General features: G+C 44.1%; 1 long non-coding RNA gene and 7 other non-coding genes across 8 annotated transcripts; 4 read left to right on the forward strand and 4 right to left on the reverse strand.

Moving 5' to 3' along the window:
- Positions 1-18,312: 18,312 nt before the first annotated feature.
- Positions 18,313-18,384, reverse strand: trnaq-uug (transfer RNA glutamine (anticodon UUG)). The gene has a single exon. It is a non-coding gene; the product is annotated as a tRNA-Gln (tRNA).
- Positions 18,385-21,742: 3,358 nt separating this feature from the next.
- Positions 21,743-21,814, forward strand: trnat-cgu (transfer RNA threonine (anticodon CGU)). The gene has a single exon. It is a non-coding gene; the product is annotated as a tRNA-Thr (tRNA).
- A 1,375-nt stretch (positions 21,815-23,189) lies between these two features.
- On the forward strand, positions 23,190-23,261 carry trnap-agg (transfer RNA proline (anticodon AGG)). The gene has a single exon. It is a non-coding gene; the product is annotated as a tRNA-Pro (tRNA).
- A 2,149-nt stretch (positions 23,262-25,410) lies between these two features.
- trnaa-agc (transfer RNA alanine (anticodon AGC)) lies at positions 25,411-25,483 on the reverse strand. The gene has a single exon. It is a non-coding gene; the product is annotated as a tRNA-Ala (tRNA).
- A 3,108-nt stretch (positions 25,484-28,591) lies between these two features.
- On the reverse strand, positions 28,592-28,673 carry trnas-gcu (transfer RNA serine (anticodon GCU)). The gene has a single exon. It is a non-coding gene; the product is annotated as a tRNA-Ser (tRNA).
- Positions 28,674-42,094: 13,421 nt separating this feature from the next.
- On the reverse strand, positions 42,095-42,473 carry LOC114430259 (uncharacterized). The gene is made up of 3 exons (XR_003669970.1): positions 42,414-42,473; positions 42,232-42,335; positions 42,095-42,138 (listed from the first exon to the last, which is right to left on the reverse strand). It is a non-coding gene; the product is annotated as an uncharacterized LOC114430259 (long non-coding RNA).
- Positions 42,474-56,168: 13,695 nt separating this feature from the next.
- trnaq-uug (transfer RNA glutamine (anticodon UUG)) lies at positions 56,169-56,240 on the forward strand. The gene has a single exon. It is a non-coding gene; the product is annotated as a tRNA-Gln (tRNA).
- Positions 56,241-63,284: 7,044 nt separating this feature from the next.
- trnap-ugg (transfer RNA proline (anticodon UGG)) lies at positions 63,285-63,356 on the forward strand. The gene has a single exon. It is a non-coding gene; the product is annotated as a tRNA-Pro (tRNA).
- The last annotated feature ends 8,733 nt before the right edge of the window (positions 63,357-72,089 follow it).

Consider the following 72,089-nt stretch of genomic DNA (forward strand, 5'->3'; position numbering starts at 1 on the left):
CATTGTCGTCTCATGCACTAGTCATTTTCTGTGCTGCAGCATGTTGATGATAGTAGTGTTGGAAGACTTGCTGTTGTGAATAATCCTCTCTTTGAAACAGTTGTAGTCTAAAGCCTCATGTTTCCATGTTGATGGCATGCACAGGTGTTGTGATCAGTGATGTAGCATGGTTTAATAATAATGCATTGGTCTTATATTGCGCTTTTCTGCTCTGTTGGGCAGGCCCTCAAAGCGCTTACATTGAGATGCATTATTCTTTCACACCACATTCACACAGTGGCAGTGGTAAGCTACCAGTGGTAGCCACAGCTCCCCAGGGGGAGACTGACGGAGACGTGGCTGCCAAGGTGCGCCTACGGCCTCTCCGACCACCGCCGATTCATTCATACGCATTCATACAATTCATACGCATTCATACAATTCATATGCATTCATACAATTCATATGCATTCATACAATGTATCTGATGAGCTGCCGGTCAGACATCCTGTGCATTTCATCACTGTTGCCATTATATGCTCTGTGAAGGTCTTGAAGAGTGCTTGTTTTTTGGGTGCTCTGGGTCAAAAAGTGTTAACAGATTTTTCAGTAACTGTATTCAGTTGTTCTTTCAGTTTATTGACAGATTCCTGATTCTGCCTTTAGAAATACTTTAATAATCCCAGAGGGGAAATGCTGCTTATGGCAGGGAGAGTGCTGGAGGCATGTGAAGAGAACGAAGGTTCTGGAGGTGTGGAGCTGTTTATTGGTGGTGCAATGTCATCATTTAATGAACCCTCAGGAGATGGAGGGGTCAAGTTTATTAAGGCATCAAGCTCACCTTTTCTGGAAAACCAGTCACACTAAAGCTGCAATCAGCAGCTTGGACAATATATGTTCAATGAACTGGGAACAATAATGACCAGGGGGGTGACTAGGAGGTGCTTTGGGGGGGAAGGGAATGATGTGTCCTGCTTGAGAGCTGAATTATTATAAATAATTATGACAAAAAAAGACCTGACCTTCCAGCTCCAAGATATAACCAATAAAACAAGATAACTGAGCACATGTTAAAAATGACTCTCGCACTCGCACAAGATCAAGTGAGCTGAACCATCTGAATACATAGCAGTTTCAACTTGGCCCACTAGATGGAGCCAGTGGTTTCTCAGCCGGTGTGTCACCAAGTGGAGAAAAGTGGCTGCTGTTGAACAGGCCTTTATGCATCTATATGAACACCTTCAGAGCCGAGGTTTCAAATAAAACAATTGTTACTTTAAAAAAATGTCTGTGAAATAAACTGGTTTTATTGGAGACTTAAAGGTGAGTTCATAAACTTACACCCAAAAAAGAGAAACTCAAATAACAAAAGAAATAACATGGAAAAAAAACTGTGAATCCAGGAGAACAACTGCAGACACAGAGTGAGACCGGAACAAAAAGGACACACAGAGTGAGACCGGAACAAAGAGGACACACAGAGTGAGACCGGAACAAAGAGGACGCACAGAGTGAAACAGGAACAAAGAGGACACACAGAGTGAGACCGGAACAAAGAGGACACACAGAGTGAGACCGGAACAAAGAGGACACACAGAGTGAGACAGGAACAAAGAGGACACACAGAGTGAGACCGGAACAAAGAGGACACACAGAGTGAGACCGGAACAAAGAGGACACACAGAGTGAGACCGGAACAAAGAGGACACACAGAGTGGAACACACACTGACCAAGGACCAGGAGAAACTCGGGGATTATATACACAAGGACACAGGTGAGAACCATCAGGGCAGCCGATCAACATGGAGTGGAAGCAGTTGAGCTCAGTCAGAGAGGAGGACTGGGAGTGTCTGGAGGAGCACAGGAGAAGAAGCAGAAACTACCAAGAGCCCTGAGCACAGTGTTCAAAGAGCTTTTTACTACAATCATGTTGCTGCTGGTAACAAACACATGTGCTTAATGGGTAAGGTGGGAGGAGGCATGAAGAAGAAAGGCTTTACTATGAAGTCTGCATACATCACTGTGAGTTTAATGGAACTTATTGGAGTCTTAACTCATAATGAAAGAAGTGACAGAAACAGCAGGTGGAATTCTATTAGTGGTTAAGTTAGAGTTCAGGAAGGAAGGAGCCACATTCAGACTGCTGAGGCAGCAACAAAGAACAAAACAAAGTACATGCAGCAGGAAGATGGAGGACTTAAAGGGAAACAAAGCTGACACAGCTGGCGTCATGACATTAGTAACAGTTCAAATGCAGTAAACATGCTGCAGACATGTGTTCATAGATGAAGTCAAACATCAAATGTGCCGTCCCATTCACCTAAATGTTACTAAGAAGAGGACTTCCTGCTGCTCCTTAAACATGATGGTCTGCTGTGGGTCATGTCTTTGTTCTGCACATGTACAGCTAACATCTCCAGTGTTACACAAACACATCATGTGTTCCATTAGGAAAGCATGTGGAAGTCCCAAACCAGCTGTTTCCCATTCAGGGAATTGGAATCCTCTGGATGACGCAGCCTACTACCCTGCTACCCATTATTAATTATTTATATTTTTTATTTCAAAATGAAGTAAATAAAACACATTTGGCTTGTTGTATAATAGTCCGCTTTTAAGTCACATAATCACAATTTAAAGATTTAAAGATAATTGCATTGACTTTAGTTATTATGTTGTAACTTCAGCGCTGACATACCTGAACCAACACCTTGAGACACCAGAACAAGAAGGTGAGGTTACCTTGCACGTGCATCAGACACTCAGGCTGTTGGGTTTCTTGCTTCTCTCTTTAAACAGCTTGTAAACAGCAGCTTCCCTGAGGGGAAACTCAGGTAATAAGTGATGCTGCATCAGCTCTCACCTGTTTACAGCTCTGTCCCTTCATCCCTTCCTAGCAGACTTCACTCACATTCAATCTCTAACGATGGGCCGTCAACTAGTCCTGCACATGGCCCAGACACACTTTCTGGTTGTTAACTGACCATTAACCAACTATAGGGATCTTAGTCATGGTAGCTCCTGCAAGATCCACCCACAGAGGTCCTGAACACATAAAACTCAGATTCCAACCAGAGCAGTAGCAGAACTGAAGAAGCCACTCGGGGGAGTGGGAAACATCTTCAAAAACAGTCCTGGAGTCCAGCTGCCTCGATTTAAACTCTTGGAAATGACTCTGACCTGATGAATGAGAGCATCCACAGATATACTTTTCTACTTACATTTACTCAGTTTCGTTAGTATATTTAAATAATTAGTTTCATGTTTAATTAATATTTTAAGTGTAAAAATGTTTCACCGCATTGAGTAGAGCCTGCTTACAGTTTTTAGAGTGTATATCAGTTCAGTGCAGCATAGTGCTCATGAACAGTGAGCTGCTGAGACACACCGACATGTGGACTTTGCTTCTTTAGGGAAAACATTGAGATGCATTTTCACACAGGTTGGTTTGGTCCACTGTCCTCTGCACTTAGGAGGCCAGTGCCTTATCCATTAGGCCACTGGGGCTAACATGTGCCTCCTCCATGTGTGTTAAGGTCTTCCCCTTCCTGGGTGATTCACAGGGGTGTGGGGTCAATCAGAGGTGCTGTAACCGTTGTGATTTGGAAGATGTACTCCAGACATTGACAAGAATTCTTAAAATAGGCACAAAATTCTTGGCTCTGTAAGACTAAAATGCAACTTAAAACATGACAGAAAACCTTCAATTAATAATTAGAAATGAAAAACCACTAATTTAAGATTAAGTAACTTAAAATTAGAATTTAAGTCTATCTACTAAAGTACCTTTAGGAAATGACACCTTAATCTGCACAAATGTAGTTAAAATAAGACATCATTCCTTAAAACAGTATAACAAATATAAGTGAAGTGGTCTTAAATCAAGACACCAAAAGTTTTTAATTCAATATATTGTATTTAATTCAAAACCGGACCACTTCCACATTCCAAAAAACATCAACAACAAATGTGACGAATGTGATGAACTTTTCTTTGAAAATCAAACACAAGCTTCTACAAACAAAGGGGCTCACTCACTCAGGGAAGGACTTCCACTCACCAATCGCTTCTTTGTAGTGGGGGTCAAATCCTGCTCGTGGACTGAATGGTTGTGTACCTCTGTTTGCAGTACTGACAGGAGTGTAGAAATGCACTTTGGGTATGTGCAGGGCATAGTAATATGCCATGAGGTAGAGAAGTCCCTCATTAAGTCTGTCCATGGTGAAGGTGCTCACTGGAGTGTTTCCAACGGCGACCATGCAGTTGTCCTCAGAAACAAGCAGAACAGGAGAAGACAGGCCCCGCTGCCGCATGAACCCATCAGGATCCTCAGAAGTCTGGATGACACAAATAAATGAAGAAGATTAGAAAAACAGAACTTTGACCTGGATGAGGACATTAGAGAAATTCTATGGTCACAATAAATCCCCTTAGCATTCAGCCCTGCAAATGCTGACTGCAGCACAGCTAGAGCCAATGAAGTCAGTACTACATTAAGCACACTGTAGAAAACACTTCCCCTTCCCCTGGAACTTTGGAAATGATCAAAGTTTATCTCAAAGTAACTAAACTAAATATAAAATGTATGAAAAACAGGAATATATTATGAACAATCTCACCGAAAGGACATGGAAAAGAGCCTGGCTGCTTGAGCCCAGTTTCTTTGGTGGCATAGAGCTGGACGGACAGAGCAGTGGCAGGGCTCTGGAGACAGCTGTGATATGCTCCACTGGTTGAATGGAAAAGGCACAATACAACGTGGTACTATAAGTAACTGTAACATAAATAACTGAGACATTATTATGTAAAAAGAACTAAATGCATCATGACTTCACCTCCATTCAAAGTTTTTGGAGGCTTCATGGCCTTCTTCATCACACCATAAAACTGGACCTTTGAGTAGAAGCTTTTCCATCTGTTCTGCATCTCTGATATGTGCTGGAAGTTGCTTGGTTGGATAATTGGCTGCAGCTCGTCAAGCACCTGAAAAACAGATTCAGTGAAGAATTAAAAAAAGTCTAACATTCTATCTAAAATGATTCACCATCAGGCCAAACAAATCTATAATGTGTGAGACATATGAACATTATGCTATTTATGTCAGGCTACAAACTGAGCCATGTGAACTAAGTGGGACCAACATTACTTACGTGATCCAGTTCCCTGAAACAAGGGTAAGCCTCTAGAATCCTTTAAGACGTCAGAGGTGATGAAGCGTCTTCGAGACTCGGATTCAAGGTTCAGCAATTGAGTTACTGCAGCTTTGTTTGGCTTTTTGGACTTGTACATTTCTTGGAGGGTCTTGTAGTGTCCTGCTTGGATTTTCTGGCTGTCCAGACATCAACTGAACAAGCTGAAGACATTACAGGGACATTATCATGGAAAGAGGACATGAGATATCCAAACAAGCAAGTGGTCAGTATAATAAACTGAGTAAGTGGTAGCATTAATTCATTAATGTTTGTGTTGCTTGATATAAAAGTAAAATATTGGACCAGAGTACAGACACTCTTGGACACATAGTGAAACATTCCAAAGCTGCTGAATGTCCAGAATGTGCCATATGAATGAACTCAGCCAAAATTATATTTAATACAATACATACATTCTTCATCACTGCTGTCCTGTTTTGCACTGGGGTGCTGGCTCTAGGTGACACCGGGATGCCCACGGAACTAACAGGTGAATGTTCCAGAATAATGGTGGATGCACTGGAATCTCCAGAACTGACTTCTTGCCGTGGTTTCTTGGAAGGTGGAACTTTGGTTGCACCTCATGTTTGGCAGGGTATCTAGAGTCCTCTGTGGCTCTTGCGATGGAGATCATATCAGTCATAGTGTTTCTTATGAGTCGGCAAAAGAGCTCCTTGGATAAGGTCACATTGTGCTCAGTTCCCAGTCCTTTCTGCTTGAAGTAGGAGCGTCGCACCTGTTCAAGCTCACTGTCCGTGAACACCATGTATTCTGGGTTGGACATAGTCACAAATTTAGAAGTATTTGCCTCCTCTTTTGAAAGGTCACTGCCTCCAGTGGGGGGAGATTGATGAATTTCCAGAGCAGTATCCACCTAAAACACATTAACACAAACATTTATTGAGCATTTTTGTCATAGTCACATGATCATTTTGGGGAATGAAAAAAACACTTATAACTTTTGAAAAATGTATTTGAAACAGATAGTGATATTGAACCATGTGCTGTTTATCAGTCCTGTTATACTGTGACAGACAGATCTGACCTTTTCATTTTGATTCACTACAAGCCATATAGCCCGGCGCCTCCAGAAATGTTCAGGACCAGGAAAGAGGTCTTTAACGTCATCTCGGGAAAGCGATGGGATCAAGTCTTCTCCAATATTAGCAGCTGTAAAAGAGAAAAGTTAGTCGGGGCCAAGAAACAGAGGTTATCATTAAATTCCTTCAGATTTTTACATAGTAGGTGAGGATATTTTGTCAGCACCTGTTTCCACATTTTTTATTTCTTGCTACTTCTACTTCAAGAGTAGTATGTGAACTTAACATCATGTATTCATGTCTTACAAATGACCAGTTGTTGCTGTATTTTCAGTGTTTACAGTCCTTGACATTGAGAGAATGGCCCCACAGCTCAATGAGACATAAGCTATTACTAGATTAGCCCGTTTTATGTGTTTTAGCTGCTAAACTTTAGCCGCGAATCCACAACTTGTTAAGCTAGGCTAACTACATTAACTCACCATTAACACCAGCACAACATCAAAGTAACCCTTGTAGCATACCTCTGACTGTGGCAGGTGTAACCTCGTCCAGTTTGTCCATTTTATGAGTCTGACATCCACAGTTTGTTGAGAATTATGATTTCACAGCAGCAGCAGGTAACCTCTAGCTTAAAGTTTAGCTTCACGGACTCCAAGTGGAAAAAAACGCGACAGGTGGAATGTACCATATTCCAAGAGGGAGCGGGGAGGGGCTCTAAGCCTAAATACGATTAATTTGCATTTTTACAAACTATATTTACGTAAATAAGGTCATATTGCTTCATAATATATCGGCATATCTGGATAATTGATAAATAGTAAGTGGTTTCTGTTGTTATAAGACATGGAATTGTGGTACGTACCTTCATCATGACGTGTCAGCAGGTCGGCTTCATGCAGAGCAGGCAGCTAGCTGCTAGCTAAGGCTAAAAACAGGGAATGATTTGGCGCTGTGTTATCTGCTTTGTGTTTGTAGCTCTCACTCTCAAGTCTTTACTGAGTCATATAAATACTGCTCATAGTCGTAGTCCGGACTTTGTTTGTGGAATTGATGGATGCACCAAAGAATATGGAGTCTACAACTCACTATGGTCACATTGGAAGAAACCACCGCGAACACCTTGAACATGGCAGCAACCATTCACAGGGAGAGAAGACAACAGCAGCTTCATCAGGTGAACAGAACCGTGTGGGCATACAGTCCAGCTGAGCGACGGGGGAAACCAGTGAGCGAACGGATGAAGCAGGGCTGGAAACAGGGGTCATGTCTTCCTGTAGACTCTCTGCATCAAGTCAGTCAGAGGTGAGTCCTGTCCAGTTTAATAACAGCATCATGTTTTGTGTGGAGGAACAGTGATTTTCTTTTTAAGGAGGACATCAGGTGTAACCGTCTGACCAGACAAGCTACTGCTGTTATGTTGACTGCAAGAGAAAGCACCATCTTTCACAGGTCTGTCTACATACAACATTATTACATCTGTTTTGATTTGTGGCTCTGTTGATTATCTGCATGTCAAGGACAAGCCTAACTCTCACTGAATGGTGCACATCTGGGCTGATGCCTGCAATTGAAAACATTGTGTTTCAAATATTGTGTATATATATTGAAAATAAAAAATACATTTACAGTGACCCTATTAGTCAATGAGCTGCAGCATATTTCTCTATGAGATGTGATGTTTAATAATTCCTTGTATTTGCTCTCTGCTATCTAATTAGGATTTGAATGTACTTTGAATGCCTTAATAATGAGTTAAATAGCATCATTGTGTGGATGTTAATATAATACACTTTGTAATAGAGATTGCATGCTAATAAATTAAAAACATGGACTGCTTGTATTTAATTTGCTCTTATTTCTTGTCTGTTCTGCAGAGGTGTGAATGATGTCTTGGCAGCAATGCAGCAATATCAAGCTCTGTTGGTGACTAGTCTGAGGAGTCAGCTACAAACTGTATTTCAACATCAGGGAAGTGAACTTGAAAAGGAAGCGTTGGCAGTATTGGACCGGATTGAGGATCCATTCACATCTGTTTGGACAGCATACAGACAGGACAATGTGATTAAGAACAATGTCAAGTGTGTGGAGTCAGAGCTTTCTGTTGGCTATACCGCCTGCTGCAGGAAAAAGGGACAAAAAGGGTTCTTGCCACAGTTCCTGAATGTTTTCATTACATACCTCTGATTACAAGTTCAGAACAGATATTGTCCCATCCAAATATAAATAAATAATGTGTTGTACACTGTGGTGTGTGAATATTGCTCCTATCAGAAGTGGTTATTATACAGTCTGACAGCAGCAGAGGTTGTGTGTAATGACGCAGCTCACCAGCAGAGGGCGTGTGAAGGAGCAACAAGCAGAAACTACAGAGGAGAAGAGACACAACAAAGATCAGAACAGACACACTCAGCTCTTCTCTCTGAGACCATGATGATACCGTCACATATCATCACTGCACATGTTTTTGGCTGCACGTCTGGAAATGAGAGGAGACAGAACATTATCATACATGTTGCATAAGTAAAGTCACATGACATGCACCACTGTAAATAAAGGAAACCACATATTTTTAAGACACTTAGAGCACAGAGCCCAAGAAATAATATAATCTAAAGCTCACAAGACACAAGACGAACAGAACAGAACAGAACAAATACTTTATTTATCCCAAACTGGGAAATGTTTTCTATTGCAGCAGCAATGTACAGGGTCAGTATCATCCTATCTGCTGGTAAAAGTCTTTCTCCCCATCGGGGAATCGAACCCCAGTCTTCCGCGTGACAGGCGGAGATACTATCCACTATACTAACGAGGAATGCTGACAACCACCATCTGTCATAGCAGCAGCCACCTGGTGCGGTCATGTGTCAGCTGGGGTGTGACGGAGTGGCTACGTCAGTAACTGTGGGCAGACTGCAGGTGTGTGTGCACCCAGGCACACACAGGTCCCAGCTGAGAGCAGCCGGACCTTCCTGTCCTCCTGTCCATCGCTGTCCAAGGTGAACCGACACCACCAGACCACAGGGCCATTATTTATTTAGCAGGAAAGAAGAAGATGCTCTGCAGCATTCAGGTGTTATCAAGACAGCCCCTATAAAGGAGAGGTTCTGCTTCTCAGGAGGGTCACACCCTAATACAAGACCACTTCCTGTTATGCAACAAATAGACTTTATGATTCAATGTTGAGCTAATGCCACAGCCTAGCCTGTGGCATGCCTTGCTAGTCATTGTATGACACTGCTTGGCAGCAGCTGTAAAGAATTTCCCTCTGGGATTAATTTTTTATCTAAAATAAAAAAAAAAAAAATAGACATGGAGGACAGTCGTCTCCTCATGGAGGACAGTCGTCTCCTCATGGAGGACAGTCGTCTCCTCATGGAGGACAGTAGTCTCCTCATGGAGGACAGTCTCCTCATGGAGGACAGTGATATGCAAAGTGTTCAATCTTTGTTGACACAATTAGAAGAAATCTTTGTTCATATCTTTACCAATGTCAAACTAAGAAGAACATGTGCTTTGTGTTGTTCTTCCACCGACTGACACATGAAAAATAAGAGGTCACACATGGCTCGTTGGTCTAGGGGTGTGATTCTCGCTTAGGGTGCGAGAGGTCCCGGGTTCAAGTCCCGGACGAGCCCTGATGTTTAACTGTATTCCTTGTTGTTGACTCTTTTCAGTTCCTCTCTAACTACCACACAGCTTTACAAAGCTAACAAAGTTCTATTCAGACTCATCCCAATCCAGAGCAGTTGTTCCACAGTAACACCTGCAGGAGGACGTCATCACCCAGTATGTGACCTGCACTGTGAGCTGTAAGGTCTTATTGCGGCTGTGTCCCACTTCAGGGTCTGCATCCTTCGGAGGACGCAGCCTACGCGGTCTCAGGAGGCCGCGTCCTCCTGAGGATCCTCCGGAGGATCCTCCACCGTTGGTAAATGGGACGGTCTGGCCTTCAAATCACTTCCTGATTGTGGCGCGACGTCATAAATTTTGCCCCGGGAAAAACAAAAGCAGCGACAGCGACACAACACGGACTACACAACAAGCGGGACAACAGTGTGGATTTAGACATTTGGAATATTTTAATATATTTATTTGTTGTTGGAGGAAGAGGAGAGGCGGCTCCAGCGGCAGCAAAACCTGTGACGGCTCATTTTCTTCAGGCTGGGAGAGCGCAGTGGGGAGGTGACGGTAAGCTGCTGTTTAACCATATAATTGATCATAATTAATATACCGGTTACTGAGCAAACGCTAGATATATAACCAGTAGATAGACAAATATGATTAAATGTAATTTATATTTGATTCAATTGTAAGACTTGATACAGGGTCTGTTTGTAATTTTAATACTTTAAATTAAATAGCTAAATGTGTAAGAACCCTGCAAATAACCCTGAAAGCACTGCTTTAATGTGTCATTAAGCATCAGGTCTGTCACTGCACCAGAGAATTACTGCTGGGTGGAGGAGAGTGGGGCTCCCTGCAGGACCAGCTGTCTGTCCTGGAGGAGGTGTACTGACCATCATCACCTCTGGAGGGTGAGGATACATATTTTATAGCTTTTCATATTTTAAGCTGCTTTGGAAGCCGCTCTGTTGAAGTTATTATTTTTATTTTTGCCTTTTTAAAAACATCTTTAGTAACATGGCAGCCGCCGATCGTCAGCTCTGCAAACCCTGATGGACGATGTGGTGGACAGAGGAGACAGACACCCCCCTCCCCCAGATGATGTCCCACTCACAGCCAGAGGACTCCAAGGTCTTCACCGTGGCATCATCCAGTCCAGCAGCACCAAGGACTCCTGCTCAGCCAAACATTTATATATATGTTCTTTGTGAATAGTATTTTCTGCTGATCTTTATAAATAATAAACTGCACATTTTCATAATGCCCACTGGTAAATAGTTAGAAATGTTCTGTGTCTTTGTAAATATTGTACATAACACAACACACACACAATAAATGATTTACTGTTGTCACTGAGAAGTTGTTCAAAAGTTTACTTAAATTATAAATAGGTGATGAAACACATGATGTAACAAGGTGAGAAGAGTTTAAGAACACAGAGACAAGAACGATTTAATATACAATTTAATAAGTAACATTTAAATAACAGAACATAAAATCACTGCTGTCCACCATCCTCTCAATGAGCTGAGGTCTGTCCGTTCTTTCTCTGCTCTCCCCCCCTCTCTCTCTCTCCCTCTCTCTCTCTCTCTCTCTCTCTCTCCCTCCCTCTCTCTCTCTCTCCCTCTCCCTCCCTCCCTCTCTCTCTCTCCTGTCTCTCCCTCCCTCCCTCTCTCTCTCTCCCTCCCTCTCTCTCTCTCTCTCCCTCTCTCTCTCTCTCTCTCTCTCCCTCTCTCTCCAGTCTCATCTCCTCCGTTATCAATTGTCAGGTTTCTTCTGTTTCTCTCTGCTCCTCCTTCAACAAAATGCCAACAGGCAGAATGACCGTTTGATATAATAACGATAATATTGCTCCTCACGTGAACTATACTTTATACTATACTACAGTACACAGTCCAGAAACAACATTCAATCAAAGCGTTTAGTTTACAGCGCCTCGTATCAACAGGACGTCATGTTTGTAAATATAAAACTCATTTTTTTAATGCCGCTGTCACTACTAGCATTTTAAAACTCTCGAACTACTGCTCTTTACTTACATTTAAATGTGAATTCGGCACTCCTGCCGGTGCCGCTGCCGCTCGCTTGGTCCGTCGTTGTACTATTGGACAAAAAGTAGGCCCGCAAAGCATTGTGGGATATTTAAGGCCACGAAGGATGGTAGCGATGCGTCCTCCAAATTCAGGCAAAAGGAGGACGCATTTGGAGGACGCATTTGAAGGACCCTTCGACTTTTGGCGAATTGGGACAGCCTTCGCGCAGCTTTGTGACGTAAGCGGCCTTAAAATGCGCACTCCGAAGGATGCAGACCCTGAATTGGGACACAGCCACAGACAGGTGTGTGTCTGTCCTCATCAAGTCCAATCAGTATCATCAAAGACAGCTCGACTCAGATGAAGGTGTAGAACCATCTGAAGGACGATCAGAAGAAATGGACGCACCTGAGTTCAATATATGAGTCACAGCAAAGGCTCTGATACTTAGGACCATGTCATATTTCACTTTGTCTTTTTAATACATCTGCAAACATGTCAACAGCTCTGTGTGTTTCTGTCAGTATGGGGAGCTGTGTGGACATTAATGAGGAAAAATGAACTTCAATGATTTTAGCAAATGGCTGCAATATAACAAAGTGAAACATTTAAGGGGGTCTGAATACTTCCTGCACCCACTGTACACATAACAGATGGATGTGACTGAAACAACAGCTCTGTGTGTAATATAAATATACAAACTAATGTGATTTGATCAGAACATTTTAAAAGACATTGATGATCTGTTCTTATTGTCTAAACAGGAACAGTTGAAGCACAGCTTGCAGCCCCTGTATCTCAGGCTTCTCAGCTTCTCTTCAGATGTTTGGAACCGCTTGGAATCTGCTGGAACCTCTCATTTAATGACTCACATAGAACTTTTGAACTTTTGACTTTATGTGGAGGAGGGATTGATTTTGGAATGAGGAGGCTGCAACACTTCAGGAATGCTTTTAAGTGACTGACTGGCAGGACATTGATGAGATCACAGAGTGCATGACTGGATACATAAACTTGTGTGTGGACAGTGTTGTTCCAGTTAGGACAGTGAATTGTTACCCCAACAACAAGCCATGGGTGACTAAGGACATTAAAGCCATTTTAAACAGAAAAAAGAAGGCATTCAAAGCGGGCGACAGGGAGGAGGTGAGAGCTACACAGAAGGACCTGAGAATAAAAATCAGGGAGGCCAAGGAGAAGTACAGGAGGAAGCTGGAGTGGAAACTTCAGCAAAACAACACAAGAGAGGTGTGGAGTGGCATGAGGACCATCACTGGTTACAGGTGGAGCAGCAGGGGTGGAGTTAATGGCAGTGTGCAAAGGGCCAATGAGCTGTATCAGTTTTAAAGGTGACCCCGGTTCACCCTGCTAACGACTGCTGGCCCCGCTGGCTGAGAAGCTGACAGCGATGCAGGTGGATGCCCCACTGGTGTCCTGGATGGTGGACTATCTGACTGGCAGACCACAGTGTGTACGCCTACAGAGCTGTATGTCTGACAGACTGATCAGCCACACCAGGGCTCCACAGGGACCTGCCACCTCCAGAAATTCTCTGATGACTCTGCAGTGGTTGGATGTATGTGGATAACTTTGTCACCTGGAGCGAGAGCAACCACATACTGCTCAATGTGACAAAGACAAAGGAACTAGTGGTGGATCTGAGGAGGACAAAGGCTCCAGTGACCCCTACCAGCATCAAAGGGGTCAGTGTGGAGGTGGTGGAGGAGTACAAATACCTGGGAATGTACTTGGACCACAAACTGGAATGGAGTAAGAACGTGGACATTGTTTACAGGAAGGGCCAGAGTCGCCTCTACTTTCTGAGGCAGCTGAGGTCCTTTAACATCTGCAGGACGATGCTGAGGATGTTTTATGAGTCTGTGGTGGCCAGTGCCATCATGTATGCTGTTGTCTGCTGGGGCAGCAGTCTGGGGGTGAGGGACATAAACAGAATCATCAGGAAGGCCGGCCATGTTGTGGGAGAGGACTCTCTGACAAAGGTGTCAGAGGAGGATGTTGTCCAAAATAAAGACCATACTGGACTGTCCCTCCCACCCGCTCCACACTGTGCTGACCAGCTACAGGAGCTTGTTCAGCAACAGACTCTGACTCCCACGATGCACCACTGAGAGACACAGGAAGTCATTCCTGCCTGTCTCAGTCAAACTACTGAACTCTGAACTGTAACAGTCACTCAGACACTGTACATTCATACTGATACATTCATGTCATGCTCTTTACTGTGTAAAGGTTTTTATACAATAGTAAATATGTTCTTTAGATACAACTCAGGGATTTAAATGATGTCTAGGTATTTCAATATTTATTATATATTTCTATTTCATATTTCAATTATCTTTTCTTCTATTTGTCTGTAACAAACAAGAATTTCCCCTCGGGGATAAAAAAAGTAATTTCTGATCTGATTCTGTAACCTGCGATTTCACCACTAGATGTCAGCATTGCACAGCATTGGTGGTTCAGTTCAGATTGAGAGAATGCAAAGAGTGTGCAAAGCTGTCATCAAAGCAAAAGCGGAAGGTTGGTGGTTCGATCCCAACTCCTCCCTAGTCACTGTTGTTCTTGGGCAAGACACTTCACCCTAGCCTGTGGCGCACCTTGCTAGTCATTGTATGACACTGCTTGTGCAGCAGTGTCATACAGTGTCGTATTTCCCTCTGAAAAAAAAATAAAAACAAAGACAAACCACTGAGTGACTTTTGACTGGTACATTTAAAATGTCCTAATGTCCTAATGTCCTAATCATATGTCCTAACCAGCAGGGGGAGCACTGATCATAAACTCTCTGTCTCACATGTTTGTCATGTGTTTTTATGGAAGATGATGCTGACTGTTGTTTTCTTGCTTCTCTCTGTAAACAGACATTACTTGCTGCGCATGTACAGAACCGAACAAAACACACGCCCCGAACCAAAACACATTTAAAAATGACTCTAATTTGTATCACATATTTTGTGTGAAACCATATACCTGCCATTGCCAAGAGTCAAGGATGCAGATATGAAGGAGAGCATCAAGTTCTCTCACTATCAGATCATCAATGGGAACCTTGTCCTCCCATAAACTTAAAAAAAAAAGTCATATATAAATACTTTTATATAAATATTTTTTAATTTCACTGCATCAAATTGTTTTTTAAATAACTTCAGACGTAATTAGACATTGAACATTTTTTTTTTCTTCTTTTGAAATATTTTTTAACATTTTAAGGCAATCACTGCAGATGACATCACGACGCATTTTGCAGACATGGGCCCCACATTTGGCACAGTGGCTCCACACACGTCTGCGCTGGAAGCACAAAGTGCACTGCTTGCGGCTTTTAGATGGCCCTGGCCCTTCTTTTTCTTCCTCTTCTTCTTCTTCTTTTCCTTCTTCCTTCTTCCTGAAGGACCAGGTTTTCTGGCTGTTCCATGCAGGATCGACAGCCACAAAGAGTACAAAAGCATTGAAGCAAGACATGTCCAGCATGTGATATAAAATGCACGTTGGCCCTCTCGGTGTCTTGCGCCGGCACGAGTATGTACCACACATCTGAAAAAGAAATGCTCAGATGGTTTGAATACATTTACACACAACCTTCTTATTATGAAAAAGAGTCTGAAATCTTCCAATAATATGTAAAATATGGAATACAATTGAATAAATAGTATGGCTATATCAGACAATCACAATAATACATAATAATACTACATACAAATGTATTTACTTAACATGTACATAAGTAAATAACTTGGGTAATAATTGATATGTTGCTTACCTGGTCCAGGTGGTCCACAGCTCCTTTGGCTTTGCTGTAGTCCAGGATGATCTGGGGCTTTAACTTACCAGACTCCTGGAATACTGGCTCCCCGTTTTTTGTACTGCGGAGGACCACATTCTTCGGTACATACGACACTGCTGTCCAGTCCTGGGTGAATGCAAAGCAAGAGGACAGCACCTGTCTCTGCTTCACGGTGAGCAGCTGCTGGGGGAGCTCTGGCTTATTTTTTCGCACTGTCCTGACCAGAGCCATCTTGCCCTTTTGGAGCTCTGCAGCCAGGGGGAAAGATGTAAAAAATTGCCCGCAGTCACTGTGTAGCCCTTTTCAGTTAAGATAAGATAAGATAAGATAAAACTTTATTAATCCCGAAGGAAATTCTTAGCTGAAGGACCACCCGCTTCCCCTGGTTCCGTTCTCTGGGTGCTGATGCGGCAGACCTCTGTGTACAACTCCAATCTCCATGCATAGGAGGTCTGCACATCACTCAGCACCCAGATTTTTAACCCGTACTTGGCGGGTTTGGAGGGAATGTATTGTTTGAACGAACAGCGGCCCCTGAAAGGGACCAGCTGTTCATTAACACATACATCCCTCGCTGGGTTATACATTTTTGGGATGCAGGTGGTCCATTGGGTCCACAGATCTCGCACAGGAGCCAGCTTGTCTCTCCTGTGGCGCTCTGGCCAGGACAGTCGATCATCAAATCACATAGCGAGGTTGATGGAGGAAAACCTTTTTTGGGACATCTTGGCTGCAAAAATGACCCTCCCTGTTGTTTCATCCCAGAGGCTCTTCATGGACTCGTGTCTGGACCGGTACATGCCGCCCAGGATCAGCAGCCCCAGGAATTCACGCAGCTCCTCAAGATCCACATCTCTCCATTGTGGCACTGAATGCCTTCAATGCTTTTACTTTTGAAAGGTCCACAGCTGCGTGGTAGCGCTGCAGTGTCTCTCTGAGTCTTTCTTCGTGTCTTTGCTTCTTTTTAACGTCCCGGGCAGGAGCAGGTGAGTGATCGCAGTTCCGCCGACGTCACAGGTTGAGGGAAAAAAGGGCAATCGGGCAGTTCAACACAAATTTTAGAATTCAAACTTAAATGTTTCTAATACATCACCAGAACACTGGGAAACACATTTACTACCCTTTGTGTCATCAGGGACAAAAATGTCCGCTTCTAAAAACTGCTCTAAAAACTGAACAGATTCATATTTTTCTGCATAAATATGTGGAACAACTTCAGGACTGCTCAGAACTACCAAACATGAAATCATTGGAGGAGTTTAACGCTTTAAATGCCAGGTAGCTTGCATGATGCAAATATTTCATGTAAAAATGCACAAAACAAGTTATTTTACAAGTTGGGAGGCTCAGGCATTATTTTATATCTGTCATGTCAAAGTTTATCCAAAATATTGAGTTGGAGTTATTAGTGTTTGTATTGCAGCAGTTTTAAATGGTGTTTTCCACTTAGGTCCATTAACTCCTATTATAATACTACATTTTAATATCAGAGCCATAACAACATGGAATCATGCATTTCTTAATGTAAGGGTTTCATTTGTGAGGACATGTCAAAGTTCATGATCATAAATTTAGCTTCACATTCTTCATTTCACTGCTTCTAAGACAAAAACATGTTCTGACCTGAAATCACAGTCAGTGATTCAAATGAAAGTGAAACATCATCAACATTTAAAGCACAAAGTTGAAGCTGCTGTCACTTCCACACACTCTGCTTCTACACACAGCACAGACTCACTGAGGAACCAGGATACAACCAGAACCCAGCATGTAGAGGCTGAGTGAATGTGGTGCTGAAGGTGTGGAGGTGGATCAGTGTGTCAGAGGAGACTCTGTAGAAGGACAGAGTGCCAGCAGGACAGTCCACATACACTGCTGCTCTGTCAGAGCCAGAGGAGGAGGAGATGAGTGTTTTTTCTGTTATTGTGCCAGACAGAGTAACCACGATCAGAGCAGCTCAAACTCCAGGACTGATTGTTTGCTCCAAACCTGCAGTCATCACTGTTTCCTTTCCTTCTGATTCTTCTGTAACTCACTGATATATGAACCCCTCCTGTCCTCTGAAACTGTTGTGTGGTCCCACCACCACCTCTCCTTCAATGGACAGCATCCAAGCATTGGGCTTCATCATCTCAACTGAAATGAAGAGTTTTTTTCAATTTCACATAGATGGCGGAAAGAGTCATCTATGTGAAAAAACCATCAGCTCTCACCTGTTTACAACTCTGTCCTTTCATCCCTTCCTAGCAGGTTTCACCCCCATTTAAACTCTAATGATGGGCTATCAACTAGTCCTGCACAAGTCCCTGGCATAGTTTCTGGCTATACATGTTACACTCTATACAGTGTGTTATACAGCTATAACACACTTACCGTACATTGCAGCAGCTATCCACTGATGTTAGCATTAATGTGCTAGTTAGTGTGTGTGTGTTGACAGTCTGCTATAGTCATCTGGGTGGAAAGACAGCATTTCTCATCATCTATGGAGGCTTGGGATACAGTTACAAAATAAATCTAGTCAATGCATATTCTAATCTAATCTCTAATCCAATTATTTTACACCAACTACTGACTGTTGACTACTATGACTACTGTTAGATTAGGACACCAGTATTACCATCCAAACAAAAGGTTCCACTGAGATTTGAACTCAGATCGCTGGAGTCAAAGTCCAGAGTGCTAACCATTACACCATGGACCCTGCCTCACATGGATCTTCTTCTCCTCCTCTATCCGGCGAGACTGTGCTCCATGAGGAGACTGTCCTCCATGTCTAGATAAGGCTTGTCCTGTCCTGTGATTTTTGTGACTTTTTATTCCCTGAACACCCAGCTTTGCTATCCTTGGGATAATTTTATGACATGGAGCAAATAAATTGGTCGCTCAGTGCATTGGACAACATTTTCTCACAAAGAAAGACATCACCGGGAGAACCCCTCTGCCCTGAAGGGACCCTAGAAGATGTGGAGGATCTATTCATCTATTGGACATTGGTAGTAGGCATACTTCTGAATTGCGTGGTCCTGCTGTACCGAAAAGTTGGAAAAGCCGCTGCTGGCAAATTGGCACTACCACTAAGCGTGGACACAAAACAAGACCCTGGGCTCATGGGACCTCGGATCTCAGAATTACATCAGAAGATGGACCGGATGGAAGAGCTGATCTGCAACATTTCAGCCCGCTCCGGAGAGGGCTGGAAGCGGGTGGATAACATCGGAAGACAGTCCGACCATTTGAGGATCTCAATGGAAGGAATATCTGTCAAGCTGGAAGAGATGTCGAAGGTTCTCCATGCACCTGCAAGGGACGAATGCGCACTGAGGCCGGACTGACCTATCGATCACTGATCTGGGCAAATTAATTACAGATCGAAAATTGTTGTTATGATTTTGGTTGATTTTCTGTCTGCCCCTCCCCCCCCCCTCCTGAGGCCCTGAAGAATAGCCCAGCAGCTGTGCTCCTATCTGACTCCTGTGCAACTCCTATCTCCCGTCAAGGACAACTGGTGAACTGCCTGTAAACATCTTGGCAGTCTCAGTCATACTATCTCACACACTTCTCATGGAACTGACGCACATACATTCCCCTCCCTACCCCTCCCTTCCTTCTCGTCTGCCTCCGTATCTGTTGTTTTCTCCCCCCATCCTCTGTGTCCATGAAAAAATTCCATCACGTTACCACGTGTACTGTAATCAAGGGTCAATGTCATTATGTGATTATATTGTTTATATGTACCGCAATCTGCAAATGTATTTTTGAGAGCCAAAAGGGCGCCTTGAACGGTCGCCCTGGTGCTTTTAGTGCACTCTTGCACTAGACACCACAATAGTTTTAATTTGCACATACAAATACTACCGTTTACTGCTTACTTTTGAACTTCAGCCACTTTACAGTCTGTTTACATTGTTCATGGACATTTGGATAGTTATAACATTTATGACTTGATAACCTGTACATACTTAATATTTTATATTTTATTTGTATCTATTCTCTATTCTATTTTACTGTGTCTTATATTTCAAGCTGCTCACTTAGAGACAAATAAAATTTTCTGAATCTGAATCTGAACAATATGTGAGAGCCCAGAACTGTGGGTCTTCAGAAACAACACTGACGGCTGTGTGCTGCAGAAGTTCTCTAACAACACTGCAATTGTTGGTTTCATCACTGACAACGTCGACGTAGAGTACAGAGGACTGATGCAGAACTCTGTGGACTGGTATCAGCGAAACCACCTCCTGATCAATGCAGGACTTCCTGTGCGTTTTAGAGGATACCTCCAAGAGACTTTTTTTCTCGTCTAGAGGTGATACGTATGTGTACCAATTTTCATGTCTGTAGGTCAAACGGGGACTCAGATCTCATTCCAGGGGGCGCTGCTGAGCCATGTGGCCACGCCCACATATGACGATTTGGGGGTTTTAAAAGGTGCACAGGGGCTGATGTCATGATAGAGTAAGAGGCAGGTAGGATGAACAAATCAAGAAACACAGCAGCTTTCCCTATGGTGGCGAAGGGTCAACTTCATGACGTTGCCCCGCCCACACGGTGTAACATGCATTTATGCTTGCATTTCAGAATCAGAATCAGAAATACTTTATTGATCCCAGGGGGAAATTGCTTTTATTCCAGGTGCTCCATGTATACTCAAAAAACAGGTTAGAAATATAAAAAAAGGTAAAGTAGTAAGCGTAAACTAAAAATAAAACCTAATAAATTCTAAACATTAATAAACATTCAGTTTAAATCCAGGCTCTCGCACGTTTCGTGCTCGGGCCCTAATAAAGTAAAATAAAATCTTAATCACAGCTTCCTTAATACAAGCTGAACTTCATAGCTATAGCTTCATAGCTGTAGTTTCAGCAGCCAGTTTAATACCGTTCATGTCTATATTTGATATAACAGACACGATGACCATCCTTTAATGCTTTTGTTGCTTTATTACTTGAACTTTTGTCGCTGAGCTCCGATGCTTTTTGATGAAGCATTTTAGCAACAGACTGTTGCACTGTGTCCGTCTTTATTGTGATGACAGCTCCTATTTCTTCACACTTTAGATGTTCCTAAAAGTAGAGTGTGCATCACACACTGTACAGTATTTATCAAGTAGTATTGTTCCTCCAGTGCACCATTTCTTCTGTATAATTATTATTAGCAGTTATTACTGAAGATCGATGCCCCTACAAATATTCAAACTTACTGTAAATTCAGTTGTAGGCTGATTCATCACTGTCATTTCTCCATTGTTGTTGATGGATAACCAACTTTAGATATTTTTAATGAACAATAAATGCCCTGAAGCTCTGAAGTGTATTGTTTTTACACTGCACACCTGGTTTGGATCTTACAATGGTAACCTAAACATCACAGGAACTATACAAGAACAACCTCATGGAGGCTTCAGTGGTGTTTGTAATAAAACACTATCCTTCTTTTTTCACAAACAGTACAATACAGCACATGTGACTCCACAATGAGCAAAGCAGAGACCGCAGACCACGTAACACGGCGTTACTATGCTGGAAAAAACGTGTCTGCCTGTGAGCTTCTGTTATGTACTGTAGCATCCTAACTTCCATCCTTACAAACCACCTGTCCTCTGTTTAAAATGTGGACATTATTGTCCTCAAAAGACTGACTGTCCTTTCTCTTTGAGGTGAAGATGGATTGCTGAGTGTTGTCCTGTGGATGTGTCTCTTCTGTCCTGTGCTCTTTACCTGTGGGGTGGCTGTGGGTTTTTATTGACTAATAACATATCAGTTCTAGAATGATGTGTGTGTGTTTGATGTGATTTGATGTGTGTGTTTATCTGGTTTTAGGGGTCAGTGTGTGTTCATCCATACGCGGCCGCCTGTGTGTGTTGATGTAAATGTGTGTGTCCTGTCAGCCATGATCATGCTGAGACAGAATAATGCTGGAAAAAGCTCCCAGCTGTTAGACCTGAAGGTAAAGCTGCATGCTGTTGTGGTTTCTCTGAGTGTAGGATCACAAGACTTCTGCTGTTTTATGTTGTGTGTGTTGATCACGATCAGTGATCAATTCAGAAGTTAAAAGAAAAAGGCGTGGTGGCCAAGTGGTAAGGCGTTGGTCTCGTAAACCAAAGATCATGGGTTCAATTCCCATTCATGCCTTCAAAGATCTGTAGGAGGTTCCTTTTAAAGAAAGACAAAACCCATTGAGAGTAAAAACTATAGACAGAGCTTCCGTGATGTCACCCATTTGTTTCTGAAGAGCCGTTCTGAGGCTCGTGGGAGCCGCCATGTTGGAAGCATCACGTCCGCCAAAAACTCCAAATACGTACAAAGAGGGGGAGCACGAGTGGAGTTTGGGGGCGGGCCATCGTGAAAGCAGGAAACTCGCGCTGTTATACGTCAACCTTCTGCTGCTCAAGTGGCAACTCCTATAATTATGCAGAATTTTAAGTCCGAATATAATTAAAACGAGTAAGTTATATAAAAAAAAATCACCCCCATACAATTGACACTAGAAGAGAACCTATCATCTGAGACCAGAATTTTTTTGTACCAGGCTGTAAACATGTTCATTCCTGCTGTGAAGTCGGACATTTTAACATGGGAGTCTATGGGAAATGACTCGCTTTTGGAGCCAGCCCCCAGTGGTTGCGGCATGAATTACAAGTTTTGACACTTCCGCATGGGCTTCAAGTTTGAACCCCGAAGGTTGCCGTCTGACAACACCACACAAAACAAAGATGTGTTAAACTGTGTGATCGTTGGCTGGAAGCACTGCTTCATGAACCTGTGTTTACTGTTCATTAAGCTTAGAGAAGTTTCAGGAGTATGTTTGAGGAGTAAACTGATGCAAGTCCTCACAACAAGTGTATTTCACTGCACAAACACACACTCAGCTGATGTGTCCCAGGAAATGTCTTTTTGTCTGACGTATTAGAAGATTCTAGATTCTAGATTCAACAACTAGACAATTAACCCCTGCTGAGACCCCCACAGGGTTTCTGTGGCTGTATCTCCCTCATTCTTCATCCTATGTGGATGAAACCTTACAGTCATGCTGAACATTTGACTCTGCACAGCTGATATGCTGAAATGCTACAGACACTGCGCCACCTACTGGCCAGAGGACCTGTCTTTTGTTTAGGGGCCTTAAACAATTTCCCTCTGGGATTACTAAAGTACCTAAAATAAAAAAAAAATGTAAAAAAATTTCCCAGAATGCGTAATTTAATCCAAGTCTTCAAAATGGTGGAACAAACATTTCACACATTTCATTTCAGATCCTTTATTGTTCTGGAAAGAAAACCAAAACAAAGTCCTGACGTCCCATTACAAATATCATGGCAGCTGTTCATCCCTCTCCTGACGGTTCTCTTCCACCTCCAGCTTGTCCACACTTTCCGAGCTTTCCGAGCACATGTGACACGCGTGGTAGATAGGTCGCTAATTCCAGACAGCTATAGCGCACAGTAGTCTTTTATTCATTTACATTTCAGTTTCAGCTGCTGACACATGAAGATCAGAGGGCACACATGGCTCGTTGGTCTAGGGGTATGATTCTCGCTTAGGGTGCGAGAGGTCCCGGGTTCAAATCCCGGACGAGCCCTGATGTTTAACTGTATTCCTTGTAGTTGACTCTTTTCAGTTCCTCTCTAACTACCACACAGCTTTACAAAGCTAACAAAGTTCTATTCAGACTCATCCCAATCCAGAGCAGTTGTTCCACAGTAACACCTGCAGGAGGACGTCATCACCCAGTATGTGACCTGCACTGTGAGCTGTAAGGTCTTATACAGACAGGTGTGTGTCTGTCCTCATCAAGTCCAATCAGTATCATCAAAGACAGCTGGACTCAGATGAAGGTGTAGAACCATCTGAAGGACGATCAGAAGAAATGGACGCACCTGAGTTCAATATATGAGAGTCACAGCAAAGGCTCTGATACTTAGGACCATGTCATATTTCACTTTGGCTTTTTAATACATCTGCAAACATGTCAACAACTCTGTGTGTTTCTGTCAGTATGGGGAGCTGTGTGGACATTAATGAGGAAAAATGAACTTCAATGATTTTAGCAAATGGCTGCAATATAACAAAGTGAAACATTTAAGGGGGTCTGAATACTTCCTGCACCCACTGTACACATAACAAATGAATGTGACTGAAACAACAGCTCTGTGTGTAATATAAATATACAAACTAATGTGATTTGATCAGAACATTTTAAAAGACAGTGATGATCTGTTCTTATTGTCTAAACAGGAACAGTTGAAGCACAGCTTGCAGCCCCTGTATCTCAGGCTTCTCAGCTTCTCTTCAGATGTTTGGACGTTTCTGCTGGAACCTCTCATTTAATGACTCACATTTAGAACTTCTGACTTTATGTGGAGGAGGGATTGATTTTGGAATGAGGAGGCTGCAGCCTGCGATTCCACCACTAGATGTAAGCATTGCACAGCATTGGTGGTTCAGTTCAGATTGAGAGAATGCAAAGAGTGTGCAAAGCTGTCATCAAAGCAAAAGCTGGCGGCTTGGAAGAATGTCAAACATCAAACATATTCTGCTTGGTTTAACACTGTTTGTTCACTGCGTCATTCCACATGTGTTCCTTCATTGCTCTGATGTCTTCCGGATGAATCTACAATGTAGAAAGTCATAAAAACAAAGACAAACCACTGAGTGACTTTTGACTGGTACATTTAAAATGTCATCATATGTCCAAACCAGCAGGGAGAGCACTGATCATAAACTCTCTGTCTCACATGTTATTGTCATGTGTTTTTTTGGACGATGATGCTGACTGTTGTTTTCTTGCTTCTTTCTGTAAACAGCTTGTAAACAGCAGCTTCCCTGAGGGGAAACTCAGCTAATAAATGATGCTGTAACCTCTGGGACCTGATCTGCTGGGTGGGAGTCCACTACATCAGTGGTCCCCAACCACCGGGCCGGGGACCGGTACCGGTCCGCGGCTCATTTGGAACCAGGCCGCACAGAAAGACTGAGCAAAACATATATTATTCATTATCTGAGTCTGAAAGCTGTTTCATTTATAAATCGATCAGATTCATCCGCCTGTGCCTTTAAGCACCTGTCCAGACGCTTGTCTCGGTCACGGGATACGGCACCCCAAAATTAAGCCCACAAGCTAGCACAAATGAATAAAAAACAAACGTCTTTGGAGAGCTTCTTCGGAAAGGGGAAAAGGCCTAACGAGGAGACAGGAGAAGAGGAGCCTACCCCTTCAAAGAAAAAGAAACCCGCATTTAAAAGACTATATCAGGAGTCCTATTTAAAATACGGATTTATTGCAACAGGTGATTCTCACACACCAAGTCCGCTCTGAGTGATGTGGCGACAGACTCGCAAATGAGGCAACGAAGCCTTCAAAACTGCGAGACCGAGCACCCTGCATTAAAAGACAAGCCATGGAAGAAAACATGAACAAGAACGACTGAAGCAATTAATGACGGCCAAAACTAAATTACGGAGTGGACTGGACATAAGAAACACACGGGTGTCATGTCTCCCATTATCCCTAGATGGGACCGCCTCATTGCTGAGAAAGCTCAAAGGCTCCCACTAATTAAGCATAAGAGTAAGTTGTCTCTTTATGCACTTTTTTTTCTGTGCCGGTCCGTGAAAGTATTGTTTTACATGATACCGGTCCGTGGTGCAAAAAAGGTTGGGGACCGCTGCACTACATCATCCATCCATCCTCATCCATCCAGCTACACCCTCCCTCATAAAACGCAGGCTGGAGGATGCGGGCATCGATCCCGCTACCTCTCGCATGCTAAGCGAGCGCTCTACCATTTGAGCTAATCCCCCTTGTATAAAGGGTCAATTGCAAGTCAATCAGGACTCACTGCACTACATGAAGTGTACTAGTGAAGTATTGGAAGCATCAGACTTTTGATCTGAGGGTCCAGGGTTCAAGTCCCTGTTTGGGCGGAACACTTTGTACTCCCTCTTGCTTGTACTCCCCTTCCCTCTCTGTTAATGTGCAAAAGTGGTGATCCCGGTGGGCAGAAATTCCCTGTAGTATACACGGCGCTACAGTGGCTCGAACCTCACGTGAAACACCGGGAAACATCAACCAACTTGGACCTGGATACACTAGACGAGGTAAGCGTTACTCTTAAACATGTGTGTGATGTAAAATTAATATCAGTTGTGTGTCTTGGGTTGTAACACCGGTGTTATTAATTTGCTTCTCAGCAATCTGTAGCGGACCCGGAAGAGGGGGGATCATGCACCACAGATGTATGCAGCATAGCAGAGCTGGAGTACACAGTACTGGATGCTGCGCCGCCTGTGGCATCCACTCCGCTGCATGGGCGCACAGTTCCTCTGCCCGCAACTCCACCATCTCCACGGCGAACAGGGAGGTAGCGAATGCGAGGCAATCAGACATGTCTGGATTTCGAAGGTGCTCTTGCAATCCTTGACAAACGAAGGGCAGAACGGGAAGAATTGATGCAGGCAGGACGGAGGGACGCCGTACAGCAGCTGATGGACCCCTGTGCAAGATATATGCTTCATGTTACCGATTTCATGAGGGCACTACCACCACAGGCGCTCAGAAACTTCAAGTGGCAGTTGCAGAACCTCATGCACAAGACTGAGCATGAGGTCGAACAAGGCAATCTTGAAGGTTATTCAAGGTTATCTTGAATGTGTCCCTGTATACCCCCCCCCCTTTTTTTTAATCAATAAAGCGTGTGTTTTCAGTACCAAAGTGCATCTTTGCATTTTATAAGACCATACTGGTTTCGCATGATGAGCAATACAAAAGAAAGGCAAGTAAAGGGTGATTTGTCACCAATAACTCCAGACAGCCATTCACACATATCAGATGGTGACTGTTATTACCATTCTATATACTCCTACATACCCGGGCACAAGCACTGAATCTTTGCTATTGTTACTTTTAATGTCGCATCTTCACAGCTCATCACCGGACAGTTTGAAATATTGCAGGCACATTGGAACGCAGTAGATGTGCAAATGCGGTCATAAAGGCAAGCACAAACACTGAATCTTTGCTATTGTTACTTTTAATGTCGCATCTTCACAGCTCATCACCGGACAGTTTGAAATATTGCAGGCACATTGGAACGCAGTAGATGTGCAAATGCGGTCATAAAGGCAAGCACAAACACTGAATCTTTGCTATTGTTACTTTTAATCGCGCATCTCATGCTGTTGCAGGCACCCTCTCTGTATAATGCCCTCTTGCCACGGCACAAGTCCTTGTGGGGTGTTAAAAAACTCAGTAAAGTCTTTCCTTATAGTTTGGGCAGCCCGGGATGCTCTGGCTCCTGACAGTCTCCCTGTGTCCTGGAGATTGCAGTCTGCTTCCACCTGTCTCCTCCACTCTCCCCGCAGCATCCCCCCATTAGCAGAAGTCGAGTCGGCAAAGTTTTCCGGGAGGTATCTCACTGCTGGATCATTTGCTGCGTCTGTGCAGGAAAGGTAGTTGTGGAGGGCAATACTGGCCTTGACAATATCCACGGCCTTATCAGGCCTGCATTCCATCGGCCGACCAAGAATTCGCCATCTTGCTGTAAGGATGCCAAATGCGTTTTCAATAACTCGCCGGGCACGGCAGTGGCGGTAATTGTAGATCCGCTCCTTCATCGTGAGGTTGCGATCTAAGCAGATACACAAAAATTATTACTATTATTATTGTTTACCGTCACTATCAAGTTTCATTTACTGCATACAGAGACACTTACCTGGAAATGGACGCGAGAGGTTCACAAGCAGGGGGAATGCAGCATCTCCCACAAACACATGTGGAGTCTTGATGGTCGTGCCGGGAAGACAAGCAGGTGGTGGTAAAGGAAGCTGGCCATTCTTGAGAGCGGACCCAAAGTTGCTCTTATCAAAAACTCCTCCATCGCTCTCTTTGCCATAGGCACCCACGTCGACCATGGTAAATCTATGTCGCGCGTCACACACAGCCAACAAAACAATGGAGTGCTGACCTTTGTAATTAAAGTAGTCACTTCCTGCTCTTGGAGGTGCTTTGATTTTCACATGTTTTCCATCTATAGCCCCAACACAATTTGGAAAATTCCACAGCCTCCAAAAGTCCACAGCTATGTCGGCCATCTGTGTCGGTGATGGAAAGGCCACAAACTCGTTGTGCAGGGCAAGCCAGATGGCCTTGGACACTTCGGAAACAATATTACAAACTGTTGTCAGTCCCAATTTGTAGCTGGCGACACTGGCCTGTGAGCTCCCAGAAGCTAATATGCGCAGTGTGACTGCCAATCTCTCCTGGATAGAGATGGGAATGCTGTGTGTGGGTGCATGCTGGATGAACGGCGTGATCCGACGGACAAGGTCGTCAAAACGTCCGGCCGACATCCTGAAATAGCTAAAGTGCCTCTTGTCATCCATCTGCCGCATCTGTTGCACCAGGACTCTGTACTCTCCCTGCTCGACTCTTGTTGCATTGAGTGGCCGGACGTGCCACCTACGTTGCCTTTTTCTCGCAAACTCCGTGCATAGCAGCAACAACTCCTCTTCTTCTTCATCCTCTTTATGCATGTTCGTCTCCTCGTCCATCTGCATTAACAAAGCTGCAAAATCCATAATGTCAACTGCTGTACCTTCCTCTGTTCCTCTGTTCGCAAACACTGGAGGTGGGCTGTGTGTGATGTTGTTCCTGTTTGGTGTCTGGTGACGTGCGCTGCAGTGGGCGGGCCGTATGAGGAGTTCTGCAGACACACGTCTCGCGGAGTATGGTACCTCAGTGCGGAAAAGACTTTTTTTTTTGTGTCTCTTACCACCCGTGGAGTGCGCTCTCCGCCCTTTGTCTCGCGGAGTATGGATCCAGCTTTACTGTCCAAACTGTCTTAAGTTGGAATGTTTATGACACCATCAACTGATGATGCTGTGTCAGGACGTTGACCTTAAAAACTGAAACGACGAGGATGGGATTCGAACCCACGCGTGCAGAGCACAATGGATTAGCAGTCCATCGCCTTAACCACTCGGCCACCTCGTCTGTCTGATTAACACGTGTTCACGGCTTCGAGCGAAAATACGCTGCAAAACTTGAAAGAGGTCACAGCTTTTGCCTTAAACATAAGCATCTTGACAAACTTTGACAAACATTGAAGGCCAGTTTTTGGAGTAGTTGTTTGGTTTCTCCATTGTACAGATCAGAGCATGCCTCACTGCACTGGACTGCATATATCCAGGGGTGGACTGCATGTGTCCAGGGGTGGACTGCAAATATCCCGGGGAAGCACTGCATATATCCAAGGGTGGCAGTAACTGATTACAAATACTCAAGTTACTGTAATTAAGTAGTTTTTCTGGGTACTTGTACTTTATTTTTAAGCCAGTACTTTTACTTGTACTTAAGCACAAATGTAACAAAATAATGTACTTCGCTATTTTTAACATCACAATTTGTTACTGAGTACACTTATTATTTTGAATAATGACCGGCCTTTTCTTAACCAATAAAGATACCAGTTACAAACTGACCAACATGGCCGACATTTGACTGACTGACAGACAGTCCGTCCTATGACAGCCAGGTGCACAGTCACTGAAGGGGACATCTGATTGGACCCTTGGACCTGATATAAAAACCGTGTGGCGCGAACGACGGTCAGACCCTCCTTCATCAGCTTATGAGAGGTAAGACGCGGTTTGCTCCTCCTGCTCGTTGTTAGCTTCCTAGCTTAACATGTTCATGCTGATAATGTTGCTACATGTTTAAAAACGTGTCATACATTGGTGTTATTGTGCAGTGTGGAGATAATGTGGATGTGCTGTGTGTATTTGTCCAATAACCTGCTCTGCTGTGAGTCTAATGGTTGGCCTGTTTAACATGTGCTGCTGTTTCAAATGTGCTGAGCTCTGTTGATGGAATGTTCTGGAAGAAATGTCTCTTAAAGCTCTTCTCATGGTGCTGGCTGCTTTTTGGAGGTTATGGTGTGTTTTACAAACGGTCTGTGCCGTGCTGGTTTGGTACAGACAGGCGTGGCTGCTAGCTTGAGGCTGTTAGCCTGCGGCTGCTAGTACTGTGGCTTATGTTAATCAGGTGCTAAATGGAGCAGGGCTCATTCATTTTAACAGTGAACTGAGAATATAAGCATTGCTTAATATTGCTGAAGCTCTGTAATGATGTGGCAGTTTCATGCTGTCTTCTCTCTGCATATTGCTAATATTAAATTAAATTAATTAAACTTAACTACTTCAATAATTAATGATTTAAATTAATTAGTGTATTTTGCTGCATGTGAAAGGCTAACAGGGTCAGTGAGTCCTAATCATGTGTGGTTTCATATTAATGTGCTGCTTTGGTGCTATAATGCTCTCAATGAATGAAGTTGTGTGGGACAGTGTAAAAGCATCAGTGCAGCTGTGACTGGGTAAATGACTGTGGTCTGCCATGTTTGGTTACTGTGGTTAGTGCAGTGTGTTGTGACTGAAAGTGTAATAAGGAGAGGCCATAGATGATGAGTGCTGTGTTAAAGCACACTGTCATCACCTTGGTAGCATTAATATGTGGGACAGCCTTTTTACTAATTGACAGATGTAGTTCTTGTGTGTGTTGTGTGTTGTTCTGCTGCTTCTGATGCAAATGTGTGCTTCACTCTTTCATCACTGGCAGTTTATACGATTTAAATCAGGTTGACAGACTGGTGTTTATAGTAAGTGTGTAATGTGGCTGAGGGACAGACTAAAGCTGTGAGAATGCACCTGCTGCTGGTTCTTGGTTTGTGCTGACTTTGCCTCTATGCTGCTTCAGACTTGTTTTTGTGTTATGCTGTTCATTACATTAAGCAGTGAGGCTGTCTACAGAAGACGTGATCTGAGCTTTGTCAGTCATGGCCTCTGGCAGCCATTTTGTCTTGTGCTCCCATGTCAGCCATTTTGTTTCTGTTAGGTGTTTATCAGGCTGACAGATGACTGTGGATAATCAGCTACCTCTCTGTAGTAGTAACATGGATGCTAATGTGTGGGTTAGCCTTTTTTAGCTCATTGACATGTGGTTGTAGATCGCAGGGACCTTTCTGTGTTTGTGGGTAATTACCAGAAGTCCTGGATTAGTAATGAACTTTAAATAACAAGTACAGCTCCCAGTCTGCTAACAGGGTCACTCACACACCATCAGTGTGACCTATATGCATCATGGTGATGGTTGTTTCTTGACCTGTGTTTATTTTGCAGCCATGCTGATTCATATTTGTTACTTTTTGTATGCTATGCTGTTGTAAATTGAGCTGCCTGACACCTATGCACAGCACCGATGATCCTGAACTTGTATTAATCACATACTCAGCTGCTTGTGCTTCCATGTCAGCCATCTTGTTTCTGATAGAAGGTTTTCAGGCTTACAAAATGGCTGACAGATGTCTGTGGATAATCAGTCCCTCTTTACTTAGTAATATTGATGCTAGTGTGTGGGTTAGCCTATTTTTATTTATATTGATTGGCAAACTAGGAGCTGTACTATGTCAAAGATCTGACTAGGGGTGGGCGATATGGCAAAAATTTTATATCACGATTCTTTAATGATAAAATCACGATCTCGATTTTATCACGATTTGTTTTTACATTGACACTAATTTGCATGTTTCTGTGTAAATGACGTCAGGTAGCCTGCTCTGTCACCTCTCAAAAACTATCAGTAGATTTTAAAGCCAAACAACAACTGATAACGTGCACTCAGTATTAGTTTTCAATACACATGAAAATTTAAATAACTTACAGAACAAAATAAAGTTTTATTTCAAATAGGTTAAAAAGAAGACTAATGTAATTCTGTAAAGTATTAAGTAAGTAACTCTTAAAGTTCAATGTGATTTAGAACAAATGATCAAACTTTAATGGGAATCATATCTAAGGAAAAACGGAGCTGCTGCTGTCACCTCTGTCCACCGTTTACTAGAGTCCTCATGGAGCCACTTCATCAAATGCCTGCGTTATTGTTTTGGTGACGTCATTAGCTGTTGCCTCTATCTGCATCTGATGCACACACACCCACACACACAGGTTTAGAAGAGCTGCTGACGGCACAACAGCAGCGAACCTGAATATAACGAGCTGGTAATGTTCAGAGAGGTGGGCGCGTACGTGCTCGTAGCATTATAATACACGCGGCCCTTCCACTGCGACACACGTCGCGCGCACACAGACACAGGCTTAGAAGACGCGCCGCTGCTGCCAGCAGAAACAGTACCGAACATAAAGGTGGAGTTCGTTTTAGGGACCAGTTGCTCCGTTCTCTTTTCGTTTTCAGCCGTAGCTTCCTAACAGGGAGGCTGTCATTGGTTGGTCGTGTTCACATTAAGCGCACTGAGAGTTGGACGAGGAAAAAAACTCATGCGTCTGCGCGAACATAGAACTGCAATTAATAGAAGGTGCTCTATGGACGATAAAACGATCTGTCCATTCTGGTAGATCGCCGATACGTTCAAATCCTTCATGATCATTTATCGTCAAATCGCACAGCTCTAGATCTGACTGTGGTGTGGTTTTCTGTGTGATATAAGATTCTACATTCACCTCTTTGCTGCTGGGTGTTTTAGCCTGTCTGACAATATCAGCAGTGAATTCTGAGTGTGGCTGCTTTCATAGACAAACTGATTTTGGTCTTATACGTTTGTCATCATTAATGAAGCTGTGTGGGACAGTGTAATCAGTGCTGCTGAGATTGTGTATGTCATAGTGGGGTGTGCCATGTTTGACATGTGATTAGTACAGTGTGTGATAAGAGATCAGACTTGATGTGTGCTGTGTAAAGTGGATGGAGTCAGGTGTCATAATCTTACCTGCTTTATTTAATGTGTGGATTTGTGCCTTGTATGTGAATAGGTTGTCAGTGTGTTGATCTGAACTTCTGTCAGTCACTGACTCTTCTTTTGGCATCCATTTTGTGTTCTTCCATGGCAGCCATTTTGAGTCTGTTAGAAGGTTGTAAGGCTCAAAATGGCTGAGTGACAGTGTCTGGATCATGGCTGTTTCATGCTGTTATGTTGTAATTAACCTTAATGAAACAGTGTTAATGCAACAGAGAGCCTTCATTTCTGTAAGGCTGTGTGTATCATGAGCTTTGTCTCTCCCTCAATGACATGATGAAGCTACTGTGTCACATCCTGTCATTACAACTACAGCTGCACCAGTTGATTAATGTGATTTAATAGTATGTGAAGCAACCTGGTCAATATTAGTCATCTTCTCTGCTTTTCTCCTAAATTATGGAGCTGTGATGCTGCCCACCAATGATCCTTGACTTTTGTCAGTCACACACTCTGCTGCCTGCCATTGTCATTCCATGTCAGCCATTTTGTGTCTGTGGTAAAGTACAGTGTATTGTTGCTGACAACACATGCTGTAGAGTTCTATAGGTGACCAGGTGTATCTGCATATTGGTAGTATTGATGGTGTGGGAACATTCAGATCTTCAACAGTGCAGCCACATTGGAAGGACATGCTATATTCTACTCTAATCTATGTATGTTGATGAAGATTCTCAGTCATCCAGGTCATCATACGTAGAGAAGATTGAAGCAAGGCGTCTGGACTTGTAGAGTTTTCTTGAAGACGTTTCTCTGCTCCTCCAAGCAGCTTCGTCAGTTCTAACTGTTTGGTGGGAAACATGGTTTATATGTGGTTACAGACCTATGTGGGTGGGTCTGGGTCAAACTTAAAAAACTTAAAAAACAATAGCACTAAATGTTTCCATACTTACCTGTGATGATCTGGCTGACTGGGCCAGGTGTGTCTAACGACTGGCTAACGACTATGAGACTACCGGAGGGGGACTGGTTGACAGCCCTTTGTTCTTACTGTGAGTACGTGCAAACTTCCTGGGAATGGATGGAATCACTGCATTGTATGTGGTAGAAAGATGATGTCTTGTTTACTTGCATCCCTACATCAGAAGCCACAGAGATGGTAAGGACGTGCCTCACACAAGACAGCACACTCAAGGAGAGAACCAACCTAACGCCAGGCCACATCTGTGACCTGCTGGACCTCTGCCTGACCACCACTTATTTCCAGTACAATGGGAACTTTTACAGACAGAAGCACGGCTGTGCGATGGGATCACCTGTGTCAAAGGAAAAATGGTTTGCGTTCTGATGATACAATTTACCTACATAGCCCCAACAGTTATGGTATTGTTCCAGCCTCAGACCTTTCATATGGTAAATTGACAGGCTATTCTTTCAATGGCTTCATACTGTTATTGTTCATTTCCAGGCTTTTCATATGTTGTATTTTAAGGTATCATTGAATACCCTAAAAATATGAATATTATATTTTTCTTGTCTTCAGCACTTTCTGTTCGAGGCCGGTTCTAGGCAGGGGCAAGAGGGGGCAGTGCCCCCTCAAATCAAAGTTTTAGACGTTGAGAAAGCACATGTTAATATACTCACAAATTTAATATATTACGCGTTGACAAAATTATCATCGGTAGCGGAAAAATCTGACAAGAAGGGGCACTTTTTATTAGCATGTCTGTCCGTCCACTGTGTGTATTCACAGGCTGCAGCGCACACACACACACACCCTGAGTAAACATCCAATCAGCGTCCAGAGCCGTCGCAACACCAAACCAAACGTCGCAAACCAGGCAATTGCCTAGGGCCCCGAGCATGAGAGTGCTCGGGGCTCCCCCCCTCGCCCCCACGGGGCCCTGTGACAGCTGCTGGAAGCAGAGAGGAGCAGCTCGTTCAAAATAAAGGAGGATGCACACACTCTGCAGGCTGCAAGGGAAGGAGCAGAGGACAAAACAAGAGAGGGAAGAGTCTGTAACACAGCTCAGCCTCATCTTACTCCACCACTGTTTGTCTTTTTCACATTGTATCACTTAACCCTCATGTGTTGTTCGGGACATTTTTGTCCTCTGAGAGAAATTTTTCTGTTTATTTTGGCCATAACTTTGTCAATATGTGGATAAATTGAATCATTTTTCCTCAATAAGCTTAATTTTACATAAATTTTGTTAATATGATTTAAAAATTTTTCATAGGTCAACGGTACACTGTGGGCAAATTTTACCCCCTAATGTGGTGTTCGGGGACAAAAACGTCCCCTAACTTTAACGGTTTTAAAAATATATTAGATAAATATTTTTTTTGAATTTTTTTTGCATAGACCTTTTAATTAACTTCAGTTCTAATCAACAGTAGTGAAAAAATCATTTTCCCCCAGGATTTTAACCCTTTAATCACCAATTTTATAAGGGGTGGTGCTGAAAATTGAAAAAAAATTATTAGTTTTTGCACAGCACTGGATTTTCTTTTTTTCTCCCATTTTGTCCCATAGACTTACATTATAAACACACTTTTTTGACTGCACAGCCATGGCACTAAATAATCATGCATTCTTGATTGTTGGTGGTTTACCCTGTTGGTAGGAGGTAACATTTGTGATTTTTACAGTTAACAACTTAATTACCATATTAACCCTTTACCTGCAGGCCTGTGCTCATGTACTGTAGTTTCTGGCTTGTATATGGAGTTATAGGGAGTATTTTAGCACATAATTGTGTGTCTACACACTGTGTGTGTATGTTAGAGAGGAAGAGAGCCATTTGCACACTGTCAGGGAAGGAAAGTCAGGAAAATAAAGTTACTAAGTAAGTTAAGTGTACCTAATTCAGACGTACAACGGCGATGCATAAGCATGTAAAATGAAAACATCCAGGAGTTCTGGCGTCTGAAGTTGTGGATGGGTAAAATAGCTGTTTTTTTTTTTTTAGCTTTCGGAAAACACGTCCTCCAGTAGAGTGACTTTACTTTTAGGTTAGTGTCTCAGTTGAGATCACTGAATTAGTCTAAGTGAAGTCTAAGTGCCCCTTTTCCATGGTGTGTTGCGCTCCACACGACCATACGTACATGTGCATGTTACTAAATAGACACCATAGATAGATAACTTGATAACATAATAAATAATCATTGACTAACCAAATCTAATCTACAGTTTAGTCCCCTACTAAAATTAGTATTAAAAGTAGTTTAGTAAAGTAAAGTAAAGTACATTTTTTGCAGCCCTAAAAGTAAGCGCCGGGCCCTTTGATGCTGAGAGGTTCAGACTAAACAAAACAAAAACACTTGTGGACTTGCATGCATCCTCCTGGTCATTTAATGGTGACAAGAGCAGCAAGCAGCATGAAGAGAGGATTCACCTGTGCATGAGTGAAGGATTCACTTGTGAACGAATGAAGGATTCACTTGTGAACGAATGAAGGATTCGCTTGTGAACAAGTGACGGATCTACTTGTGCAGCCTTCACAGCTTCACAGCCTGGCCCTTCATAGAGCCAGGCTGCACAATCATTTCCAGAGATTGTGCACAAGTGAATCCTCTCTTCATGTTGCTTTCTGCTCTTCTCACCATCAAATGACCACAAGGTCACATGTAAGACCACTTGCCTTTTTGTTTTGTTTAGTCTGCACTTGTAGACATCAAAGGGCCACACATGCATAGCAACACTTTCTTTGTTTTTGTTTACTATGAAGACTCTGTGGTTGTGTGTACTCACAGACAACAAGATCAGTGTGCAAATGGCTCTCTTCCTCTCTAACATACACACAGTGTGTAGACACACAATTATGTGCTAAAATACTCCCTATAACTCCATATACAAGCCAGAAACTACAGTACATGAGCACAGGCCTGCAGGTAAAGGGTTAATATGGTAATTAAGTTGTTTACTGTAAAAATCACAAATTTTACCTCCTACCAACAGGGTAAACCACCAACAATCAAGAATGCATGATTATGTAGTGCCATGGCTGTGCAGTCAAAAAAAGTGTGTTTATAATGTAAGTCTATGGGACAAAATGGGAGAAAAAAAGAAAATCCAGTGCTGTGCAAAAACTAATAATGCAATAAAGTCCATTCTTCCAGAAAGAATCCAGTCCACATTCACCTTTTCTATTAAAAATGAGCCATATTGTGTGTTTTTTTTTAATTTTCAGCACCACCCCTTATAAAATTGGTGATTAAAGGGTTAAAATCCTGGGGGAAAATGATTTTTTCACTACTGTTGATTAGAACTGAAGTTAATTAAAAGGTCTATGCAAAAAAATTTCAAAAAAAATATTTATCTAATATATTTTTAAAACCGTTAAAGTTAGGGGACGTTTTTGTCCCCGAACAACACATTAGGGTAGTGTTTGCGAACAATGCATGAGGGTTAAACACTTTTAGAGACGCAGGCTTCACGTCACTACAGCCTCCTTCATACTGCAGCCTGAATGTTCACTGTGAGTCGCTCTGCATACAAACATCTGCTAAATGAGTTACAAACGTCAATATAATGACGTGATATAAAACTTAAACGTATAAAAACGTAAATGAAGCTGTAAAGTAGCTTGTTAGCTCATGCAGCAACAGTGTGTAGCTGCTATGCTAATGATACTTTAGCTTGTTTAGCATTAAGCTAAGTGCTGCTTAATGACTGAGTTACTGAGTTAATGACCTCTAAACCACAGCAGGAAAAACTAATGTATATATTTAGTCTATTTAGTGTTTATTAATGCTCAGGTGTTTCTCTGTAAAGGACAAGCTAGTTAATTATTGTCATATAGTTGTGTTATTTTATGGCTTTTTTTAAATGTTTTTCATCAGGTGCTGTGCTTAAACACCTGTCTGTGTCTCCTCATGAAGATGCCACAACCTCCACATAATAATCTGGATTATTCACAGTGTTAGTTATCAGGCTGATCATTATGGTCTTATACCACACAGGCCATGTGGAGCCCTGTGAGGAAACTCCAGAGGACGTCCCAGCAGCAGTCCAACACCTGAGAGCCTCCACTCCTTCCTCTGCTCCTCCAGCACCTGACCTGGTAACAGAGGAAGGGTCCAAGGTGTCCAGGTCTCACTGATGATCCTGCACTGTGGACAAACTTAATAATAACAATACTAGTCATCATATCTTGTGTTGTCAGTGGTGGAGGAAGTACTGATGTTTAGTACTTAAGTGAAAGTACAATTACCCAGCAAAATATATACTCAAGTAAAGTAGATGTGCTACATCAATGAGCCTACTTAACCAAAGTCTCAAGTACTTACTTTCAATTTCCAAGAGTTTAAATCGAGACAATTGGACTCAAGGATTGTTTTTTTTTAACATGGGGATACATAAAAAATACATGAAAAATTACCTAAGTACAGTAACAAAGTACAAATACTTAGTTACTTTCCACCACTGTGGACAGTCTTCAGAAAATATATATTTCTATGATGAATTTTGATTGTGTTGTACAGGTTTTTTATATTTCCTTAAGATAATATTTTCATATGTGTGTTCCACATTATATTAATAAAAAGGTTGCTTATATAATCATCACTGTACATGTCTTTGTGTTTGGGGCGGCATTTCTATAGAATCTAGTAGCCCGTAGGGCCCCAGTGTTACCTTCTCGCCTAGGGCCCCTATAGTGTCAAGCAATGGCTCTGTTCAAGAGTTAACAAGACACAGGTGACAACAATCAAACCCTTTGCAGTGCGCAGTGCGGACTTTGCAGTGCGCAGTGCGGACCAGTGCAGCCTTTGCAGTGTGCAGTGCGGACTTTGCAGTGCGCAGTGCGGACCAGTGCAGTGTACACTTTGCAGTGCGCAGTGCGGACTTTGCAGTGCGCAGTGCGGACTTTGCAGTACGCAGTGCGGACCAGTGCAGCCTTTGCAGTGTGCAGTGCGGCCTTTGCAGTGCGCAGTGCGGACTCTGCGGTGTGCAGTGCGGCCTTTGCAGTGCAGACTTTGCAGTGTACCCTTTGCAGTGCACCCTTTGCAGTGCAGACTTTGCAGTGCGCAGTGCGGACTTTGCAGTGCACCCTTTGCAGTGTGGACTTTGCAGTGTACCCTTTGCAGTGCGCAGTGCGGACTTTGCAGTGCACCCTTTGCAGTGTGGACTTTGCAGTGTACCCTTTGCAGTGCGCAGTGCGGACTTTGCAGTGCAGCCTTTGCAGTGCGCAGTGCGGACTTTGCAGTGCACCCTTTGCAGTGCGCAGTGCGGACTTTGCAGTGCAGCCTTTGCAGTGCAGACTTTGCGCACTGCAAAGTCCGCAGTGCACCCTTTGCAGTGACTTTGCAGTGATTGCACACGCACTTATTTACTGAGTCCGCACTGCGCACTGCAAAGTCCGCACTGCACACTGCAAAGGCTGCACTGCAAAGGCCGCACTGCACATGCAAAATCCGCACTGCGCACTTCAATGTCCGCACTGCGCACTGCAAAGTCCGCACTGCACACTGCAAAGGCTGCACTGGTCCGCACTGCACACTGCAAAGGCCGCACTGCGCACTGCAAAGTCCGCACTGCAAAGGGTGCACTGCACATGCAAAGTCCGCACTGCGCACTGCACATGCAAAGGCCGCACTGCACACTGCAAAGGCTGCACTGGTCCGCACTGCAAAGTCCGCACTGCACAAGCCGATATTTTGTGGCCCCCCACTTTACATCAAAGTTTAGAGTTAGTGCGGCCCGCACATTTTTCTCACACGCACTTATTTACTGAGTCCGCACTGCGCACTGCAAAGTCCGCACTGCACACTGCAAAGGCTGCACTGGTCCGCACTGCACACTGCAAAGGCTGCACTGCGCACTGCAAAGTCCGCACTGCAAAGGGTGCACTGCACATGCAAAATCCGCACTGCGCACTTCAAAGTCCGCACTGCGCACTGCAAAGTCCGCACTGCACACTGCAAAGGCTGCACTGGTCCGCACTGCACACTGCAAAGGCCGCACTGCGCACTGCAAAGTCCGCACTGCAAAGGGTGCACTGCACATGCAAAGTCCGCACTGCACATGCAAAGGCCGCACTGCACACTGCAAAGGCTGCACTGGTCCGCACTGCAAAGTCCGCACTGCACAAGCCGATATTTTGTGGCCCCCCACTTGACATCAAAGTTTAGTGTTAGTGCGGCCCGCACATTTTTCTCACACGCACTTATTTACTGAGTCCGCACTGCGCACTGCAAAGTCCGCACTGCACACTGCAAAGGCTGCACTGCACATGCAAAGTCCGCACTGCACATGCAAAGTCCGCACTGCGCACTTCAAAGTCCGCACTGCGCACTGCAAAGTCCGCACTGCAAAGGCTGCACTGGTCCGCACTGCAAAGTCCGCACTGCAAAGGCCGCACTGCAAAGGCTGCACTGGTCCGCACTGCAAAGTCCGCACTGCAAAGGCCGCACTGCACACTGCAAAGGCTGCACTGGTCCGCACTGCGCACTGCAAAGTCCGATTCGTTATACTCTGTTTATAGTCGTATTCATCTTGTGCATTTTTATCACCAACACCTTGCAGCTGTGGAACTGACTGACTGTTAAAGGTGAACTGTTATCAGTGTAGTATTCTAGTGTGACCCATTTCAGGGTAAGTCTGACCTGGAAGTGGTCGAGCTGCGGGCAGAGTTTGTCCTGAAGCTCCGCTGGGTGGAAGGAGTTGAAGGAGGAGGTGGAAGAGACACATTGGCCTGTGAGGGGTAATAGAGAGGAGCATTAAAGGGTACGCTGCTGTGGCTGCATTAGTCCTGCTGTTTGAGCTGTTCTGCACCTGCAGGAAGTATTTCTCCAGCGCCGGTCTGACGTCTGGGTTTTTCTCCATGGCCTCATTCAGCATCTTGTCAATAACCTTGTTAAATTCCTTCAACTCTGTCACTTTAATGTCCTTCTCTTCAAAAGTCTCACTCTTGGTGTTTTTTGCTGAGCGGATCTGTTTGGTCAGCTTGGAGCACTGGAAAACAGCAGGACATTACAGAATTAAACAGGTGGTGTTCTGTATACACACACAACACCCCCTGTGTTTACTGCCGCGTCATGAAATGAGCAGTTGATTTTAAACCTGTTTTGTGGCTCTGTCGAGTTTCTCCTTCTGAAATGTGATGTCTTTGTTCAGTTTCTCCAGGAGTGTCTGATTTATTCTCATCTTTTCTCCCTCCTCTTGGTCCTCTTGTCCTGGAAACAGACACACACCCATGAATACACTAAAGCTGAACATGCACATACACAGAGATTCATACGAGATCAATGTCAGGCAGATAGTTTAAACAAGTTTATTTTTGGTCTAAAGCTTTCACAGGGGCGCTACATAATACACCCTCTGTATTCCCTGTAGTATTGTGCAGTGATGGCTGCACAAAAGAGATGCATCTTTAGGCCACATGGTCTGTGGGCGACTTCTACAAAGGAGGGATCTGTGTGCTCCATGAGTGCTGGACTAAGTGTGTAAATGATTGATTCTCTAACTTGGCCCAAAGCATATCCATCACTGTGTTGCAGTGATAATACACTGACTTCCAACAAAAAAACAGTAATTTAACTATTACTGCCTGCTGAATGTTGACCATTATGCTAATAATATATGAGCTAACAAAGTATTTGCATGGTTAAGATCCAGTTAATCCAGAATCAGTCTGAATGTAACCTGAGCCGTCGAAGACTAATTGCTTCGTTCTCAGTGATCTGCTCTACACTGGCTATAAACAACAATAACCTGCATGTCCTGTTGGAGCTCCTGGATCGTTTGTTATCCTTCAGCTTCACTTCAGCAGCTTTCAGCTGCTCCTCCAGTTTCAACTTCTCCTGATAGTCCGGACCTAAAACGAAAACAAATTACATCGTGGCCAATTAAAGCTGCCACCATCATTTAACAATCAATCAATCAACAAGTATACAGTTGAAGAGGGCTGTGGCTGGTTTACATACTGGATTCTTCAGCTTTGTTGAAAGATTTGCGGTATACAGAGTTAGAGTTGCTGAACAGCTGGTTGGTGTTCTCCAGAGCTCTCTTTTCCTGCTCCAGCTTGTGGATTTTAGCATCCAGCTCATCACCCTTCTGCTTAAGTTCCCCTTTCTCTTGTGCAACCTGGTGAAAAGCACACACAGATGATGCAAAAGTCTGGAACCATGGTGTGTGCTTCAGTAGACTATGTGTGAAGAGCTCCGACCTTAGTGATGTAGTAAGCCTGTGACTGCTCCCCCTCCGCCTCAGGACCTGCCTTGGTCAGGGTCACAACCTCAAAATGTTTCTTAATGGTTTCAGTCTTGGACAGTTTCTCATTGAGTTCAGCACTGAGACACAATGATTGACATTGAGTGATGTGACAAACCTTTGAGAACTGAGTGATTTGTTTTTTTTTTACCTGAGTCTCTGCCTCTCCTGTTCACCGAGCTTCAGCTGCTGGCTGAGCATTTCTTTGTACACCTTGATCTCATCCTCCCTCTCTGTCATAGCTTTCTGCAGGTTCAGCTTCCTCTTCTCCAAAGACAGCACGCCGTCTGCCTTGTTGTACAGCAGATCCCTCATACGCTCCACCTCTAGCTTCATAAACTTGTGCTCCACCATGCTGTCCTGATAGGGAACCCATGAGTTTAAAATCACAGTGCATACAGCCTTTCTGTCAGGTCCATTCTTAGCTTTGAGGAAAATCTACTTCAACCTTCGGTTTCTCCTCCAGCGCAGCATTGTGGATCTTGGCTTCCTTCAGTCTAAAATACACAGAAACATAAAACAGACATTGTGTAGTACATTACCACAGCTCCAGTCAATACACACACAGAGCCCTGCTGTGATACACTGACTTGTCATTGTAGTCCTGGATGTCCTTCTTCATCGTGGATATGTGGGACGTCAGCATCTTCACATCAGAGGTTGTTCTCTCTAGGTTGCCTTTGCAGCTTTTCAGCTGCAGGACACACGAGAGTCAGTTCACTTATAATAATATCAATATGAAGGCAGTTTATTATTAGTCCACATTCAGCACCTCATCCTGCAGCCTGCCACAGTCACTCTCCTGCTCCTTCAGCTCCTGCTGCAGTTTTACTGCCTGTTTGTTGGCCACCGCTGACTTCCTCTCGGTTTCTTTCCTGTTGTTCCTCTGGATCTCCATCAGGTGCTTCTTCTCTGCAATGGCGGCCCTGTTTTCCCTCAGCTTCTGGTTGACTTTTGCAAGTTGCTGCAATAATAATTTAAAAGAAAAGACTCCTGTGTGAATTCACTCTAGAATGAGTGACCAGTAGATGTTTAATGTCCCATGCTTTACCAGTGCACACTGCTGCATCTCAGCATCTTGTTGCTTCATGTACTTGATAGTGTTTTCCCACAGGTGGGTAAGCTGCTGTGTCTCCAGGTGAGCCTGCTGCAGATTCTCTGTCACCTTATCCAATGCAAGCTGGTACGACAGCAGAGGGATTTTAATGGGAAACCACAACTGGCTACACATACTGTTAGTAATAACACCATGGATGTGCTGTGTTTTTACACATTACCTGGGCTAATTTTGTCTCAGTCTTCTCTTTATCGAGTGCTTTGAGCTTTTCATTGGCCTCCACAGACTTCTTCTCTATCGCCAGAATGAGCGACTGCACCAGGGGAGGTTAGACAGCTGTTAGCTGATGATAACTCAAAGCTGTAAGTGCTGCAGAAGAGAGATGTTTTCATCTCTTTACCTTGATCCTCTGCTCATCTTGCTGAGCGTATTTGTTGATGGCCATCGTGTCCTCATATTTGCCTGCTGACTCCTCCAAAATGCAATCCATTGTCTGCTGGTCCCAGTTCATCTGCTGCCTGAACTCCTCCAGCTTCTGTTTGGCCTTGAAAATGTTGTTCTGGGGATACAGATACATGTTATTGTGGCATCACAATCTATAGCTACTTCTCTTTTCTATTTTTTATTTATGAAAGGCTCGGACCTCCAGCGTGTTTTGCATAACCCACCACAAAACAAACATATCACAACTCATAGATACTGACCTCAGTGTTTTCCAGCTCTTCTTTAATATTCTTTAGGTAATTGGCCATGTTCTTCTTTTGTTCCTTGTTTTTCTCCAGTTTGTCTTCCAGTTGTGTCCGCTCTATCTCTTTTCTACAAATCTGTTGACATCATCATGACACAGCACACAGTGAATCAAAATTCAGATACCGAAAACCGATGTGCAATAACATTAAGAAAACACAATCTAAAGTGTAAAGTGAGGACCTTTTGTCCATACATACATATCTGACACTTAACAAGAAAAAAAGATTCAAATGTTACATTTTATTTGGAAATTTCAGCTGCTCTTAAATATTTAAAATAATGAATTGAACAGTGACCCTGGTGTCACTGCAGGAGGACCGTGTGCACAACCTGCACTCAGTCAAAACAAACCTCATCAACGGTTTGTGTTACAACATTATTCTTCAGTGAGTTTAAACGACCCACATGATGACACCCAAAAACAAACAGAGAAAAGGAAGCTAAACACGTCTGTGCCATTAAACATGTTAATAATAAGTTTCCTCACCTCCTCCAGTAAGGCTTTGTTTTCAGCGTTGAGCTCGGGGACAGCATAACGGCTACCCCACCCCACTTCAGCCAAAACTGGGTCGAGAACTTCAGACATAGATTCCATTTTAACACCGCGCCTGACAAATGCTATGGAAAGCAACAACGCAGTAATTCTCAGCAATATCTCTTGACTCCGGCTTTATACAGCGTCTCTCTGCCGGTTGCTAGGGCTCAGGTCTGTTGTCAGTCGCCCCTAGCAAACCCCCCGTTCGGCATGTCGCCACAAGGAGGCAGCGCGAGACCAGAAGTAATGCTTCCGGTCAGCTTGGAAAATACATTTAAGAAGTAATTTCATAGTGTGTCATATAACTTTGTTTTCTGCAGTTCAGGCTGTGGCAGATGAGATCAGTTGTTTTTCTGCTCTCTGGAGCTCCGGTTGGTACGAGATGGTCATAAATTCAGACTAAGGACAGCAGCACCTCTGACCTGATAAAAGCCAGATTCTAAAGGAATGTGTTTTTCTCCTGAGTGCCCCATGTTATGGTCATCCCTAGATCGGACTCACAACCTATGAGTATTGAATTATTGAATGAGTACTATCAGTACTTTATCAGTATTTAAAATACTTTTTATGTAACTGTGTTCATTATACAAGGTCCAAACTCATTTTAAGATGATATGTATGTACAAAATGTACTGATGCGTACAAAAATATATGGAAGTGTGATGCGGTGCACCAGTGCAACCAGTGCAAAAAGTTAGTCTAGAGCCCTGTCCTCCCCGCCGTCAAAGTCAGGCACCTCCACCTCTGCCGGCACCGCCACACCCCCATTGGATGACGGCTGAGGCTGTAAAAGAAACATTAGATCAGAGCCTGGCATTTTCCTGCCGGTGACAGTGAAATTCTTGCTGGACGCACCAGCCCCAACCTGGCTGGCGTCCACCTGGAGCTCAAAAGGCCTGTCACACCGAGGGGCCGCTAGAACAGGGCGAGAGCACAGAAGTGTTTTAACATTTTCAAACGCTTGTTGGCAATCTGACGACCAGATAAATTTTACTCGAGCTTTTAACAGCTCTGTCAGAGGGAAGACTACCGTCGAGAAATTTCTGCAGAAGCTCCTATAATAACCCACAAGACCTAGAAACCGTTGAAGTTCTTTTTTAGTGGTGGGCTGGGGAAATTCAGCCACTGCCGCTACCTTGGCACCAACAGGCGCAACCTTACCCTGGCCAACCACGTGTCCAAGGAACGTCACAGTCGCTTGGGCAAATTCACACTTTGCCAAATTCACTGTTAACTGTGCCTCCGACAGCCGCTCAAACAACGCTTTAATCCTCTGCAGATGAGAATGCCACGTGTCACTAAACACCACCACGTCATCCAGGTAGACCGAACATCCATCCAACCCTGCTGTAACTCGATTCATCAGACGCTGAAACGTCGCTGGAGCATTTTTTAAGCCAAAAGGCATCACAGTATATGAATACAGGCCAGAGGGAGTGACAAAAGAAGCGATCTCCTGGGCCCGCGGTGACAGCGGCACCTGCCAATAACCTTTAAGCAAATCAAACTTTGAGACAAATTTAGCTGAGCCAACCCGATCTATACAATCATCCATCCTAGGCAAAGGGAATGAGTCAGTTTTTGTGACTGAATTAACCCTCCTCATATCCGTACAAAAACGAAGTGTCTTATCAGCCTTTGGCACCAGAATGCAAGGGGAAGCCCAACTAGAGAAGGATGGAACTGCAACATTATTTTGCAACATGTACTCAATCTCCGTATTCAAACACTCTAGCTTCGCTGGTGGCATGCGGTAAAACCGCTGTTTAATGGGCTGCGCCCCACATCAATGTCATGCACAATCCAACTGGTGCGGGACGGCACGTCGCCAAAAAGCCCTGGAAACTTTTTAATAATCTCAGTCAATTCGGCACGTTGTGACATGGACAAATGGGATAACAGCAAATCAAGATTTTTGAGTGACTCAGAATTTTTCAACCGGCCAGACAACACACCATCATCAGGGTCCGAGACCCCGTCTCCCTCCTGTGCAATAATGCACGTATCAACCGCGAGGGCTGGACAGACTGTGTCCTGTACGCTGCTGCCCTCTGCGGAGCGTTGATAGTAAGGTTTTAAGAGGTTGACGTGACAGAGTTGTGTTCTCTTTCTACGACCAGGAGTAGTTATTAGATAATTTCTCCTTCACAGTGAAAGGACCTGAATATTTTGCCTGAAAGGGGGAACAAACCAGAGTCAGCACAAGGACCTGGTCCCCAGGACTAAATTCTTGACGCTTTGCATGGCGATCATATTTCACTTTCATCTTCCTCTGGGCTAACTGCAGTTTCTCTTTAGCCAGACACCCTGCTGTATACAAGCGGTGACGAAAACCATTTACAAAGTCAATCAAATTCTTTGGCGCTTCTAAACTAAATTATCTTTCAAAGTCGCCAAAGGGCCACGCACTGTGTGTCCAAAAACGAGCTTGTTCGGGCTGAAACCCACACTATCCTGCACAGCCTCACGAGCCGCCAACATCAACCATGGAATCCCCTCTTCCCAGTCTCTATCCAGCTCAGTACAATATGCGCGTAAAAGCGATTTCAAAGTCTGGTGGAAGCGCTCCAGTGCTCCCTGGCTCTGTGCATGATACGCTGTAGACTGATTGTGCTTAACACCAAGAATTTTCAAAACGTGGGCAAACATGTGTGAAGAAAAATTTGACCCACGGTCACTTTGTACAATCTTAGGAATCCCAAATACAGAAATAAACTGAGAAAGTGCTTTGACAACAGCCTTTGTGGTGATTGAACGCAGAGGATAAGCGGCAGGATACCGCGTACTTTGGCACATCACCGTCAATAAATATTTACAACCCGATTTTGATGCAGGCAATGGCCCCACGCAGTCAATAACAAGATATTCAAACGGCTCATTCACTGCTGGGATTGGCTGTAACGGTGCTGGTTTAATGCTCTGGTTCGGTTTGCCGGTCAGCTGACACACGTGACAAGATTTAATATAGGACGCCACATCTTTTTTGACACGAGGCCAGAAAAAGTGCTTTAGAATGTGCATGTATGTTTTACGCACCCCAAAATGACCATTTTGATCATGTGCAGCTTTCAATACATCCGTCCTAAACACTTCAGGTACCACCACCTGAAACACAGGGTCGCCTACCATTTCACTGCCAACCGGAACCCATTTACGCATTAACAAATCATCCTGTGCAAAGTAACCCTGCGCAGCATCCATAATTTGATCAGCTGACAACATCTGGTCCCACAACGATGACAAGGTATGATCCGCTTTCTGCGCTTTAACCCACTCATCCCGGGACACGGCCACAGGCAGACTAGACCACAACGCAGGCCCAACTGCAGGTTTAACAGAGGGTGACTCCACCAAATCGCCCTCCTTTTTACTCTGTGCGCGCGTCACAGCACAAACCGGAAAAATCTGGCTGTCACAAGACTCTTCAGGTAGCAAAGGCTCCGAGGAAACCACGGGAGGCGGAGGACCACTCGCCCACACGGCACTCCCACAGATGTCATTACCCAAAATCATAGCCACATCTCCTAAGGGCAAGGCAGGACGCACACCCACAGGAAACACACCTTTGACTAAATCACAGTCCAAAACAACATGATGTCGAGGGACCGGGACAAAACCAAGCTCCATGCCGTGCATCACAATGGAATCACCAGTTAGTGTGTCATTGGAGAACGGCAACACAGAGTCAACGATAAATGAGTGCTTGGCTCCTGTGTCACGAAGCACTTTAATGTTTACGCCCTCATCACTACCGGTTAGAGACACCCTTGCGCTTGTAATAAACGGATCAAAGCCTGAGCTATCACCGGACTCTGGCATTACTGTCTCTTCACTGCGCGGCACAGCGCACAGCATAGCTGGTGCCAGGGAAGGCGCACCACCTCTTTTTAACAGAGGGCATCGATCTTTCCAATGGCCTTCTCCGCGACAGTAATTGCACACATTTGCATTACCAGATCTCACAGGACGCCCCATTTGAACAGACCTGCGAGAGGAGCCCCGTTTAACAGACGCAACGTGTGCATCAACAAAATCACCGGATTTATTCGCAGACCCTGAACGCAATCCAGCAAAATTGATGCCACCTTGGTGTGTCAAGACAAAATCATCAGCCAACTGAGCAGCTTTGAACACACCGTCTGGCTCACGCTCGTTCAAATAATTAACAACACGACCTGGTAAGGTATTCTTAAATTGCTCCGAAACAATAAGCTCACTAAGCCCGTCAAAGGTATTAACCCCTACAGCCGAACACCAGCGCCGAAAATGGGACTTTAATTCCCCCACAAACTCCACATGTGTTTGTTTCTCCCGTTTAACCCACTGCCTAAACCTCTGCCTATAAGCCTCTGCAGTCAGCTGATATGCTTTTAACACCGTAGTCTTTACTGTTTCATACGTCAAACCCTCCTGCGCGCACACAGCAGAGTACGCCTCCTGCGCCTTACCCGTAAGCACGCATTGAAGCAGAAGAATTTTTTCTGCGTCTGGCCACTGTCTGGCCTCAGACACACGTTCAAACAGAGCGAAAAACGTGTCAGGATCTCGCTCATTAAACTTAGGAACAAGATGGAGATTAGCAGTCATATCCCCGCCTTCATGAGTACGCACAGACCCAGACCTGTCTGCCACCCCCGCGGTGGACAACCTAAACTGACCGTCCAAAATTCTGAGCTTAGTCTGCTCCAATTCCAGCTGCATCTGACACAGCCGCTGCTGGTGCTCAAGGAGCCGCTCCTGCTGCTCAAATGTGAGCGCCTCCATGCGCATCACTGATGCCCCTGGCGGCGCCGGCTTCACAGCCGCTGCACTGCCCGGCTCTTTCTGCAGCACACCTCTTTCAAATAATGACAACAAAATAAATGTTTTGATTTCATCCTTAAGCATCCCATCCCTCAGATCAATATTATAATGCCCTGCAACCTCTAATAATTGATCCTTTTTACAAGTTTCTAAAAACGCAGTGCTAGGCGCTTCACAAAACTCAGCCAAGTCCATGTTAAACACACCAATTCACCTCAGAGTAAACTTCGTACTGGACAGACATCCAGGCAAACATGGAAACAGGAAAATTCCCTCTAACTGCCTAACCACCAGTCTAGCTACAGCTGGACCCTAGTCTTCATGCAGTTCTGTGGCGGGTTGATTAAGCACAAACCCAGCGGGAGGTACGGCACTCTCCAATAGACCACCGCACACAAACCCCCTGGACTGCCCCCGAGATGGTTGCAGAAACAACCAACACTAACCACTCCCCGCAACACTACCAAACAAACAAAACAAAATGACACACTCCCAAAGGAGAATGTGTCCTGTGCCTAACAGGGAACTCCCGACTCATGCATGTCTGACCAGTACTTACCCTAACTCTGTCTGGTGACCACAAACTGCAACAATCAGAGACCCAAGCAGGCAATCAGAGAATCGGACGAGCCCCCATTTGTCACGCCTGGCTCGCAGAAGGCGGACAAACAAAACACAAAACGGGAGGGATGCCAATCAAAGTGCAATTTATTAACATAAAATAAAGTATAACAAAATGAAACAACCCAAACAAGTGCCAAAACAAAAGAAAAGGTGGCCGCTGGCGAGCAGGCCAACACAAACAATGCAGAGCAGGGCTGGCAGGGCTGAGCAGAGAGAGAGACATCAGTGCTGGAAACTGGCTTTTAAACCTAGCCGGCCACGCCCCCGCCAGGTGGCACCGTGATCAGGAACACCTGAGAATAGGGAGAGAAACAAGGGGAGAGGAGGAGACAGAGCTGGGAGCAAAGTTAAAGGCCCCAGACACAGACGAGATCCAGCCCACTCAGGGGCCGTCACAGGAACAATTTGTCTCAGTGGCTGAAGCAGAGGGTTGGCTCTTCAGGAGGCATGGCTCCACCTCCACCGGTGCCTGCACAGCCTCCAGATGTGCTAACTCTGCCTCCTGCTGCACCTGATCCCACCACCCCTCCTCTACCATATAATCTTCACCAGAGCTGGATGATGACTGAGGCTGTAAAAGAAACATTAGATCAGAGCCTGGCATTTTCCTGCTGGTGAAATTCTTGCTGGGGAACAACTTGCCTCAGTGGCTGGAGCAGAGGGTTTCTTCTTTTCCAGCCCCCTGCAGCTTTCTCTGTAGAGAGAGAAGATGAAGTGCATTGTATGTGAATACAATTTACGTAGAAGTGAAGCCATACTGTTACCCTTCACTCACCTCCAGCTGTGCCAGCTTCTCCCGAAGAGCCCGTTTTTTGGCCACCAGCTCCCTGCAATTGGTGCAGGCCGTCCCCACTGGCACTGCACACAGCCAAGGGCTATATGGTCTGTGGCCAGACCATTGACCAGGGTGCACTCCTGTGTGTTCTGTATGTGGTGGGCCTTCATTAGGTGCCTGGAGGCGTACCAGAAGGTCCCACCACATACAGGACATGTAAGCATCTGCTTAGGCTTTGTCATCTGAAAGAAAAAGGGGTTCAAGATTGATTCAGCATTAATATATCATATATCTCTGCTTCTACTTGATGCCTGTTGACATCAAAGAAAAACTGGGAGAAAGGCTGCAATCTGAAATTAATGCAGCAATGCAGGTGGCCTAGATTGGATCATTTGACTTTTTCTGCTACAGAAAAGTTTTTCAGCTGTAATTTTACAGCTACAGATCCTGCAGAATCAAATCACTGAAGCTGTATAAAAGTACATGCATCAACACTGGTAATATGAGCTGTTTTGACCTGCACAGGGATCTATGCTAAGCTATTAGCATGAAGAAGAAACTAGCTTAACTTACAGTTGCTGGAGCTCTCTCAGAATGGTCTGCTCTCTCCCTCTGTCTGCAGCAGAATGAGCTGCTGCACTGTCTTTCCGTCCACCTGGCCCCTCCCTCTCCCCCGGCCAGATGTCCTGCCTGTCCCCTTTGAGAGGGGGGCCTGTCTGCACTGTGGGACTCTCTGTCCTCTGGGTCCTACAGAGACCCTGTAGGGATCCAAACATGATTTCCAGCACTAACTCAGCAATTCTGTGACACACCTCAGGCCTCCTTCCAATGAAGAAACATTCTCTTCTTCTAGGAATGTCAGGCTGATATTTGACTATGTTGTTCAACTCCCACCACTGAGTGACAAAATGTTTGTTCCAGCTCATTAGCCACTTGCTAAAGCTAAGTAGCTAACTGAGTGGCACACATGTCCAGGGCCCAGAGCTAATGTTCTGAGCCAATTTTAGAGGTTTGGCCATTCTGTGTCTGAATGGCACAGGCTTGAATGTGGAAAAGCCAAACCTGATTTACCGTATTTCCAGCAATTTCTCAGCAATACTTTGACACACAGGCACCAAATTCACAGGACTCAATCGCAGGAAGGCCTTATACATGTGTGCCAAGTTTGAAGGATTTTTTTAGGCCTGAATATCACCTAACTTGCTGCTGATGAGTCTGTGGTTGCCAGTGCCATTTTGTTTGCTGTTGTGTGCTGGGGCAGCAGACTGAAAGCAGTGGACACAAACAGACTCAATAAACTGATCAGAAGGACATGATGGTCTGCTGTGGGTCATGTCTTTGTTCTGCACATGTACAGCTAACATCTCCAGTGTTACACAAACACATCATGTGCTGCTTGACTTGTTCCATTCATGGTAGGAAAGCATGTGGAAGTCACACATGTCAAATCTGTGCTAGTCTCCCTTCATTCAGCCCATATGAAGACAAAGAGTCTGCAGGTCCAGGAAGTTATAATTAACTATCATTAAATAACAAGAACTTATGATGCAGCCAGCACATTTATACCATGAAGACCCCTTTAAAATAATAAACCTCAAAAACTGGTGTTTTCATCTGCCAAAAAGTGACTGTGGCCCCACAGTGAGTCCAGGGGCTTATTTCTGCCTCAAAAGGACTTGATTTCACTCTGGTCTGTGATATTTAACAGATTATTGTTTAATCCAGGAACACTTCAGACCGGTGCTGTAGGTGGACTGACTTGCAGCCACCCTTTGAAATATCTTAGAAATAAAGGTGAGGTTGGAGATCACAGCAGTTCAGAAGCCTGTGGTACTTAATCTGTTGCCAGAGACAGGTTGATCTGGCCACAGTGTGAAATCAGCCTGTCTAGTGTAGGGTGAAAGAATTGATTCTGCAGTGTGTGTTCAGATATAGAGGAGTGTGCCCCTAACATGAAGTATTCATGTTTAAATGTGTTTATCACTTAATAATGTGATTTTCATAAGTGTTTATGTGTTAGGAAGTTTTATAGAAAATCAAAGTAATTTGAGGATACTGAATGTATTAATAAGTCATTTCATAGTGTGTCATATAACTTTGTTTTCTGCAGTTCAGGCTGTGGCAGATGAGATCAGTTGTTTTTCTGCTCTCTGGAGCTCCGCTTGGTACGAGATGGTCATAAATTCAGACTAAGGACAGCAGCACCTCTGACCTGATAAAAGCCAGATTCTATTCTATTCTAATGTCAGTATTGGAATGGCAATGTAATTTACATCCTTTATCCACTGTACCGTAGGCTATGTAGATTTAATGATATATATTCTGAAAAAATAGATGGAATTTGACACAGTTTGTTTCAGTGTGCTGGGTGTAATACTTTATCATGTGCTGCTTTTAGGTGGAGAAGGTGTCCAAAGCTTACGGGTCGTTGTGCATGTGGGTCATAGCTATGGATCTTTACTCCAAAGAAAGAGAAAACGTGGTTAAAGCACAGGTCAGTCATAAAGAGTGCAGTTTATTATTACTGATACACATGCACATTTGCAATATTTCTTCACAGTCTGCTGTCTGTTCCTTTGTCACTTTGGCTATTCATCTGCCATGCACCGCTCTGTGTGACTGGTCTGCATACTCTTCTCCCGCTACCCTTACCTACGCAGGCAGAGCTGGATACAACCAAGAAAACACTAAGGGAAAAGCAACAACAACTTAAGGAGGTGGAGGATCAGATGAAGGACCTACAAAATGGCTCTGACACAGGCTCGACTGGACAGAGCAGGGAAACTGACTTCTGCTCTGGGGGACAGCAGATACGCTGGGAAAAAAATTTTGCAAATCTTGAGCAGGACATCAACAGTGTTGTGGGAAATGTATGCATTGCAGCTGCCTGCATTGCCTACTATGGAGCCTTCACTTCCCACCATAGACAGCTGGTAGGTACAGTGTGATGGGATGGTTTAAAACCTTTAGGGCCTCTGTGATAAAGTGTGCAGCTGGCATGGCCAATGTGAGCCTGGTCTAGAGTTTTTTTTTTTTAGAAACATATTGTGAAAAAGCAGTAACAGCTAATACCATATACCCTGTTTACTCTTGTTCCCCAGTGGATTAAGCAGTGTCAGAAGCTAAACATACCCATCAGTTCCCCCTTCAGCCTGATCGACTTTCTGAGTGATCCATATGACATCTGTGGAAGTATATAAAGGTTACCTACGCGCTGACATGATACAGAGCACATATTTACTCGTATGTATGCTTTTATTCAGAGAAAAAGGGGGACTCTCTACACACACACACACACACATACACCCTTACAGAGAGTTAGGGAGGATGTTTATATTACTGGAGCCCTTTTGTTATGGTGAAGGTGGACGTAAGATAAAGTATCCAACATAGGAGGGAAACAGAGTGTTTCACAGTCATAAATAACATTATTATAATAAGTAGGTGTGGATAACGGGGCAACATGTCCCAATATGGAAATACCTACGAGGGTCTTGAAGAACTGTTTATCTGTTATGCAAATGTACCTCAACTTTCAATAAAACATGCCTGTGTACAGGGAAGGGCAGAACACGTATGGACGGGAGTGAAGCAGACTGAAAGGCCTGTGTTCACTGTGTTCTCCCTTTTGCAAAAGGCGAAACTACAAAACCCAGGGTATTTTCTTTCACTCAATGTTCTGAATACAGGAGACGGAATCTGACAATCCGGGGTGACCAGGGAAGGTCACGACACATCCTCCAGTGGAACACTGAAGGGTTGCCCTGTGACACTGTATCTACAGAGAATGGAATCCTGGTAACCAAAGACCGTCGCTGGCCTCTTATGATCGACCCACAGGATCAGGTGGCGTAAATTAATTCAGAGGACATATGTATTCTATGAAAATAGAACCTCCTTTCAGACACAGTCAGAGACAAAGTCAGAGACTGGACTCCGCCCCAGCATACCTAACGCAACAATACCAAGCTTCCCTTCATACAGTAGAAAGGACACCAACCAGCTCGTTCAGCATTGCAAATTTGCACTAAATTAAGATATTTTCACTGCTTCTTTATTGTGTTTCCATGTCTGATCATGTTTCCTTGAATGCTGTAGGTAATACACTTGGCATCAGCAAGTGTGCACCAGAGACAGTTAGGTCACTAAGGAGTCTTGGAATTCACATTCAACAAACCTTTGCTCACAAAATCCCAAACGGCTATCAACTATAATAGGTATTTATGTGCTTTCCAAGAAGCACACGTTTGGAATAAAAACAGTATCGCACACAAGAACCTTTGTGAATCCTTCTGCCATTGAAGCTACATATTGGGCAGTATAATGAACGCCTGGCATCAAACCATGTTTCTGCAGACATTAAATCACCTGCCAGCTACACCTGTGTGCAATGCCCTTTTGTTCAACACCAGCCAGGAGAGCAGCAGGACCCTGTGAATGCAAGGGTTTACTCCAGTGTTTATTCAAACCAGGGGTTGCATGGTGACTGTAACGGCCGAATAAGTCTGAGGAGCGTTTTTGTTAGACAGAAAAAACAAAGGCTCTGATGATGCAGAGGGACATGACAGTTAAATCTTCATAAATTAATTAGTGTTTCATTAGAATTGTAGTGTGTGTGATCCTGGCTTCGATTAATGTAAAATGTGTCTTTTGGCATGTACATTTTTTTCTGTTTTCCAGAAATGTATTAAAGTTACAATCATCAATTTCACTGTGACTGAGTCTGGCCTGGAGGACCAACTGCTCAGGTAGACACAAGACAGATATTGAATTCTAACCAAACTTTAAGACTCACATTCACAACTTTACCCTTTTCCTTCTCTTTCCCCCCCTTTCTTCTCCTTTCTCTACCTCCAAAACCCTTGAAAATTACAATTACCCTGCAACTTGTTTCTCTCTTTAAAGTGATGTGGTGCGTCTTGAGAGTCCACATCTTGAGGAACAGAGCAATAAGCTGATTGTTCGCATCAACGCTGACCGCAATCAGCTGAAAGATATCGAGGACCGCATTGTTGAGCTTCTCTCTAACTCTAAGGGGAATATACTTGACAATGAGGAGCTCGTTCAGACTCTCCAGGAGTCAAAGGTGGGGATCTGGCAGAGATCATACGTGTCATCATTTTCAACTTTCTGATCGTTTTCCTAATTGTAATTGAAACTTTTTGTTGTTCTTGTTCTAGTTGTCATGCTCCTCTTTCACTTCTTTTGTCTGTTTTTTCTCCACTATCTCCAGGTGACATCAGAGGCCATAAAGCATCACCTGAAGGAGGCAGAGGGGGACTCCTTCCTTGTGTATCTTGGGGAGTCCACACAGGCGTGGAGTGGCTTCCCCAGGATACAGTCGGAAGTAGAGCTTGCGGTTGATGATTTGGTCTCAGTTCTAGAATGATTGCTGCTGGGAGTTTGAGCAGACAGCTGTTTACAGGGTCTAAGTTGGAATAAAGATTAATCCTGTAAATGCAAACATCCAATCTACTGAAGTTCAAAGATGTGGGCTCGTCCGGGATTTGAACACAGGACCTGTGAGGAACTGGAACCACTTCTTCATCTGAACCATGGGGATGCCAATTTATAACACCTGAAACCACCTCCACTGTCTGCACACACAGGAAGTTCACCCTGAATCAATGCTCTCTGTTTCAGTTAACCTGTCTGCACAGAATTATTCTCTGTAACAACATGTAGAGCCCGGATAGCTCAGGCTAATTTTCATATCTGTCCAATGAGAGACAATTATCAGAGGAGAGGTTCTGCTTCTCAGGAGGGTCACACCCTAATACAAGACCACTTCCTGTTATGCAACAAATAAACTTTATGATTCAATGTTGGGCTAATGCCACAGCCACAAAAAGACATTTCTCCCAGCTGCTAGACAGCAAGCCTTATCTAGACATGGAGGACAGTGATATGCAAAGTGTTCAGTCTTTGTCAAACTGCTGACAGTCGGCCGGGTAGAGGAGGAGAAGAAGACCCATGAGAAGCAGGTTCCATGGTGTAATGGTTAGCTCTCTGGACTTTGACTCCAGTGATCTGAGTTCAAATCTCAGTGGAACCTTTAGTTTAGTTTGGACAGTAATACTGGTGTCCTTTCTGCTTTCTCTAAAAATTCAGGGCTCACTTTGCAGATTTCCAGTCAGCATGTTGTAACTGAATAACTATCAGAGTGTATCAGAAGGAGAAGTTACATAAAGATAGAATTTAAATCTCTCTCCTAAATGACACCTTAATCTGGGATTAATAATGAGTATAAAAGTAGCTGAAGACATAATTTAGTATTATAACACATACCTCCTTTATAGGGCTGTCTTGATAACTGCCTCTCATTTCCACCTGTTGTCTGTTCCATTTGCACAACAGCAGCTGATCCACAATCAGTGTTGATCCTAACTGGACAGGCTGGTTTCACACAAGTGTGACTGACTTTTTGGGGCAATATTATAACAAATACTTATGAGACATTATATAAAAAGAAAGGTCAGTGCATCATGACTTTAGCTCCATTCAAAGCTTTAGGAGGCTTCATGGCCTCCATCACTCCATAAGACTGTTCCATCTGTTCTGCATCTCTGATATGTGCTGGGACGTGGTGGCTTGGATGTTTCAGTGCAGCTCATCTAGTAATAATGAGTAACACATATATGAACATCAAGCTAATCATGTCATGCTAAACCGAGTCCTTGGAAGAGCAGAAGCTGTGAACAGACCTCATGGAGCAATGGTAGCACGTCTGAGTCCAGATCAGAAGGTTGCATGTTCAAATCATGTCAGGGTCACTGGTTTTATGTAATTTAGTCCTCTTTCTGTTCACACCAGGTCCACTAGAGCTCTCAGACTCCTCCACTGCACTGAAGTCTGGGTAGTTTTCACTTGAAGCAGAATGTCGGCTTTCTCCTGTGTTTTCTGGTTAAATTACTGCACATTCAGGGAAAACAGAGTTAGAGTTAAATAGAGCAAAAAATCCTGAGTCATCGATCTGCATTCGTTTAGAGGGCCGAAAGGGAGCAAGTGTGAAAACACCCTAAATTTTAATCTTAAGTGGGACCAACACTCCCCCGAGTAGCTTCTTCAGTTCTGCAGTGACAATTCCTTCCTTCCTGATGTGATGTTGCTCCTTCTTCTTCTCCTCTGAGCTGGTCGGTACAGTTTGAGCTCTGTGCTGCAGCCATTGCGACAGCCATCGCACCTCAGAGTGATCCAGCAGTGCCTCATGTTCAGCAGCATACAGTGAGCAGCTTTAATCTCTGGATTGACAGACTTTATCTGCGCAGTAACTTGCAGAACAGAAAGTCTTCCAAAATATCTCCTTTCCAGGGATAGCACACCAAAACTATCAACTGAGCAGCACTGGAGATGCTCTGCTCTGTTGATTCATCCAACTGAAAGGAACATTTCTTACATGATCGCAGTCTATCCAGCAGCTGTGCCTGAATGTCAGCTGAGAGATCTTCTGTTCTCCTCCTCACCATGTCATTTGAAAAAGGTACAACTTTCAGTTTATTAGCTGCCTCTGTGCCAAGCAAAAGCTCACACCAGTCAGATCTCTGTCCACCTGTACGGTCACAAATCCGGGGGCAGAGACGCTGTTTTCCGGGATGTCTGGGTGCAGTCCTTTTTTTCTAGCTCTGGACAGGAGCTGTATCCACCCTGAAGGACGGCGCCACAGGAAGTTAAAAGGCACTTTGACTCTGGTGGGACTCGAACCCACAACCTTTGAATCACTTCTCCTGTGTTTATCTAGAAGTCCAATGCGCTATCCATTGCGCCAAGGCTAGCGCCCATGTGTCGACGTTGATGCCACAAATCGCGCCACAAATCGCGCCGAGAGCGCCGGTTCGAATCCCGCTAGGTGCGTTAATATTTTGCACTGAAATTACGCGAAACATATCGGTCGTTGTATGACATTTTACCGAGGTGACGTTATAATTAAAAACAAAGCGAAAGGAGAGTGATGCACACCGTTTGTATATGACAAATTTCACGTGTCATTTGCTGTAATAGTCCAATTGCACATGCATGCATTGAATGGGATAAATGCAATCTGCTCGCTGTTTAGCTAATATGGAAAGAGCTTGAGAGGAACAGGATTGCATACAATAATTGTATCCTTAGTAACAAGCTGTAATGTTTTAATCTGCATTTTTCTTAACATCCTTTTTTGTATACCGACCTTGTCTGCAATATAAGGCTCATCAATGGCTCCAGACTCTTGATTAACCCCCACAAACCCAAATATATAAGAACAATGGAAAAAAACCTTATTGTTATTACCATTTCAGTAACTTTTTGGGGGGAATATTGCTCACATTGAGCACATGTAAAGGACCAGTAGGAGTTTATTTGCAGTCTTTACTGCTAATAAAGCCTCTTAATATTAGTCTAAATTCATATTTGGATAAACATCATTTTTTATCAAAGTATTTTGTGAAATTAAATGGTATTTACAAACACTGAAATCAGACTGTATTTACAAATCCTGTAAAAACCGAACAAAAGCTTTTGTAATGTTTATAGCCTCATTTAATTGTGATAAAGGCAGATTCACAGTTTTAAGAATCCACACATTCCAGAGGTCAAACAATACTGTCTGGCAGACCTGTTGTTCAATCTACTATCATTCTATGAAGCTGTACATGCCCAACTACCTGAACATTATTATTATTAACTGAATTACACAGAGGGGGAAACTGATACCAAAAGAATGTGTTTGTTTACACTATATACACACTGATATACACTGCAGCAAAGATGCTGTGCTGGTGGCAGGATGCTGCAGTGAAGCAGATGCCGGGCTGGCCTCAAGATTCAGAGAAGAGATGGGGGTCTGTCTCCCCCAAACACCAGCTGCCTTTTAAACCTGGCCATTCTGCTGTATTGGCTGGCACGGTAAAGCTGTGCAGGTTGTCCCCTGCAGCCATGGTCAAGAGAGCTTCTCTCTGAGGTGTGGATGGCTTTGGAGACTCAATGGCTTGCTGAAGCACCTCGGTCTCCCGAGCCCGACTCTGCTTGTTGTACCTGAAAAAAACAACAACAACAAAAGTTTTACAGAAGCAATATATTCCACAAATACAGCTGACATGGTTCACATACTTCATGATTTACTCACCGTCATGCCAGCATTGCTGTGTTCACCTCAGGCAGCTGGATGGTGGTCTCAGCCATCACACAGGCTTTGTTGGCAACACACTGGTGTATGCTGATGAAGAGTCTCAGTCATCCAGGTCATAATCATAGAGATGATTGAAGCAAGGCAAGGACTTGTAGAGTTTTCTTGAATGGAGTCGAACAGGTCTGGCTGCCCTTGGGACCCGATGAAACACCTGGAAAATTAAGGCAGTGTGAAATATAGCAGTAAAAGATAAGTGTACATGCTAGTTTGAAAAATAATGACCAGATATTACAGTAGCTGTCTTATAATTCACAATTATAAAGCCTGCGCTATCCATTGTGCCACAGAGCCACAAAGCAGTTCATTTGTTTGTCCTAGAATGAAAGGCAGAAATCCGGAATAAGCAGCAGCATTCCAGAATAGTCAACAGAATTCCGGAATTATACGTAGAATTCAGGAGTAACAGTCAGTATTCTGGCAAGTCAGCAGTCCAGAAGGGAAGGCAACATCAGCAGTGGCTCAGTGGTAGAGCAGGGTTGTGTGTCCTTGACCCACATTGCCTCCAGTGCTGGTCATTGTATGACACTGCTTGGCAGCAGCTTTAAGCAATTTCCCTTCTGGGATTATTAAATTTAGTATTTTTTTTTAAAAAGTCAGCATAACAGAGGTTACAGCATCACTGAGTTTCCCCTCAGGGAAGCTGCTTTTTACTGCCACCCCTGGATATATGCAGTCCAGTGCAGTGCGGCATGCTCTGTTCTGTACAATGGAGAAACCAAACAACTACTACAAAAACTGGCCTTCAATGTTTGTCAAAGTTTGTCTTCAAACAAGATGCTTATGTTTAAGGCAAAAGCTGTGACAGAAACAAGTTCTTCTTCAAAGATACACAACTCCAACATCTTTGTGAAGTTTGTGGACGACACAACTGTGGTGGGTCTCATCTCTGGTGGAGATGAAACAAACTACAGGAAGATGTTGATGAAGATTCTCAGTCATCCAGGTCATCATACGTAGAGAAGATTGAAGCAAGGCGTCTACAGGAATGAGGTGCACCTTCTGGCCGAGTGGTGCAGAGACCACAACCTCTCCCTGAATGTGGAGAAGACAAAGGAGATGGTTGTGGACTACAGGAGAGCACACAGTCAGCACACCCCTCTGACCATCGACGGGGTTCTTGGGTGTGCACATCACTGAGGACCTCTCCTGGACTAACAACACTGCATCCCTGACCAAGAAGGCACAGCAGCGCCTCTACTTCCTCCGCAAGCTCAAAAGAGCCAGAGCCCCTCCCTCCATCCTGTGCACCTTCTACAGAGGGGCTGTTGAGAGCATCCTGTCCAGCTGCATCACTGTGGTACGGAGCCTGCACCACCACCTGCAGGAAGACGCTTCATTGCATAGTGCTGCTCATAGCTGAGAGGATCATCAGCGTCCCTCTCCCCTCCCTCCAGCCGTCTCATCCGAAAGGCCCTCCGCATCACAGGAGACCCAACCCACCCTTTACACCGCTTCTTTAGTCTGCTGCCATCAGGAAAGAGACTGCGCAGCCTCCGGGCCAGGACCAGCAGACTGAGGGACAGCTTCATCCACCAGGCTGTCAGGAAGCTGAACTCTCTCCCTGCTGTGCCCCACTTTCTCCCCCTTCCCTCTACAAAAGAACCCCCCCAAGTTAGGAACTCTGTGCACCAGCCACTTTACCCTGTGCATTCTCTTGCACCCTAGTCATGTCATCCAGTCTCATATAAGCTGCTATAACTTAAACCATTCCTGGACTGTTTACATTATGCCAACTGCACTGTCTTGCACTATACATCTTCTGCACTCTTACTGCATTGTGCCTTCATTTTTGTGCCTTGTATTTTGTGTGTGCCTCATTGTAGGTACATTTTTTTACACTTACACAAGTTTTTAGTTACATGTTATATATGGAGTGAAGAGTAACGCAATTTCAATTCTCTGTATGTCCAGCACATATAGCAGATTTGACAATAAAGCTGACTTTGAATTAAAACAAGTGATTTGTAAAAAAAAATTCATCCCCCATACAATTGACACTAGAAGAGAACCTATCATTTGAGACCAGAATGTTTTTTTGTACCAGGCTGTAAACATGTTCATTTCTGCTGTGAAGTTGGACATTTTAACATGGGAGTCTATGGGTAATAACACACGTGAATTACAATTTTTCACACATGTCGTAAACATTCCAGACTAGTGGTTAAGACCTTCAAAACTCAGTGTGTAACATTGTTGGTAAAAACTGTTTGCTTTGGCATGTTTGTAGAGAAGATTGAAGTAAGGCGTCTGGACTTGTAGAGTTTTCCTGAAGAGGTTTCGCTGCTCATCCAAGCAGCTTCATCAGTTGTTGATCTGTTGGTGGGGAAACATGGTTTATATGTGGTTGCAGACCTCAGTGGGTGGTCTGGATAAAACTCACAAACAATAGCACTAAATGTTTCCATAGTTACCTGTGATGATCTGGCTGCCTGTGCCAGGTGTGTCTAATGACTGGCTAACGACTATGAGACTGCTGGTAGACAGCCCATTGTTCTTGCTGTTAGCATGTGACTTGGAGTGAAACTTCCTGGGAATGGATGAAATAACTGCTTTGTATGTGGTAGAAAGATGAGGCCACCACCTCGAGAAGGTTTTACCAGCTTAACATAGATGGCTTCCTTGACTTCCTCTCTGTCTAAAATGTGAACATTGTTGTCCTCAAAGGAGTGTCCTTTGTCTTTGAGGTGGAGGTGAACAGCTGAGTCTTGTCCTGAGGAGGTGGCTCTCCTGTGCTGAGCCATTCTTCTGTGGAGTGGTTGTTTAGTTTCTCCAATGTACAGATCAGAGCATTCCTCACTGCACTGGACTGCATATATGATATTGCTGTGTTTCTCCCTGGGAGTTTTATCCTTTGGGTGTACCAGTTTCTGTCTCAGGATTGTCCTGCAGTGGAGACTGCAACCTTAACACAGCGCCTTGGACGAAAAGCAGACTTGCAGAATGAAAGGCAGCATTTCGGAATGAAAAGCATTCCAGAATGAAATTCAAATTTCCGGAATGAAAGGCAGTAATCCAGAATAAGTGGCAGCATTCCAGAATAGACATCAGTATTCTGGAATGATAGGCAGAATTCCCGAATAACACTGTATAGTGGAACAGAAGTCAGCAAGACATCATTCTGGAATGAAAAGCATCCCAGAATGGAAGAAAGCATTCCCAAATGAAAGGCAGAAATCTAGAATGAGAGCATCCTGGAATAGACATCCATCCACCCACTCCAGAATGATAGGCAGGATCCTGGAATGGTAGACAAAATTCTGGGATTAAACCCCTAACCCAACAGCGGCCTGTGATGTCATGGAAGCGTGCGTTCCAAAATGGAAGGCAACATTCCAGGACAAAAGTCAGCTAACAGAATGAAAAGCAGATTTGCGGAATGAAAGACACCATTCCAGAATGAAAAGCAGTCCATAATGAAAGACAAAATTTTGGAATGAAATGCAGAAATCCAGAATAAACAGTAGCATTCCAGTATAGACATCAGTATTCCGGAATGATAGGCAGAATTCCCGAATAACATCATAACATCATTTAATCAATAGGGCTCGACCGATTAGCTCGATCCCCATACGGCCAATCTGTGTTTTCATTGTTGAAGCGTGGACATGCCTGTTTCACTTACTGTGTGCTGGTTGGTACATTGGACTCAAGGATTGGTTTTTGAAGACACTCCTCCAAGTGGTGTCTTCAGTTCTGCTACTATTCTGGTTGGGAATCTGAGTTTTATGTGTTCAGGATCTCTGTGGGTGGATCTTGCAGGAAATCAGACTTTTAATCTGAGGGCCCAGGGTTCAAGTCCCTCTTCAGGAGCAACACTATATATTCCTAACCAGAAATCTTTGTACATATCTTAACCAATGTCAAACTAAGAAAAACATGTGCTTTGTGTTGTTCTTCCACCAACTGAAACATGAAAAGCAAGAAGTCACATGTGGCTCGTTGGTCTAGGGGTATGATTCTCGCTTTGGGTGTGAGAGGTCCCGGGTTCAAATCCCGGACGAGCCCTGATGTGTAACTTTATTTCATTGGAGACAACTCCTTGTTGTTGACTCTTTACAGTTCCTCTCTAAACTACCACACAGCTTTGCAAAGCTAACAAAGTTCTATTCTATTCAGACTCATCCCAATCCAGAGCAGTTGTTCCACAGTAACACCTGCAGGAGGACGTCATCACCCAGTATGTGACCTGCTCTGTGAGCTGTAAGGTCTTATACAGACAGGTGTGTGTCTGTCCCAAGCGGCAACCTTCGGGGCTCAAAGTGGAAGCCCATGCGGAAGTGTCAAAACTTGTAATTCACGCTGCAACAGCTGGGGGTTGGCTCCAAAAGCGAGTAATTTCCCATAGACTCCCATGTTAAAATGGCCGATTTCACAGCAGAAAAGAACATGTTTACGGCCTGGTACAAAAAATCGCTGTGGTCTCAGATGATAGGTTATCTTCTAGTGTCAATTGTAGGGAGGGTGAATTTTTTTACAACTCACTCGTTTCAATTGTATTCGGACTTAAAATTACGCCTAATTATGGGCGTTGCCGCTTGAGTGACAGACAGTTGACGTATCACAGCGTGAGTTTCCTGCTTCCACGATCGCCCGCCCCCCTAAACCCCGCTCGAGCTCCCCCTCTTTGTCCATATTCGGAGTTTTGGTTGACGTGACGCTGCCAACATGGTGGCGGTCATCACGTCCTGGAACCTCCCACTGAGACTCAAAACGGCTCTTCAGAAACAAACGGGTGACGTCACGGAGGCTCTGTCCATAGTTTTTACTGTCAATGGTCTGTCCTCATCAAGTCCAATCAGTATCATCAAAGACAGCTGGACTCAGATGAAGGTTAGAACCATCTGAAGGACGATCAGAAGAAATGGACACACCTGAGTTCAATATATGAGAGTCACAGCAAAGGCTCTGATACTTAGGACCATGTCATATTTCACTTTGTCTTTTTAATACATCTGCAAACATGTCAACAACTCTGTGTGTTTCTGTCAGTATGGGGAGCTGTGTGGACATTAATGAGGAAAAATGAACTTCAATGATTTTAGCAAATGGCTGCAATATAACAAAGTGAAACATTTAAGGGGGTCTGAATACTTCCTGCACCCACTGTACACATAACAAATGAATGTGACTGAAACAACAGCTCTGTGTGTAATATAAATATACAAACTAATGTGATTTGATCAGAACATTTTAAAAGACAGTGATGATCTGTTCTTATTGTCTAAACAGGAACAGTTGAAGCACAGCTTGCAGCCCCTGTATCTCAGGCTTCTCAGCTTCTCTTCAGATGTTTGGACGTTTCTGCTGGAACCTCTCATTTAATGACTCACATTTAGAACTTTTGACTTTATGGGGAGGAGGGATTGATTTTGGAACGAGGAGGCTGCAGCCTGCGATTCCACCACTAGATGTCAGCATTGCACAGCATTGGTGGTTCAGTTCAGATTGAGAGAATGCAAAGAGTGTGCAAAGCTGTCATCAAAGCAAAAGCTGGCTGCTTGGAAGAATGTCAAACATCAAACATATTCTGCTTGGTTTAACACTGTTTGTTCACTGCGTCATTCCACATGTGTTCCTTCATAGCTCTGATGTCTTCAGGATGAAGCTACAATGTAGAAAGTCATAAAAACAAAGACAAACCACTGAGTGACTTTTGACTGGTACATTTAAAATGTCATCATATGTCCTAACCAGCAGGGGGAGCACTGATCATAAACTCTCTGTTATTGTCATGTGTTTTTATGGACGATGATGCTGACTGTTGTTTTCTTGCTTCTCTCTGTAAACCAGCTACACCAGTATTACTGTCTTAAGTTGGAATGTTTATGACACCATCAAGTGATGATCCTGTGTCAGGACCTTAAAATATGAAACGACGAGGATGGGATTCGAACCCACGCGTGCAGAGCACAATGGATTAGCATGGCGCTACCTGGCTCACGACAGTCTGTCCAATTCCAATCTCCTCGGCCTATCGCGTACGCCGCCGTCCAATGTAAGATTGGATTTCATCCAATCGCGCGGCGCGACGACGCTCGACAGCGCCAATGGCGGCGCGCATTTCCATTCTACATTGGATGACGTAGCGAGTCCATAGCAACCGCTTCCAGTCAGTCGGTCGTCTACGACGAAGGATTCGACGCGTCTAAACAGTAAGTAAATACTGCAAACGTGCGGTTTACAATAGCGTCTTGTATCGTTATAACGTGATAAGACGCTGTCACGTTGTAAAACAGCGGCTCATCCCGTTATAGCATGACAGGACGCGATGAGCCGCTAGCTTGTTATAACGTGATAAGATCACGTTATAGTGACATAAAGAAAACATAATTCAGTTCAGCGCTTCCGTACATTATTTGAAAACCAGGAGCACGTGTTCTTTATATTACACGATCGCTGTGGACGCGTATGTATTCGCATATTAACTGTTTATTTAGTGCAGCGGCGTCACAGCGCGTTGTTCATTATTGCATGCTCAGCGTTTTTAATTGTTGTCAGTATCTTTAGATGAGCAATAACCACACGGCTATGGGAGAAGATGAGTGGATGAGCAGGCTGCCAGCTCAGGTGTTTGCCCTGCTGGAGGCTGCAGGCCAGCTCCTAGGCAGCAGAGGTGGCATGACCTCTATGAGAAGGTAAAGTGTTAGCCTGTTACTTACTATGGACATTATTATATAGCATCATGCAGTTTAATGAGTGACAGTTGCTTCAATACACACAGATAACATCAAATGCTGTGTCTGTTACATCATGTAATGTTGCTTTACCAGCCTGCCACTCAGTGTCCTGCTCCTCTCCTGTTCACTAAATCTCCCTTTGGTGGGGTGCACTCTGCTGCATTAAAGCCTAGCTTGGTGGCTAGGAGGACCACCAGTCCTCATCCTCTGTGAGGAGGAGGCTACCACCACCTCCATGCCACAGCCTGGTGTATCCTCAGCATCTGGGTATGTCAAAGCACATTTATTTGTAGTAACATTAGTTGCTATTAAGAAATATTATTGTGTGATTTGTGCTTTCTGGGTTCTTATATTTCTCATCTCTGTTTTCCCCCCAGGCTGTGGTTGATGCTGGTGTGGCAGGCATAGACAGAGTTGACAGCTTGGCAGAGTATCTGGTGGAGCTGAGGAAGCAGTCCTCTCTAGCCCTCACCAGTCAGCAGGTCAGATGTTTGTGTGTGCTTCTGTGCCTGTCATACATGTCCACGCTTATATTTTCTTTTCTCATGTGCCTGTGTTGTCATTCTGCTCTCTCTCAGGTCAGCACCATTGTTGTGTCGTGGCAGAACCTTCTGGATTACGGCAAGCAAAGGGTGGTGTTTGCTGCCAGGCACCAGAGCAGGCTGAATACAGGCAGGTTTAGGTCGCCAGAGAAGAGGCAGGACTTTACACCCGGGGTGGAGAGCGACAAGCGCTCACCACTACTGCACCACTGGCTCACTGGCCAGATTGCTGTCGTCTAGTGGAAATGATCTTCATTAGGCTCTGTGCTATCCACCGTAGTCCCAAGAAAAGGGGGACAAGCACATTTTCCAGATGGGACCACATCTTGGAGGATTACCGTAAAATAAGGCAGCTTATTCTGTGTAATGGGGCTGTCATGCAGCAGACTAGTATGCAGCTGGTGGACATTAACCACACTACTCTGGTGCAGTGGCACAACAAGAGGGTGAAGAGGTAGGACAGTATGGTACTGATGCAGGTGCTGGACCTCCCCAGTCGTGGCAGCTGACCCTCTGCCCCATGCAAATGTGCCCCCAGCATCTGCCCCAGCCTGTCCTTCTCCTGCCCCTGTGACTACTGCTGCTCCTGCACGTACACTGCAGCGTGAAGTACTGCACAACACGTGTAAGAAGTGTGGACAGTACAGGACAGCAGAAACTGGGCACAGCCAGTACAAGGGGACAGTCTACTGCCCGAAAGTAGAGACTGTCCCAAAAGAGCAGTGGCTGGACAACATAAAACAAAAAAAGTAATATGAGAGAGGCATAGATGACCCCTCGGACAAATACCCTCAGCACTGTGCCAGACCTATTTTTATAAATAATTGTTTTTGTTATAATTTATTACTCTGTAAAATGCTTGTGACAACTATAAATAAAGTTTGGTAAAGTGAGTAATGTATTGTTTTCTGTGTGTTTTTGTGTTGAGATTAGAGTCTGTTAAGTGCTGTGTACATGAGAAGTCTTTGCTTAATGCTGTTGTGTGGGCGTGTAGAGGGCGATGATGGATCTCACCACACACCACAAATGCAGACATAAAAATATCAATGTATCAGTAACGTAAGGTTAATAATCGGCAAAATCGGTGTTAAAGTGATGTCCAGTTACACATTTTTTTAAATCAGTCCAAATCTAATGCATTAATATTTGGCGTTTGTGGGACTCGAACCGGGAACCTTGGGGTCGAAGCATAAATTAATATAAAAATGGAAAACAGGTAGGGAGGGAGAGAGGGGGGGGAGAGGGAGAGAGAGAGAGGGAGAGAGAGGAGAGAGCAAGAGGGAGAGAGAGAGAGGGAGGGAGAGAGAGAGGGGGGGAGGGAGGGAGAGAGAGAGGGGGGGAGGGAGGGAGAGAGAGAGGGAGGGAGGGAGGGAGAGACAGGGAGAGAGAGAGTGAGAGGGAGAGAGAGAGAGGGGGGGGGGAGGGAGGGAGAGAGAGAGAGGGAGAGAGGGAGGGAGAGGGGGGGAGAGAGAGACAAGTTATGTTACAAGTTGGGAGGCTCAGGCATTATTTTATATCTGTCATGTCAAAGTTTATCCAAAATATTGAGTTGGAGTTATTAGTGTTTGTATTGCAGCAGTTTTAAATGGTGTTTTCCACTTAGGTCCATTAACTCCTATTATAATACTACATTTTAATATCAGAGCCATAACAACATGGAATCATGCATTTCTTAATGTAAGGGTTTCATTTGTGAGGACATGTCAAAGTTCATGATCATAAATTCAGCTTCACATTCTTCATTTCACTGCTTCTAAGACAAAAACATGTTCTGACCTGAAATCACAGTCAGTGATTCAAATGAAAGTGAAACATCATCAACATTTAAAGCACAAAGTTGAAGCTGCTGTCACTTCCACACACTCTGCTTCTACACACAGCACAGACTCACTGAGGAACCAGAACCCAACCAGAACCCAGCATGTAGAGGCTGAGTGAATGTGGTGCTGAAGGTGTGGAGGTGGATCAGTGTGTCAGAGGAGACTCTGTAGAAGGACAGAGTGCCAGCAGGACAGTCCACATACACTGCTGCTCTGTCAGAGACAGAGGAGGAGGAGATGGATGTTACTCTGTTATTGTGATAGACAGAGTAACCAAGATCAGAGCAGAACAGACTCCAGGACTGATTGTTTCTTCCAAACCAGCAGTCATCACTGTCTCCTTTCCTTCTGATTCTTCTGTAACTCACTGATATATGAACCCTTCCTCTCCACTCGACCTCCCAGTAACAGCGACCAGTCAGAACATTTCTACACAGCAGCTGAGGCCACCTGTCAAATCTGTCTGGATGATCAGGATATGGCTGCTTCTCTCTCACATGTGTCACCTTCCTGTTGTTGTCAGACAGTTTGAGCTTTGTGTGCACTGAGTTTGTGTCGACTTCAAGTTGACAGAAATCTGATGGAGAGAAAAAGACACAGCTGCAGTTTATCATCTGACACATCTGATGGCTTCATTCTGTCTTTACTGACTGATGTGTTGTTCATTCATACAAAGTTTATCATCAGACTTTTTGTCACTAATGTTTGAATGAACAAACACACAACTATCAGCTTTGTGTTCAAACACAAACTGGATATTTGCAGCAATGTGAGTAAAGACAGACGACACATTTAGAACATGAGAAGAACAGCAGCATCAACTGTATCATTGGATAAAGAGCATCATCCAAAAGCTCCTTCATCAGAGTCTGGAGGAGGATCTGGACTGAAAGACCAGACTCAGACCTCCTGATCTATCCTGATATTGTTCCACTGTTACTATTGTAAATACTTATTCCGCTTCTGTATTATTCTCCTTCTTCTGGACACATTTTCAGCAGAACTAGTCCCACAGCTTTAATGTGAGCGACCTGAAACTTTTACAGGACGTCCGGCTGTACCGGGACACCTGTGCTGTGACTTTTCTTTCCGTTCCGACGTACGGTTTTCACGTAAATCGCAAAAAACCAGTGGGCGAACGACATAGACGGTGAATGGGGAGAGAGAGAGAGAAAAAGGCAAAAGTCACAAAACCAGGAAGCCGAAAACTGAGGGAGCCGTTTCCATGGTAACCGTAACAGCAGCATCAACTGTATCATTGGATAAAGAGCATCATCCAAAAGCTCCATACAGGAACATACACAACTACACTCACAGACACACACACACACACACACACACACACACACTTACACAGACACACACTGATTTTCAAAATAAAAGCCTCTAATTCATTTCACAGCTAACTAGCGCTAGCCACCCCTACAAATTATACATCAAATCGACCGGCTCGGTCAGGACTACTACCCTCTGAGGTTTGGTAGCGATCGGATAAACGGTGTTTGAAAAAATCCAGAAAAACTGCGATCGACCCTCCCCACAGGCATCAAATCACTGTCAAAACTTTGAAGGCATGGCGTTTGGGCATGCTTTCACACAGAACCTTCATTCAAAGTGTAAAATGTAGATGAACATTAGACCTCTGACATATTGAGTCCCCATGTCTGTGCCACTTTTTGTTTTGACAGGCAAGCCACTTAAGCTGACCTAACCCCCCTCATAGGAAATAATGGGAAACTGGTGAGATCCCTGACAAAACCCAGCTAACTTTGGAAGCCTATCAGTCTGGCATGCCTCTACACAGAATATTCATTTCAACTGCAAACTGCTCATAAGGAGTTGGACTTTATCATACTGAGTCCTCGTGTTCATGTCTTTTACCAAACTTCATAAAATAGCAGCCAAAGTCACATCCACATCTTTAGGATCCCTCCATTCAGAATGAATGGAGAAGCTTGGGGCCTATTAAACCTTATATAAAACCAATCAGAAACACTGTAAAAGCATGAAATGTCATCAGTGGCATCTTTCACATCTGCCGGTGATCAGGAATGAGGTTTGGTGGTATATAATGGGGCGGACCGGCAGCAGAGTGTGGGTGAGCGTGCATTGGCCCACTCAAAATGTCTTGTGGAATTTTCTAGGTTATATATACAATAGTTATTTCTATTTTCTTTCCTGTTTGGTTCTTCTGTCCTTATGTTCCTTTCTTTGGTTGGGATTGTTGGTGCATTATCATTGAGGGTTTTTCCTGTAGAACAGACCAAAAGTCCAGTTCATATGTTCACTGGGCCGAAGCCTCTGTCATAAAATCAATAATGTCATAATATGCCACCAGTACTGTTGTCCACAGGATGAAATCACACCTTTAAAAATGATTATTATTTATATATATTTAACATTTCACCACAAGATGGCAGCAAACATGGTCAAACTCTCACCACCCTGTTTTGCCAGTGATCTGTGTTTTTTTATTGCCCATTTCTAAAATGGCAAGTGTGAGTAAGAAAAGGAAGGTTGACAGCGAAGGCCGAAGTTTCAGGACAAGTGGAAATGGAAGAAGAATGTGAGGGCAAGACATCTTGCACATTGAAACCTGTGTTGGAGCCAGACCTGCCCCCTTTACTGCAGCTGAGAGCCCAGTCTCTTCCTTCTCATCAGAGGTCCCTCGTTAATCGCGGGGTTACGTTCCAAAAATAACCCGCAAAAGGTGAAATCCGTGAAGTGATGGGCTTTATTTTTTACAGTTATTCTAGATGCTTTAAGGCTGTGAAGCCCTCACTACACACTTTATACTCCTTTCTCTCCTGTTCAAACACTGTCAGAGTTCAAACCTTCATAAAAATAAGTCCAGTGTTACAGAATGAAACCAAAGCACAAAGCAAAATAAAAGGAAATATAATAACTGAAGATTAAACAATGGTTTGTGAAATGGAAGTTGTGGCGGCTGCACTAAAATGAATGATAAGTTAATGTGGTCTGTTCAGAGCTGTCAGTAAAAGCTTGTTTAACTGGTTTCGGATGTCCCGCCTAACAAATGAAGAGATTGCTTCCAAAACGCTATAAATCCAGAAAAAAGTGTTTTCTTTCCAAAAAGGGTTTATATGAAACTTCTAGTTTTCGGATAACATGTTTTGTTACTAATTGATTAAAAGCTTTAAACAGAGACCCCGTGTGAAACTTATTTTGGTGGTAACTCGTTTTCTTAAACAGTGGCGTTTCTCGCCCTAACCCTAACCCTAATAATGCTGCTCACAGCTCAGTGTCTCAGTGTCTTCACTCTTCAGTCCATCAGTCCAGTCTGACCCTTTGGATGAGATTCTTTGTGTCTGAGTCCTGCCTGCTTTTGGACTGTGGAGCTGTTTCTTCCTGTGTTTGGACCTTTTCAACCCTTTGTGGTCTCTTATTGGATTTTGTCTTTTGTCTGCTTTGGTTGTCTCTGTTATGTCCCAGGCTGAGGGGAAACCCACACACGGCATGTCTGCACCTCCCCACTCGTCCCCACTCTCAGATCGGCAGCTACACAGGCTGGTTTCAGTGTTAGGCTGCAGTTCATGAACTCAGAGCTGAGCAGTGCCCAAACAAACACAGAGACACTACAACACACTAAAGCTCCCTAACAAGAGAAAAAAGGAAAACCAATGACAAAGCTGGAACCTAAAACTCCTGCTGGGGAGTAATAAACTCCAGTAAACACCA

This window comes from Parambassis ranga, unplaced genomic scaffold (assembly GCF_900634625.1).
Source record: "Parambassis ranga unplaced genomic scaffold, fParRan2.1 scaffold_22_arrow_ctg1, whole genome shotgun sequence".
NCBI lineage: Eukaryota > Metazoa > Chordata > Actinopteri > Ambassidae > Parambassis > Parambassis ranga.